Below are 72,089 nucleotides of genomic sequence, written 5' to 3'. Positions count from 1 at the left end.
TTGAGGACAAAGAGGTAAGGAAAGAAGAAGTTAAACATGCATGAACTTTTGCTTGACAACACCACTTCCGGGAATTTTTCTCAAATTCTCTGCACCAAAAAATGTGGAACTTGTTCTCTGGCAGAACTGTCTGTAAGAGCAAGAATTGCCAAACAATCAAGAGCCTCACATTAGCAAATTGGCTTTTTTAAACCAATTTATTAATCAGTGCAGATAAGCTACACAATGTATACATTGAATCAAAAGCTATTTACTCTACATTTGGAAGATGTACAAATATTTGTGTATTTTTAGCTGCAGCGATCTCTTTTTATCGATGTATTTTAAATTGGTAATCTTTACCAAGTTGTACTATGGATTGCCAATTCTTTTTGTTGAGTATATCTTTTGATTTTCCTATAATAGGAAGAAGGGGAAATTTGAAGTGAAAACAGCATCAAAGCCTGCTCACTGTTTCTGAGTTGTGGGGCAGTTTTAGGTCTTCCAGTGCTGTGTCAGCCTCCTCTGAGCCTCCTTAAGCAAACCCTGGTGATGCCGGGCAAGGTAGCTAAATTCCTACCTAGATTCTCTATCTACCACGCTATTACCACTAAAACCACCCCAACTAAAAATTGTGATATTCTTATCTATGTGATCATGTTTTAAAAATACTTGGATAGGCAGTTTGCATGCACTCCAATCAGCAATGCAAAGAGTGGGGGCCTCCCTGGTGGCGCAAGGGGTTAAGTCGCAGCACTATGAAGCTATCTGCAGCCACTGCAGTATGAATTCGATTCCTGGCCATGGAGCTAAACCACATGACCACATGGCTCAGCAGACCTCTCCTGTCTTACCCGCTGCTCCCCTCAGCAGTGTATTTCAGTAAATCTGCATCTGGCCTGTACCCCAGTTCTTGTATGCATAAATAAATAAATCTTTAAAAAAGAAACAATGCAAGGAGTGGTGAATTAGCATATGAAAGGTCATCTAAATCTAAATCATCATTTTGCACAGTTGGTTACCTAGCATATGGATTATGCTTATATGAATCAACACTTGAGGATAGCTAACAAGCACAAAAATGTTAGAAACAATGTTGGTGGTGAAATTGTGAGTTAACAGTAGTGAGAATGGACCTAATGACCTTGCATAGGCAAGCCCAAAGGCCTGCACCCACTTAGGACTGGGGTCTCTTACCTTGGGATCCTGTACTCTGTGGAGGATCCATTTGCCTGATCTGACATATATCTGACCATATATGTGGCCTATACAATCCTGCTGTGAGTACATTAGTAAGTCCATTTTGGACTCTGTGTATCCAGTGTGATGCTAGCTGACATGTGTAGCAGCTGAGAGGGAGGTGCCCAAGCCACTAGTGTTAAGCGTGTCTGCTGGCTAAAGTGTGTGCCTATGTTTGGCCTATTTGTTCTGAGACTCGCTTGGATCATGAGACACTAACAGGCTTGGATCAAATAATGCCCATGGACTTTTAGAAGAAACTACTGAAATGTATCTGGAAGAGCCTCATCTATTGACCAGATTGGTTTAAACTATCGCTACAAATAAAAATCATACTTTTTGCTATGTATGATGGCCATTTTCTCAGTAGTATATTAAATAGCTGTAAAAGTATATTTAGAAAATTTTAGTACTTTTATCTATCTGTTGTATATAAATTTACAAAGTATGTTACCTAACACATAACTTTAAGACAATCAAACTCTCAGGCAGCCCTCTTTTAACCAGAGTGCTGTCCCATACCCCTGCTATATAGGGATTCTGGAACTTTCCCCATCCCTGAGGATTCTGAGTATCCTTTAGAAGCACATCTGCTTATTTCCACAATGTGCCACTTACCTTTGAAATGGCTTTTTCAGAATTCTAATTTCTAGCTCCAAGTTGTCATTTTTCTGATCCATTTGCAAATTATGTACTATTAATGTTTGTATTATACTGGATAACTTTGGAAGTTAAAATTGATTCATGCACATGAATGACTAAGGAATATAAACATGACCTAGAATAATCTCCTAGTTTGATATCGCATAAACATATTTTATAATCTGTTTAACCATAACCTTGATACTTCCTGAATGTGTCAACCAAAACACGCCCTTTTCAGTTAGAAAGGAGAAAAAGAAAAACCATGTTTTTCTTTTCATTCATAATCAAGGACATTATAAGCTGAGAAAAATCTGGTTGCTTTCAGTAATAAAATGTTCTTGCACTTTTCATCCTGTATTTTTTTTTCATCTTCAGGTGGAGCAAAGACAGCTTTGATCCTTGGAATGGGGGCATGCTAGCCTCATGTTGACTATTTTATTTATTTTTTAAGAGCCAGCCTTATTTATTTATTTATTTATTTATTTTTAAGATTTATTTATTTATTTTATGCAAGAACCGGGGTATAGGCCAGATGTGCGGGAGGGTGAGAGGATTCACCAGAGACAGAGCGGGGAACAGAACAGGCAGACTGACGAAATACACTGCTGAGGGGAGCAGCAGGTGAGACAGGAGAGGTCTGCCACGCCATGTGGGATTCTAGCTGGATGGCCGGGATCGAAACCGCACTGAAGAGGCTATGGACAGCTTCACAGTGGGGTGCTCAACTGCCTGCGCCACCAGGGAGGTCCATGTTGACTATTTTAAACTCACCTGTCTGATTCTGACCAGAGAGAAAAGTGAGTGTTGTCAATAATGGGATAGATTGACATATGTGTCTTTGATTGATACGATACACTGGAAAGAACACAGCACCTTTCTGTGATATGCCTGGCAAAGTGCATATACTAATCATTAGGAAACACTGTACAAACCCTACTTGAGGGAGATTCTCCAAAATAACCAGTGTGAAATCAACCAAAAATATTGAAGTTGGGAAAGATAAGATTGAAAAATCACTCCATAATGAAGAAGATTAAAAACGACATCAAAAGTAAAAGTGACACATTATCCTGAATTGGGTCCAGAAACAGAAGGGAATTTTTTTTTTTTAATATATTAGAACAATATGTGAAATTTAAATAGGGAGGGGAGTTTCTCCTGGTGAATGTCAATGTCCTGCTTTCAGTGGCTGACCTGTGGCTCTGTAGCCGAATGTCTTTATCTTCTAGTAAATTCACATTGACATCCTAGTGGGGTTGGGCATCATGTCTGCATCTTTCAATTGTTTCATGAGAATAGATAGTTGAGAGATAGAAAGACACAGAAGGGTGAAGTATTAGCAATTGAACCTAGGTAGATGTTATGTGGCAATTCTGCATATTATTTTTTCAATTTGCATAAGTTTGATAATAATAATAATAAGTTTATTATTCCAAAATAAAAAGAAAAAAATTAAAGAGGAACTTAAAGCAGGAGTCACTAGATTATTTATCACTACTATTAAAGTAGAATGTTCACTGTACCATAAAATAAATTACAGATGCCTACTTTTATAGCTCAATATTATATATAAGCTGGAGAGAGGAGAAAATTTATTTATTTTATATATGCATGTGTATATCATTTGCCTGGGATCCTAAAGACATGCTGAATTAGAATTCTGGTGGGGTTTGGGCCTTCCTGGTGGTGCAAGGGGTTAAGCGTCAGCACTATGAAGCTATCGGCAGCCACTGCAGCAAGAGTTCGATCTCAGGCCAGGGAGCTACCCACATGGCACAGCAGACCTCTCCTGACTTGCCCGCTGCTCCCCTCAGCAGTGTATTTCAGTCAGTCTGCCTGTTCTGCTCCTCACTCTGTCTCTGTTGAATCCTCTCATCTTCCCACCTCTGGACTGTACCCCAGTTCTTGTATGCATAAATAAATAAATCCTAAAAATAAAATTACTGGTGGGTACTCCGACTTCCCAGAGGTGACCCCTCTGGGTCACAGCCAGAAAGGCACATCACCTCTGAGCAAGTCCTCTGAGTTCTAAGAATTCCTGAGTGGGTCTGCATAGGAAGAAATTCTGCTTCCTGCCTGTTTCCCTTTCACATTGCAGGTGAAAAGCCTGTGGTCCTCTCTGCTACTTCACTCACTGAAGTGTAAATACCTTCATAATAATGACTCACTAAGGTGTAAATATCTTAGTGATAAATGACTCAGCAGCAGCTTCCCAAACTGTTTCTCAAAAACACTAATGAGTTCTCAGAAAACAAATGAAAACAGAAATGACTAGAAAAACCCTACCTGGCTCTGGGGTGAGTAAGTCTATGTAAAGCTTCATAGAGAAACTCCTTCCTGGATGCTTATAATATGCATTAGTTTATAAAATGACTGCATTTTTGTAATTTGAAATTTTGCAAACTCCTCTGATCGTGGAAGTCTTGCTTCCCAACCCCCACACACACCTGTTGATGAACACCAATGACACTGTTTCTCCAGGTTTACTTACTGTGTGAACCATTTAGGAGACTGGAAGGAAACACCTAAAGGTAGTGGCCTCAGGTAAAGCTCAGCCAGGGCCTGACTCATTTGTTCCTTCACAGCTCTGCCTTCTTGAGTGTGTGTGAGCTTATCCACAGGTGACTTCCCCGGGGATATATGAAGATGCTGGAGTAGCAAAGGGACAGATGTGTCTCCCTTCACAGGCTGGAATGCACGGCCCCTCCGGGCTCAGGGTGCCTGCACCTGTCACCATTTCTGAGGAGAGGGGTTGCCTGTTGGCAGGGCTCGCCCTGTGGCCCTGTGGCTCACCATTCATAGTTGGTGGCTGCACTGTCAGGAGGGATGACTCGGAACTGGGGCTATTACAATAGTATGTCCTCCACCATGCGGAAGTTAAGCCAGCCAGAAGACTGCAGCCGGTTCAGGTCAGCCTCACCCCATACAGGGCCTCCCAGACAATCACCAGCTCCTGAGGCAATCCAATATCTTGCTTAGCCAGTCCTGGGACAGGGAGGGTCCCCTAAGTGGAGGCCCTGACTCTTCCCTGGAAGGAAGGACAGAGCCCAGGGGCACTGAGCAAAGGATAAGAAAACCAGAATATTGGTTTGCTTTTTACATTTTTTCTTTTCTTTTTTTATTCCTATGCTTTTCCATAATTGAATGTGTGTTTTTTTTTTCCTTCAGCCCCACCCAGAAGCAAACCCACAGTCAGGACACCCCTGAAAGGAATATAAACACAGATTGCATGCCAGTTCCTCTACTGGAGGTCAAATTCCAAAGGTTATTTTCTTTAAGCCTTAAGCTCACCTTTTGCCTCATAATTTTGAAATCAAATCCTTTTCAAGACAGGCCCTCACAAAGTGTTAAGAATTAAACAATGTGTCATTATTTCACAGGCAGTAATTTCCAAACAGCACTGAGGAATTCAAGTCTTTGTAAGCAGCTTGTGTGGGTCAGCCCTGCTGGGGCTGGAAGGCTGTAGGGCTCAACACTGAGCTTCTTCAGTCTGATTTAATGCAAACAATGAACAGGAATCACCATGGGTGAGATTTTCCTTCCTTTCCTGTGAAACAACCCACATTAATGCCACAGATACAGTGCTGTCACCTGACGACAGCAGCTTTGGAGGTAGCAGTCACCACTCATCACCCAGAGCAGGTGGGAGTCAGGTCCCAGGGGTCAGGCCTGCCTACTGGGGGAAGCCTCAGAAAGAGGCCAGACCATCCCAGAGCAGTTACAATTAGGTGCTGGTTTTCTCCTTCCTTCTCTTCTTACTTCCTCCTTTCTCCTGCTTCTCTTAACACTGCGCCACAGAGAAAGGTCCAAGAAACTACTGAAAATTAATATAACAAGTCATTCTTTTTTAATTATCCGCTCCTGGGTATTAGGTTATAGCCTAATGCATTTGAAGTATGTCTATGTGATAAGCTCTCTCTCTCCCTCTCCCTCTCTCTCTCCCTCTCTCTCTCTCTCTCTCTCTCACACACACACACACACACACTTTTAATGTGAGGTCTTCAATGTCTCAGTTCAATATAGTGACAAGCAGAGAATTTCAAGCCTTTTCATCAACAAGTGCTTGCAACTCTCTTAAATCAATTCTAGAGGTGAATTGGGTTTTTTAAGGTCACTTTGGGGCACAAGTAATTGTAAAAATCTACCATTTGCCAAATAGCTGTCTCAGAGGAGGGTCAAAGTCTGACAATTTTGAGTTTCTTGAGGCTCAAAACTCAACGCCACCTCAGATTTGTGAGTCACCACTGGTGGGGAGATTACATTTTCCAATTCAGTTGATGTAAACCCCTAAGGGTCATAGAGTCTTAGGATAAAAGATGATCTTAAATGTTCTACCCTCTATTCCAAGCTACCATTTCCCTATCAAAAGGTAGTCCAGTCTCCCCTAAGATGCCTTTATCTCTGAAGAAGGTCCATTTTGCTTTCAGATAGTACTCACTGTTTGAAAGCTGTCATTACGTCTGGTTAAACCCTACTTTTCTTTGATTCCTGGAGTAATATAAAGTGCCCATAGTTTCCATGGAGAGCTTTTCAAACACTCAAGGGCAACTATTTCCTATAAAGGAGTCTTCTGGTGTGCAGGTAGGCTCACCATGTTCCTTGTATCTACGTGGCCATGTTCTCTGTGACTCCACCATCCTGGTTAACCTGCGGGTGATTTGTGGCTTGTGTGGGGACCCAGTACAAGTGTTTGTCTCACTAGGGATGACAAAATGAAAAGAAGTCAGAATCTTTAGGAAAGCAGAGGCAAAATGAAAATAATGAAGCCATATTAAGATGGACACCAGTTGGACCTCCCTGGTGGCGCAAGGGGTTAAGCATCAGTACTATGAAGCAATCTGCAGCTACCATAGCACAAGTTCAATTCCCTGCCAGGGAGGTGATCCACATGGCGCACCAGACTTCTCCTGTCTCACCCACCGCTCCTCTCAGCAGTGCATTTCATTCAGTCTGCCTGTTTTGCTCTCCACTGTGTCTCTGGTGAATTTTCTCACACATACCCCCCACACCCCTGCACCTCTGGCCTGCACCCCAGCTCTTGTATGCATAAATAAATACATCTTTAAAAAAAAAAAGATGGAGCACCAGGATGTGAGTCCTGCAGCAGAGTGTATGATAGAATTGCCAGCTTATTCGTAAATTTCATGGACTCTTGATAATTTTGAATGATAACCTGAACTAGATGAATATTCTAGGCTTGGTTATATCCAGCTAGACCACAATCCCTCTTTTTTCCAACAAGCTTGACTGTGAGTTCTTCCTTCATTGCTATAACATTAGCCTGGCATTGTAATGGAGTCTTGTCTTCTTTACTTTCACTTATATCCTTCTCAAAAAAGTCCAGTATTCTTGAAAATAAGCCAAATGAATCTCTGATCCCTGAACCTATAAGAACCGAACTTAGAATGCTCACATTTCTCAAGTCGTCTCTAGGCTACAGATCTCTAAACATTTAAGCCATCATTATGAAGTTACTTTGTCTTCTCAGCATCCCCCCGCCTTTAAATTTCTTAGCGCTACCACCTCAAGCCCAACAACCAGCATCACTAACGTAGCAGATCAAATGGTAACCTGTCCTAAGCTTGTGCTTCTTGCCTCCACCACAAACAGAATGACTTTATGAAATCAAACCTGCAACCTTCTTTCCACTGTTCGAATGATCAGAGTCAAGATTTCCCTACCTGATCATCCCCATGGAAGCAAGGATTGTTAAAAACCACACTTGTGGGCCTCTCTGGTGGTGCAAGGGGTTAAGTCGCAGTCCTATGAAGCCATCCGCAGCCACTGCCACCTGAGATCTATCCCAGCCAGTGAGCTACCCACATGGCGCAGCAGACCTCTCCTGACTCACCAACTGCTCCCTCAGCAGTGTATTACAGTAGATCTGCCTGTTCTGTTCCCAACTCAGTCTCTGGTGAATCCTCTGCCCACCCACCCATGCCTCTGGCCTGTACCCCAGTTCTTGTATGCATAAATAAATCAATATTTAAAAATATTTATTAAAAAACACACACACTTGTGACTGTAAACTAAAGTGGAGAACTACCTGCATGATCTTGAGGAGAATATGGTGTGGAGTCTTCTATAGCTCTCTCGACTACCTCCTTTCATTGGATGACATCATCAAGAGTCTTGCTCTCATTTCAATTTACTTAAGTAGTATTGGGAAAAGTAGTTAAAAAAAAATCTAAACTGCAAATAATGTGTTTAAACTGATCTGAAAGAGAATGTAGATGTTCTTACAGGTATCCATCTTTTGGTTGCAAGTAGTAGAAAACTTAATAGTGTGTAAACCATGAGGTATTGTTGAATGATGTATCTAAATATGGATGCAAAGTCTATGGTTGTGTGCTTTTTTTTTTTCCCATTCAATGTTAGAATCTGTATTTCTGCCTCCAGAATTTGGCATGGCATTTTCACATAACTATGTTGAAGACTAAAAGTCCTAAAAATCTTGAGCTACCAGAAGATTCCCCTTCCGTCTTATTAGTCAGGATGCAGGCACATAGCCAATCTGAATATAAGGTAAGCAAGGAAGTAAGTTTCTGGCAAAGGAAAGTGGGATGATCATGAGCAGGCAAAGCGTCTGTTTCAATGTGTATAGAACGCTTAAAAATAGTTTTATTATAAAAGTTTATCATAATTATTAAAGACAATTTGGAAAGGAAAAGAGGAAATCGCCTGCTGCCACTACCCAAAGTCTATTCCCATGCACTATTTTAACTCTGCTCTAATCATATTGTAAGTTGAGTGTGCTCTTCCTTTTTGTAAAACTTAACTTGTGATTATTTTAAGGCTCTGTGGTTTTTGATATACTCTTCCCATTTTGAAATAAAATACAAACTGAAGGAAGCATCACGGATCAGTGGGAAGAGGGCTCAGGGGTGAATACACTATTTGTGGCATCTATCCAACCTTGTAGTCCCATCGCCTCAAAATCATGAGGTGCTTCCTATCATTTCTGAGTCCACGAGATCATGAGGGTCTTTGAGACACATGAGCCAGAGTGTTTAGATCCTGATTTAACATAGCAGGTCAGGGCCACAAAGATGAGCAGATCAGAGCCTCCCTGGTGGCACAAGGGGTTAAGCACCAAACACTATGAAACAATCCGAAGCCTCTGCAATATGAGTTCGATCCCCGGCAGGCCAGGGAGCAACCCACATGCGCAGCAGACCTCTCCTGTCTCGCCCGCTGCTCCCCTCAGCTGTGTATTTCAGTCAGTCTGCCTGTTCTGTTCCCCACTCTGTCTCTGGTGGATCCTCTCACACCCCGCATCTCTGGCCTGTACCCCAGCTCTTGTATGCATAAATAAATAAATCTTAAAAAAAAAAAGACAAGCAGATCAGGTAGAATGGAAGCTGTTGCCATGTGGAACTGGATGTCCAATATATAATAATGTTATATCTATTGAATAACATACAGTACAATACAGTAATATAATACCAGGTCTTCCAATTTTTTCAACAGAAGACAGAAACCTGAATTTTCATGTGTAATTATTTGATTTTTAAATATTGGCACCTACTTTGAAAAACCAAATACCGTAGAGGTAAAACACGTCTGTGGAGTGCCAGTTTGCAACTCCAACCAAAACAATAGCCAACCTGATCAACACTCATTGGGAAAAGGATGTGCTGAGGTGGTTACCAAGACGTCTTAAGACATTTTTTCTCTACAACAACTGGATTACTGCAGTGAGTTGGAAACCAGAAGCTTATGTTAAAGATAAATCTCATTCACGGTTTTATCATCTCTACTTTTTCACTTTGACAGTAGAACTACTTCTGATTGTTAATTTCGAAATGCTCTTGGGTACGAGCTGAGCTTTGCTGTGCTCCCTTGAATAAGGATGTATGGTATTAGAAACATCTAAGATGGACACTTCTCAACCACAATTGCTTTTATATATATTTTTCATGAACACATCTGGTACAAAATCAAACCCGTGTTCTTTTGCCTTAATCACTTGATTTAAGGTGAAAATGAAAACAAAGATGATGAAAGTCTTAGGTATTCCCTTGAGAAAGAGCTGTCACCTCCACCCGTTTATTCTCTTTGTGCCCTGAATGCTGTGTCTTTAATCTCTCCTCTTCAGAGAAAGAATGATCAACCTCAGTCGTCTTGGTGGGCCTCTCTTGTGCTTGGCAATTCTGACACTGGCTGAAAGCGATGCAGAAAGAGGATGTAACAACTTTGAACTTTTTATGGGGTTTTTGCCTTTGACACAGTTGTTATTAGAGTTCTAAAAAACCAACAGCCCCCTGCAAGAACATCAGGTTTCTAAATGATTCATCTTCTCAGAGTCCTTGATATTCAATCCAGGTGTGGGGATAAACAGCACAGCCCTTGGGGTCCAGACTGGGCTTGGAAGGGCTTCAGTGAAATTCTATAGCAAAAGGCCCAGGCGCTTCCCCTGACTTTCTCTTTGTTCTATTAACTTTTTATCTCTGAAAAGCAAAGGGATTTCCTTTGGGGATTAAGTAGAGGAAACAACCTAAGATGGCGATAGTGTTTCATTAGAATTACCAGCCACAAAAGTACCCTGAAGTCAACTCAACAAGAAGCCCTTTTCCTAACCCTGGACTGCTCCCCTGCATATCCAGGGGAGAGCTTGACAAATTCTTACCCCAATGAGACTTCTCAAGGTCCTCTCTCCTGGCCACAGGAATAGCTTCAACAAACAATAATGGTTTTTTGAGTAAGGCAGAGCTCTCTCATCTGGAAGTGATAAATTATGACTTTTTTTCTTGATATTTCTTCAAGATTTTACATGCATTCTTTTGTTAACACTAAATCATTTTGAAATCAATACTTAAAAATCAAGAGGTGCCGTTCTCATCTTCCCAAGTCATGGTTTTGAGTTAATGAAAGGGTCAGGAAGAACGAGACAAGTGATTGATTTTCTTAATGATAGATCTTGGAAGCTACTGTAAAAAGAAGGAGATAAAAGTGATGTGTTCCCTGTTCACAGAAGGTTGTTGAGTTTTCAAAATGCCTAATGTGCTACTTTACAAATTCATTCTAGACACACATTTTATTCCAAATCAAGTCTGCAGAAGGATTAAAGTATGACAGTAAAAGAAAAGGATTTATGTCAAAGCAGCTTCACACATCTCCTGCCAACATAAGTCTAGACCAAAAGTATAGACTGTTCCAATTCTACAGTCACTAAAAATCTTGAAATGATTGATAATATAAATCATAGTTCTATTATATTTATTTCTCAAATTTTTACACTCTGCTTTGTGGCTCACGTTTATTTTAAAAAATGTTCTATGGTAACTTGAATGATCAAATTTTAGTCAACTGTGTTTTTTATTAGTTATTTTTGAAATAAATGCTAAAAAAAACTTTGGTTAATGCTTAATTTAAAATGTTCAAATAGTCAACTGTTTTTCATATTTTTTATTTATGGAATATAGTCTCACTTATACCTTGTTCAGAACATGGTCAATTTTTGTTTGACATAACCTTGGGCAAAAGGCACGTTTGTTTATAATTCCCATATTGTTCTTTGAACATATATTAAGTGTGCCTTATTAATTTTATCATATGGATTAACTAGAGTCTATTTCTGAATTTTTGATATTCTGAATTATATTACACTTCTGCCAATATTTCCAATTCACATTCTTTTTGCTTTATAAATTGAGAAGGTTGAGATGATCAAGTTATTCTGTTTTGTTATGAAATCTACTTTATTGCAAGAATCTCAAATTGGGTCTTTATTTTTAATAGGAACACATTTGAGGTTTGACCCAAAAGAAAATGCAATTGATGTACTTTACAAAGAAAAAAGTAATTTTGCACCCCCAGTAGTCTCTACCCTTTGGCAAGCCAGTGACCTATTTCCTACTAAGTCCAGGCTGCCATCATGGTTGGGGCACAGTTGGCGTCTTATGGAGGACAACTTGGCATTTATACTGACCCTGGATTCAATGTACATTCATCAGTTCTGTGGTGCATGAAAGTCCAAAACCTTATGGCTTGCTCAGGCAAAAATGTTGTATAAGTTATTAAGGAAAATGATGCATATAGTGAGTTGATGGTGTATTTCTACTTATGGAACTTCTATAGATCCATCTATCTTTATTAAATTTAATAAAGTTGAGCATGATTATTTCTCAATAACCTCCATATAGTTGGATCATTTTTTTCCCCAGTAGCCAAATATCTTTACCCAGGCACAGATGGTTTATCTTCCAATCCTCTTAGGTGCACAGAATTCATCTTGGGAATAACATACTGGAAGTCTGCTCTACACATGAATGAAATGTTAATTGAGGATCTGGGCTGGCTTGTCCTTAGAGAATAGGCTGTAAACAAATATTGCCAGTTTCCTAAGCGGTCAAAGTATGAGTTCCAGGTAAGTCAATGGTACTTAACTTGGTTGATGTTCCACGCCCTTCTCTCAATTCCCATTTAGAAAATTATGGCATTTACACTCTCAGGCTGAATCCCTCTGGGAATGCTCAATGGCCAGAGTTTGGCAAAGACTTTGAGATTTTTTGTGTATGGAAAGTTAATTTCTTTTACATATTTATTTTTCTTGAACTTAAAAAAAAATCATTAATTTTATACCTGTGATTATATATCACATTTTTATCCATTACCACTTAATATTAGTGCCTGTTTCTTTCCCATAGTAGCAACTGAAATCATGTTACTTGAAAATACCGTCCAGGGAAACAAAATGGTTAATAGTAATAATGGCTACCACTTATTTAAGACTGACGTCTGTGACAGGCTACTGTGCTCACCATTTCACAAATATAATTCCCATTATTGCTTTTACTTTTTATAGTTACAGAAGAACACTGCTTAAAGTAAGGCTAGGATTTGCACCCAAGTCTTTCTGAATTCAAAACTTGTGCCTGTAACTATATAATTATATAGTTTTATATAATTTTATATAGAATTATCAAGGAGCAGGCCAGAGCAATACCCACTCAGTCCCAAATAACAAGGATCTAAACTTTTACCTATGCTATTTCTCCTAGCAGCTCAGCCACAGGTTTAATTGCTTTGGGCGCTAAGTGAAGAGCAATATATTCAAAAACACATGAATAAATGAAAATTTTCATTTATCCATAACTATGCACAGAACTCCTACTTTGACAACATGCTAGGTGGCGAATCTAAAGATGACAGTTCTGGTTTTATGACAGTCTTCAAGTCAGAGTGGAAGTGACAGAATTGCAACTATATTGCAGTCTACACTAGCAGAGATATACAGAGAATGCTATAGAAACAGACAGTAAAAAGGATGCGAGTTATCATTGAAGCATGATTAGGGCTTTTCCAGCAGAAAGAGCTAGGCAGGGTACAGGGGAAAACGTACGTCCAGTGTAAATGGAATTGTAAAGGGAATGGCATGCTTCACTGTGGACTTCTAGTGAGTCCAAACCTGGGACACGACGGGGAGGGAAATTAGACATGGGGGACTGTCATGTCCAGCATGCAGTAAATCTTTATTGTCTTAGTGCTCATTATATACTATTTTAATTGCAGCAGGTGTAACATCAAAGCATACCATATAATGATAACATGTATGAATGATTAGTCTATTTTCTTACTATTATCTATTTACATCAGACAGTAGGGTACCAGGTGGTTAGTTCTCACGCACATAATCTTATCGCCCCCTAGCCAGAGCCTGGGAAGTTTGCTCATTATTTTTGTTATTCTCAAACTGTGGAGATGTACGCAGGTCACTTCCAGGCTCTCAACACCAAGTCCTGTCACCCAGAGGTTTTCCTCCGAGATGCATGTGTTTTCACATGTCTTAAAGACTTGGGTCAAGGCCCTTCTGCTCACTGCACAGGGTCTCTCTATTTTGTTATTTTCAGACTGTGGAGATGTAGAAGCCTGACTCCACACAAGTCACTTTCCAGGCTCTCAACACCAAGTCCTGTCACTCAGAGGTTTTCCTCCGAGACACATGTGTTTTCACATGCCTTAGGGACTCGGGTCAAGGCCCTTCTGCTTACTACGCGGGGTGGCCGCCTCCAACACTTCACCCCAATAGTGGTGGAAAGTTCATCAGGGCTGAGGGTGAGATGCATACTTGTAGTGTGAACTGAAAAATAATCTCAGAAACACAGAGATTAGGGAGAGATTGTGACAGCCTTATAATACCATGCAGAAGACTTGGATATCTATGGCTTATCTCAGGCAGGACTATAAGCTCAAATGCCCCCAGGGGTCAGGTAGGTAATGTCAAGCAGAGAAGGGGAGGGCAACAAGAGGACCTGGGGGATGCCTACCCCACAAAGGGAGCCCCCCACTACCCAGCTCTACTTCATTGCATGGAGGAATGCAGGCCCTATATTTCTACAACTTCTTCTCCTTCCCAAGCAAGAGATCTAATTTTTAATAGTTTCATCATTGGTTTCTGTCCATCGGGTGGACCTCAGGCCAACACCCTCATTATCACCTGTGAGGTTTTAGGGTGTTCTCCAGGGGAATTGTTATGTATATTCAGGTGGAGTGAGCTAGACAATAAATGGTTTCCTATTCTCAGGTTTTAATCATTTAAAATAAAATGAACAACTTCCTTTTAAAAGAAAATGTTTTATTGTTTGAAGCATATAAAAGAGTAAACAAAAATTAGTATGACATTTCATTTCTTACTTAGTTTCTCAATGAGCTTATAAAAATACATGCCGCTTAGTCTCTATAAACTCTTGACACTGTCCAAAAATTTACTTAGTATAATATAAAAAGGCACTTAAAACACTCAATGAGATAATAAAAAACCCATGTGGGTAGATGCAATTGAAATTACTTTGAGAAAAATTTTAAATGTGGGCTTCTACATAAATAGGACTTCACTTTTTCTTTTCTAAAACATCAACAGCATTTCCCCCATTTACCTATCATATAATGGGCTGCCTTCTCCCATGTTCTTTGTTATTGATCTAGGTATACCTACAATTAATGGTTTTCTTCAATTTAATCTTATTTAAGAAAGAGCAGAATTATTAATTTGTAACCAAGATCTTTCAGAATCCCTAGCTAATTTTCATTTTGTTTTGAATCATAATTCATGAAAAAAAAAATAGGAAGTCTGTGATAGGGATTTTTTTTTTAGGGTACTTATTATTCAGCTGCCAAAATCACCCTCAGCAACAATATTTCTGAAGCAAGTAAAGATACATGTGCGTGTATTTTTAAATACCACTGTTGTATCATTCCGGCTTTTGAACATACTGAAATCACATTAACGTAATCTTTGTGAAGTAGGATCACAGGGTGAGATACAACCTACATCACATTCAGTTCATTCATCTACAAAAGAAAAGACATGTGTGCTTCACATAGTTCTAATTCATCATTTTCTTTCAGGTCAGTAAAAGGCGAAAAGCAACAGACAGCACAAATTAAATAAAAACCCTCTGCCCTAAGTTATATATGTGCTGTTGCTGGTTGAAATAAGTGTATTCTTGCTGTGCAAATTCTGTGCTTATGAATTTTATAAGATCATTTTTGATGACACTGGCAAGAAAGAATAATTTTTTTTTTTTGACTGAATGAAACACAAGTCAAATCATGAACTCATCTCACCACAGGATGCTGTCTTAGAGGTAAATGAATTATTTCACTGCACGGGTGTTATATATTAAAGAAATACATTGTTTTAAGGAACTACCTGAACAAGGTTAATTTGAAATGATTTAACAATGAAATGCTGAGATTTGGTTACTTTCCTAGCAGAATATGGACTATACCTGAAAACTGACATTTAAAATAATTTGGGGGAAAATAGAGTCCACTGAATGTTTATCATTTTATTTCTGCAATGGAAGTGGTAATTATCTGAATTTACCCTTGACATTGATCTGTGTGCTTAAATTCATCCTTAATTATGCCTTGTTTCCCTTTTGTTCTGCTGCTCACCCTTTTAAGAAAGGCTGTGGAAATTAGCACATGGTTGTGTTGCATGAGTCATCTTGCTCTGCCCTCCTGCACATATATGTACACGTGTTCGTTTATTGTGAGTCTGTTCAGTTTTCTATTCAACTTTTCTGTTGGATAGTATTGAAAAGTTTTTGCTGATTTTCAAGGCAGTCTTTCAACTTATCCTCTGTCAAAGTCAGTCGCTGCTCCAAGATTGAAACAGTCTGCAGAGAGGAGGACAAAATAATCAATACCTAGTGACCCAGTGGTGAGGACAATGATGATAATCTTGTCTAGGAGATCATTTTTAGAACTGGAACATTCACCCATTTGCCATGTATTTGACACAAGAAAGAGTCCCAGAACTTGCTGTTTCTGGATCTGCACCCTCCCCACCCCTCAAACGCATACACATACATGATTTGCGAGATCTGATTGTTTATGACATTGACTACCTCCATCTTTAGTCTTTTATATCTTTAAAAAAGCTTTATATTCTAAAATATAACAAATTCAGGAAGCTGCATACAACACAAGTCACTTAATACGTTATCATGATAAAATCACCATAATTAATAGTCAACTCTGACAGCCAGCCCAGAGTGCCTTCCATGTGCCTATCAGAATCACCAGCCCTGCCCAGCCGCCATAATAGTCACTATGCTGACCATTCTAGTAATGATGTGCTTGAGTTTCTGCATGGTTTTGTATTTAGGTGTACATCCCTACACAATAAAATTTGTCTACCCATTTTTAAGATTTGATATATAATTGAAGTCTCTTTTAATGGACAAATTATCACCCTCTCCCTGTCTTTCTAATTTGTTGACCATTTGACCTGTAGCATTTCCACAAGTCTAGATTTTCGGGACAGCACATTCAGGGTGCAATTCAGTTTATTCTGTCCTTTATATTTACAGAAAATGGTCAGCGGGATTTAAAGGATGACTAAGAACAGGTTAGACTCCTCTGACTATAGCTGCATCTATTCCTTCCGTAGAGAGCACATTAGAAAGGTCTGGTTCTCTTCCTGATGTTAATAGTTATTCCATGCCTAACTCTATTAATTCTTGTGGATTACAAATGATTATATTTCAATACCATCATTAAAAAAATTTATTAGTTGGTATAATTTAGAAATAAAAGAAATTTTCCTCAGCTACTATTTAGTAACCCTAGTATTTTGTAAACTACTATTTAGTTCACAGAGGAAAGACAGAATAGATAGATGTTTTACTGTTTCAGCCAAGTTTCAAGAGAATGAACTGGTTCTCTATCATCCTCTGAAGGTAACCAATTCTTTAAAATATTATTTGAGAGATTTTCCTATGCCATACCATAAATCATGACTAACTAAAGGTAATAGTGATGCTATCATTATGGGTGCCTACTATGGGTCCAGCGTTTTGATAGATACTTTGCAGACATTATTACAATTCCACTGGCTAAAGCTATTGATATGCATACTATCAACACATTTCACACTGGTTAACTCCATTTGTCATCTAAGAGGTAATTTCATTTTAATTTATTTCTAATTATAGCTCAGTACAGATGGTTATAAACACTGCAACTGAATTAGATGTTCAGTTATCTATAATTATAATTAAAGATTTGAACATACTTATTTCACTTGCTACTTGTCCAGTTTTACTGTTCCCATTTTGCAGTGTACTCTGTGTCTGCTTTTAACTTCTTTCATAACGTAATTCAAAATAAATTCAAAATTCAAAATAAATTTTGAAATTCCAAAGTTCAAAATAAAAAATAAAAATTCAAAATAAAATTCAAAATAAAAATCATAGACATGCAATAACATTTAAAGTGATTCACTTAACTGTGAATCTGGTAAAAAGGTGGAGAAATGGGCCATAAAGCTGAAAGAGCAGAATGTAAAGGTTCATTTGGAAGAGGCTCTACCGAGGACCCAGCATCAAATGTAACAACACTGCAGGTAGGGAAGCAATGGCAATATAGGAAACACAACAATCAAAGCCAAATTTGTCATGAAGTTGAAAGGGGAACTGCCTTTAAAGGAAGGAAATGTCTCATAAATAAAGAGAAGGTCACTTCCAGAACAATACTGCAAAGTGAAAATTAGTGATTTTAATACAATTTTCAATGAACAAAACTTATGATGACTCCAAGTTCTCACAGTCTTTTCCCACAATATGAAGGAGGCCTACAACCACACATAAGGCCCTGAAATGTTGTCTACAGGGTAAAAAATATTCATTGAACTAAAGCCTGGGTGTAAATCAGAATCCTATAAACTGCTTTCAGACTGATATTCTCACCTTGGGTTCTCCAGAGAACCCAAGGTGATTAAAATGCAGAGTCAGGGTTGAAAACAAAATTAGATGATTTCTATGCAAGAGTTACTTCAACTTGAAATATTTATTTTGGAGAAGTAATGGACAGCTCTCTAGTTCACATCATAGCCTCTCTTTCTGTAGACTTTGTGACAGTCTGTTCTGACAAATGCTGGTGCCCTCTTCTCTATATATCAAGGAGGAACAACAAGACTTCTCTAAGGAAACACTGAATCAGCAGAGCTGGGAGAGTAATCTTTGGTGTATCCATTTCAACACACCACTTCCCTTAAATGATATCTGTATCTCCTGACCAAGATCCACATATTCCTTCATTGCAAAGATAAATGGTAAACTGGCATCAAAACACCAGGTAAAACTAAAATTGGAATGCAAAAACCATTACCTTAAGAAGAGCACAGCATCAATATAAGAAGTTCTGAAGTGAGAATATTTATATAGTGGACAGTCAGAATTCTTTTCAGAGTAAAAGAACTACAAACATTGCTAATATCTCATTCTAACCAGAAAATGGTTAACCATTACATTTTTCTTATGGCCCCAAATATTTCTTTGATAATGTCTCAATCTGAACACAAATGGATCAAAGAGTAGTAGGGGAAAGCATTACTGCTCAGAATCAAATATGTTTATAGCTTGGAGTACCATCGCTTTCTTCAGTCTCCACTGCTTCCTTCTGCCCCTGGGTGCCAGACGTAGCCGAGCAGGGGTGTGTGGTGTGTGCTCATGGGCTCTGTCCTTACCTCTGCAAGATCTTGCTAGAGCAGCCCAGTAGAGCACTGCCAGATTGATGGCTATCTTGAGTTTGCCTTGCTGGGAAGGAAAGTTTTCCCTTTGCTCTGCTAGTTCGCAACCTGTTATAACCAGGATTGTTTTGTATATCTTACTCCAAAGTGCAAAGCACACCAACCCACCTGTGTCAAAACATTGAGCTGTTCCATGATATGCTCTAAAGCCTCAGTCACAGCAAGAGGTATGCTTCTCTGACTCTCAAAAGGGAGGTCACTTATGTCTTCTGTTTTCTTTTTGAAGGTTGATGATGAATATTCCGATGACATTAAAGGATTCAAGAAAGATCTGCAGATATCTTCAGTCTTGTCTGGTAGATTTCTAACTGTGTTTTCCATTGTCTTTGATATCATAGAGAAGATAGGAAGAGGTTTATTTTCCATACTTTAAAATTATACAAACATATACTTTAAGTATTCCTCTTCTAAAGTCCCAGTCTCCATTTAATTATTTGTTCTCAACTATAGCAAATTATGAGATTACAATTATAGTATGGAAATAAAGTTAACAGAGAAAATTCAGAATTTTTTAATGAAATAAACTTTGTATATATCTTGAGTGATCAAGTAGTTTACCATTAAGAAGATTGTTAAATGCAGTCTAATTCTTAATTTTAAAACAATGTCATATCTACTAAACTATTATTAAAACATGGAAAACATAAAGTGGTGAGGATGTAGAAAATTGTAACTCCCATGCATTGTTCATAGAAATATAAAATGGTGCAGCTGCTTTGGAAACAGTTTGTTTCTAAGAGGTTAAAGACAGAATTAGCATATGAACTAGCAAGTCTACCTTTAAGTATCCAATAGAATTGAAAGCAGGGACTTGAGCAGATACTTGTATATCACACTTGATCTTAGCCAAAAGGCTGAGAAGTGATACTTGTATATCAATGTTCACAGAGCCATTATTTGTAGAGCCAAAAGGTGGAAATAATCCAAGTATTTACCAACAAATAAACGTATAAACAAAATGTTGTGTGTATATACACACACACACAAATGCACACACTGGAAAATTAGAATTCCTTTATAATGCAAGTCTATACCTCTTGCCTTTTGTCCCCCTTTCACCCATTTTGCCTACTCTCCCTACCCAACTCCACCAATCCCAACAGATTGGCAACCACCAATCTGTTCTCTGTATCTATGCCTTTAAGCAAACAAACAAAAATTCCTAGACTCCACATATATGTGAAGGTATATAGTATCTGTCTTTCTCCAGCTGACTTATTTCACTAAGCAAAATATCTCACGATCCATTCTTTTCTGTGGCTGAATATATATACCACATTTTAAAAAATTCATTCATCCAACGATGAACAATAAGGTTGTTTTCAGATAGGTATTTTCATTTTCTTCAGATAAACACCCAGAAGTAGAATTGCTGGATCACATAGAAGATCTATTTAAATTTTTTTTGAAGAATCTCCATACTGTTTTCAATAGAGGTTGCACCAATTTACATTCCTGCCAATAGCATACAGGGGTTCCCTTTTTCACACATCTTTGCCAATATTTTCTTCCTGTCTTTGATAATAGCCATTCTGAAAATTGTGAGGTGACACATTATTGTGGTTTTGACTTGTATTTCTCTGATGATTACTGATGATAAGCATCTTCTCAATAGCCTGTTGGCAATCTGTGAGACTTCTTTGGAAAAATGTTGATTCAATTCCTCTGCCCACTTTTCAATGAAATTTTTAAATTTGGTTGTACAAGTTCTTTGTGTATTTTGTATATTAACACATTATTGAATATATGATTTGTAAATAGTTTCTCCCATTCAGGAGGTTGCCTTTTCATTTTGTTGATATTTTCCTTTCCTGTGCAGAAGCTTTTTAGTTGGACAAAGTCCCATTTGTTAATTTTTGTTTTTGTTGTCTTTTCTTCTATGCCTCCTTATAGGGAGGGGTTTTATGGCTCCTGGTTCACATGGAAGTCCACTTTAAGTTATTTTTTGTATAGGGTATAAGACAGTAAATCAGATTTTACCCCCCAAAAGCATATTTGATGTATGTATTTGGTATAAGGACGTTCTGACAAACGTGAAGGCAAAAGTAGGCATTTCACATTTAGTAAATGCCTGAGCTTTAGATATATGTTTAATAAATGGGTTAAAATAAATCAGTTGGATTTATATCTTTCTATTCTTGCTTTAATTATGTAGGCAGAAAACAAGATATGTAAAAGTGAGAAAAGTCTATCCGAAAGTGGTCTTGACCCTCTAGCTAAAGTGAATTTCCCATATGAAAGTTCTAAAATAGATTTGGGTGGTCACTTCTCAGGGATACTGTGAGAAATATACAAACAAACATCAGATCAGGAAATTCAACTGAGTGCCCTTTAGAATCCTTTCCATTCCTAACATTCTGAGATTTAAAAATCATTATACACACAAACACACACACACACACACAGCCTGCCTGAAATAGACTAGGATAACAAAAACTTATCTTTTGCCTGGACAAAAATAAAAGCAAATATTACTTTTCAAGAAAAACTTGATCATTTATTTTCAATGATAACATTTAGAGTAGGGATTCAATAACCTGTATTTAGGATCTAAAGAAAGGAAGACATACTATTCATTTAAAAAATCATTTAATACCTATGTGCCAGGAAAATTCCTGATGATGGAGATGTAAGAGTATATTAGATTTCTACAGTGCTATAACAAACTACTTTAACCTTAGTGCCTTAAAACAGCACAAGTATATTATCTTAAAGTTCTGGAGGTCAGAAGTCCAAAGCAAGTTTTATAGGTCTAAAATCAAGGTGTCGGCAGAGTGGCTTTCCCTCTGGGAAAAGGATCTATTACAGGGGAGGAGTTATTTCTTGTGTTTTCCAGCTTCTGGAGGCTGCCTGCATTCCCTGGCTCTCGCTGCATCCTTTCTCTGCTTCCGTGGTCCTATCTCCTTTAGTTCCCGCTTTCCTTTAGAAGTAGCAGTGTGGTGGCACTGGGCCATATTCCACTATAATCTCACTATCTCAACATTTTAAATCATATTTACAAAGTCACTTATGACACATAGGGAAACATACTCACAGATTCTGGGGATGAGGACAGGGACATCTTTATAGGACAATTATTCTGCTTACTATAAGGAATAAATAACAAAAGAGACCCTGTTGACATGGGGTTATATACCAGTGAGTGAAGTAGGGAAAAATAAAGAAATGTGATGTGATTATCAGGGTGACATAGGCTATGAAGAAAATAAAGCTTGGTGAGATGCTACATTATAATGTAGTATATTAATGCATTTTTAATAGGAGAGTGGTAGAGAATAAATTTTGGGCATGGTAAATTTAAAATACTTATTAGACTTCCAAGCGGGGGGAAGTCATGGGTGCAATTAGAAATATATAATTCTATATTTCTGTGGAGAGGTAAGAGTCATAAAGTTATTAGAGTTATTTGAATATATGTGTGTTCATCAGTTTTATAAAGGATACAAGTGAACAGTCAGATGAAGAGGTACACAGGGCAAGGTCTGGAAGGATCCTAAGAACAATGACTTCTATTCCCTTGGAGTTTGAGTGTTGAACATGTAAATATTTACACCTGTGGGTCTATATGCCGAACACCCTAACTCCAAAGAAACACAAGTTTTTATACTTAGAAGAACCAAACAAGAGGAGAGTTGCAAAGATTCTAGAAGGCAGGAAGGTAGGAAAAGTGACTTGTGACAAAGGAGGGGTAGTGGCTCAGAAGCCAGGTAAGGAACAAGTTCACAGAAAAAGAAGCTGGTCAATAGGACACATACTGTAGGTGAACTCCTAGGACCTTGACTACTGAGGACAAAGGCTTGATTTTGAGGATTCGGAAGAAATGAAGGAATGAATACAGAAAACAGACTACTCTTTTGAGAAGTTTTGCTATAAAGGGAGCAGAGCAATGAGACAAGAGCTGGAAAGGGATGAAAGGTCAAATGAAGTCTTACTTTTTAATTTAAATTTTTTTAAACACTATTTGTTTCCCCCCGACCCCCTCAGATTGAGTCCCCATAGAGTTTCCTTCCCCAAGGCACCCGTGCACCATCACCACAGTCCTCTGTACTCCTCCCTCTCACCCTCTGATCCCTCTCCCTCCTCATCCCCAGAAGTCTTATTTTTAAAGATGGGAAATAGAGTATAAATGTGTGCTGGTGAAAAAGATGAAGTAGAAAAAGTACTGATGTCAGAGGACAGTGAAAGGGAACGACTTGGCAAGTGGACTAGTCAGGCAGAACCAAGGCTTCTGGAGGGCTGTAGAAATACATTTAAAGCTCAATTAGTCAGCAATGGTGTCTGGTCAAATTCAGTTGCTTGGGTGCAGGAGTAAAGTAGGCAGAAAAGTGAATTAAACCAAGCTGAAGTGTTTGGGGGTGAGTACAACAGGTCAGTGGGCAAGAGCTTGGCTGTAATGTTGGACTACATAGAATACTAGCCAGGTAAAGACGAGAGATACAAGCACAGGGGGCAGGCAGTGAAAAGACAAGAGGCTCAACAGATTAGAGGCCCTTCTGAGGCTGATGAGTTACCAAAGTGGAGGACTGGAGGAAGTGGGAGGCAAACAGTGGGAGGCTTTACATGGAGTTTACCATCAGCGCAAAGAATTCAGACAGTCATTGAGTTCATCTGGGAATTCTGAAACAGAGATGGCTGTCTTTCAGAAGTGACTCAGCTCCCCTCTCTTTGGTTCTTTATTTGAGATCAAAAGCCAGTGTTAAGCAAGGAATGGATGGGGTAATCAGGAAACAGAAAAAGGGGCTGTGGAGACCCACACTGTGGGGGTCCTGTGGGGCTGTCACTGGACCACAATGCAGGATTCACTCTCAGTTTCTAAGTCTTAGGAACGAAAGGCTGATCCTGAAAGAGAGATCCACTTTTGTTCTCTCTTATATATCTGCAAGGTATATTTTGTATCCTTGGAAAACAGACCTACCTGATCAAGTGTGAATAAAGGTATTTCTAGGATAAAATCAAAGAATGTCATGTGAAATTTGTATCCCAAACTAAATCCACCAAGCAGAGAGAAGCTTCTGTTTGTCCCTTGGGAGAAATGATACATTTTTTTTCTCATAGAGAGTCTTCAGGTTTTGGAGACAAGGTTTTACAGAGGGCTTTGATATTTTTTTTCCTACAAACCACATTGGAAATTTCATTTTTTGTCAGAAGACTTGAAAATCACAACCTCTAAGTAGATAGCTACCAGTATAAGCTCAATGATTAATTCAGTCACCTTGAAAAAGACAGATGAAACCACAAATCTACTGTCTTTGCCTTTAACCTTTATTCTCAGTTGTAGGAAAACTTTTTAATTTTGAAGCCATAAATGGGTAGGATACAATGAAGACAAATACGATCTATATAAAAATACCCTTTTATCTTTCGCTTCTTACATGATTAGCAATAGAACCTAAAGATTGCTTAAAGGAAGACTTGTCTCCTTATCTCCCGTGCTGTGTCTAGAATACTGTATGCACCAGACCTGTTTAATTAATGATAAGTACAGACCAGAATTATCTGAAGGAGGAGGGTGAGCTTGTACCAGTGAAATAGAATCAGTGTTTTCTCTTCTGAGAAAATCTTAAACTAAAAAGCCCATAGGTATATGTTATTCTAAGAACGTTAGACAAATATAACATCAATAGAATTTTCTGTAAATTCAAAGAAAAATAAATGGCTATTACTTCACTGAATCCTGCTGTGTCATTTCAAAAAAGGTACAAAAAAGGACTCATTATCATTTTCATATCAAGCAGAAATAAACCACTATTTATAGTTATAATTCACTTTCTGTTTTACAAAGACTTGTGTGCATGCATGCATGCGTGCGTGTGTGTGTGAGAAAGATGGGGTCAGAGCAGAAGGAGGAGAGAAATGGAGAGAGAAACTAAATTTGGAGACAGATACTAGTCTGTATTATACAATGATGGATATTTTTAAAAGGTATTTTATATTCAAGTAAGTATTACATCTTTGAAAAAACAGAAGCTTCACTTGTAAAGTCATATTTGATTTTGTTTCACCCACATCACAGGTCTGAAAAAAGTCATTTGTTTGCCTTTTGGAAAGGTGCCCCTTTGCATGCACAAAGGCAGTCAAGTAACATTAACACATGAGTGAGGAAGAAATTTGACCTCACTGCAACACTACCATGTTTGAATGAATCAGTGATCATCTTTTTATCTAACAGCAGCTGATTTTTTAAAAGTTCCCACTATGCTTAAAAAAATTCAATGAAAAGCTATAAAGAATAATAAAGTAACTCTGCCTCCTCACCTTAAATGAACTGTTTATCATTTTCAGATCTCCATTCCTTTCCCTCTTAAAGGATAACAACATCATAAATATGGTATCTATTCTGCCAATCTATGTCCCTTTACTTTTAGCACATATGTAGATATTCCTAAACAAAAATATTGGTTTTGCATATATTAGATCACTTAAAATAGTATTACAGAGATCCTTTTGGTATTTTCTGTTAATCAACAATTAGATTTATCCATGGTATTGCACTTAAGTCCAGTTCACTCATTTTCATTGCCAAAATGTATTCCTTGATTGACCATTCAATAATTTATGTATCCATTCTAATGTTAACTAGTATTGAATGCCACAGTGAACACTTCTATAAATGCCTCCTGTATACAGGTTTGAGCATTTCTCTAGAGTGGAATAGTGAAGTTAGAGTTTTATAGCAATTATCCAAAATGATGGAATCAACTTACTTTTCTATGAGCAGAAGAAAGTCTCCCTCTTTTCTACAAAGTCAAAAATATTGGATTGTTAGACATTTTAAATTTTGCCAAAATTATAGGCAGGAATCATGTCTAGAGTCCATAATGTCAGTGTGCAATTCCTTGGTTACTGACACTTGAGCATATTTTATGTATATGTTCTGCACATAACCTATTTACACCCTTTGTCAATTTTTAAATTGGGCCACTTTTCTTTGTTCTAACTTATAATTGAGTTCTTTACATATTCTAGTACGAAACTTTCTTGACTTTGTTTTAGGTCTACTGTATCTCCTACTCATGATCATGGTAGCTCCCCTGCCAGGTAAGTATGTCTCCTACTCTATAAGTTTGTCTTCATTTTCATTTTATGAACATATTTTTTTACTTATACAAAATATTAAGATAGTCTCAGATATAATTTTAAAAAGAAAATAAGGTTTCTCTTTTCAGCAAGCTGCCTAAAAAAAATTTATCTAATACTTTTTAAAAATAGCAAAATCCAACATCAATTAAAAATCCTGTTCCTATTACTTTCATGGATAAAAAAAGGGTTTCCAAATAATAATAATGTAAGCCAATCTAACATTAAGCATTTAAATATATGAATCTCATCTAAAATATTTAACTCCTCAATAAAGATTATATAACTGGACCACGTTGAAAAATTATGGCATAAAATCTGGATGAAGAACAGCTTAAGAGTAGAATATTAGTAACAGGTATTGAATTATAAATAATTGAAAATAAGATGCTATGATAATAGTATACTGTTTGACAGAGATACTGTATTTTTCTTGCCTAGATTTTTTGTGTGTAAAAGGTGTTTCTTTCCTCCTTTCTTATTTTGCTGGTGGAAGAAACTCAGAAACCAAAGACAATAAGACTATCTTTTTCTTTTTCTTCTTCTTCTTTTTTTTTTTTGCCAATTACCATGGGAGAAAATTGGCTCATTTTTGAGCCATTATGTTCATTAATAACATTCAATACGACCCAAAACACAAAAATTCTTTTCACAGATGGCAGAAGTCAAAGAGAATATGAAATAGATTCTATAACTCTGTCAAAGAGAGGTTAAGAATCATAATTTATCTGCACACACACACACACACACACACACATGAGTAAGCATGAAACTCTTAAAGAGGAAGCTCTTGACACCTATAAGGCAGGTCTTCTGTTTACAAAACCAGTTTTATCTGCTTCATATTTAAGTCAGTAATTACCAAATAACCAACATTATTCAAATAAGCAGACCTGTAATGACCTATCCTGATGAGATGAATGTCAATCGTCTGTTTATTGTGATCATTACTGTAATTACTAAGAAGCTATAGTTTAGTGATCATTCTGTGGGAGGTCATGGTTTGAACAATCAATTAAGGATTCTCACATCTATATTTCTCAACTAGATGCTTCATACTCAAGCCCTATCTCTCTCCTATATTTGTCAAGAGTGCCATTATTTACCCAGTAGTGACAAATTTGAGAGAGATTCTAGACTCATTCTTCTACTCCATATACAATTAGTAACAAATCTTTTTGACTCTTTCTCTTCAGTTTCTCATGGGTCAGTCTCCTCATCATTACACCCTATTCTATTGCTCTAGATCAGGCTCAAGTAGGTTCAATAGGTCTGGAGAAATGAACAATGTCTGCTGAGCCAGTCCATGACTAAGACCCTGTTCTAAGCTACCAGGTGATGCTCAAGCAAACCATTTAGAGACCATATTTTGAATAACAAGATTTTAGATCTCAGTTCAAACATCTTTTTTTCAGGGAAAACATCTCTCATCCCATCTCACCCATATTTCTGATTTTGTCAAATCCCCCTAATTCATACTCTCACTGTACCATGTAACTCTTTATGTTGAATTTTGCTTACCATTACAACCCACACACATCCTTCCCATTTAACCCCAAGCTCCTATCCTAGTGCTTGGCACATTCATTTTTGAGAAATGAACAAACAATGTCTGCTGAGCCAGTCCATGACTTAGGTCGAGTCACTTCCCTTCATGATGGGGCTAACATCACAGGGTTCACTGCCCTGAGCTCATCTCTTACAGAAATTTAGCTCATCTGTGATTAGGACTCCAGGAGATTTTCTGTTCCCACCAAGATGTGCTCATTTGGGGTCTGCAGAGCTATGGCCACAGAGTAATTGATTCCACATGTACTGGCCTTTCTACTTCAACAAGTTGGTTGGCCGTAGTCTCCATGTAGGGGCTACCAGTATTACCAATACCAGATTCCCTTGTGGTAGGTCTAAAGAAGTGGCGGTAAGGCAGATGTGTGTGTGTGTGGGGGGGGGGACAAAAATCCTAGTTGTTATGATCAAGTCCAAATCTCCCAGCCTGGTGTAAGGAGCAGTTTTGGGAGGGATAGAGCAGGAAAAAAATGAAAAAAGTTTTAGTATATTCTTATTTTTTTTCCATTTAAAGTTCACTGCCTAGATTCTCATAAAATCCATTTTTTCTTGTTTAAAAAAAGAATTATAACTAAAAATACTGTCCGAAAAATTATATAAGTTAATGGCTGAATATAGCAGCTATAACATTTACATGAAATAAGTTATGATGGAGAATATAATAGAAGAGTTTAATTGCATGAAACACACGATAGGCAGAAGTAACGCCACTGTTGCCAAGAGAACTGCTTGGAAAGAGCCAAAGAAAAACCTAAAAATAAACAAATAAAACATAATTTGTGATATAAACCTTGTGAATGTCATTTCCCTTGACTAATAAATACTTAAAAATAGTCATAGCACTTAGTAGCAAAAATAAAAGGATTTTAATGCATCATTAAATTATTAATAACATTTTAGAGAAAATTATTGTTCTCTAAAAGTTATCATATACTAACAGGGAAAGATCACTTATTTAAAAATTCAAGGTTTTTTTTTCCTTCTCAATTCTGTTTGGTAAAACAATCAGCACACTCAGTTTAAAAGTTTTCATTTGCATGAAATTATGTGATTTAAATATATGTTTTTTTTTTTCCTCAGGGGTAGGAGGAAAAGGGTATGACTATTTGACATACATTAGTTCCCAAAATGTAAAGTAGCCATAATTTTATGGCATTTATAATTATAGAACACACACACACAAAATTATTTCTAGAAAAAAGGAAAAACATGACGTTTAAATAGCATTAACATCTTGGATTATTTTAGTATTTTACTGTGCACTGAATTGTACAAAAAGTACACAGAATTTTATTCTAAAAGTAGAAATTTGGGAGAATATATTTCTTAGCCAAATTTTTCAAAATGTCAGCTGATTTTACAAAACACATAACTCTCTTCACTCTATCTTAATAATGCATTTCCAGTTCTGTTTAAAATAATTAATTATCATCCTTAAAGTTCATTAAAGTATTATCTGCAAAATGCATATTTCTGAATTTATAACAACATTTACTTATCATGAGTCTCTGCCTGATAAACATGTAATTTAAAATGAATTTATGTTATATAATATTACCCTTAGAGAATGGTCAAAGTAGGGCACAGATTCATTTTACTGAACATGCAGCTTCATATAGAATTGCCTAAGAGAACTACTGAATGTCTTTGAAAGTTGTACCCAGGTATGAAATGCTACACTGTCAGCACTATTATATAATCCTCCCAAATAGGAAAGGTAAACTGAGTCTGAGGAGTTGTGAACATGGAAAGAACTATGGATATTCACGATCTGAGGCATATGTCAAAAGAAAGAAAAGTTGGAGCTGGCCTAGATTCTGCAAACAGGCACATAGTTGTAAAAGTACTTCAAATTACTAGAAAAAATATTTGGGGTTTGGATATGCTTTTGAGACTTTGCCACAAGGTTTCCAAACCCAAAAAACCGAGGCTATTTACAAAGAAAACATATCTCAGTTTAAACAATAAAAGTCAGTGGAAAATAGGATTCACTTTGTAAATATCACACTGTAACCAAATCTAATGGAAACCGATGTTATCTGTTCCACAGAGGAAGTAATACCTGCACGCACCAGAACGAATAGCAATAACACCACCAAAGAAGCCTTATGAATAGCCAATTCTTGCCACAAATATCCTTTCTAAAAAAAACAAAAACCCAAAACACAGAAAATGAAATTGAAACCAAAATTATCTCAATAAAGAAAATTGCACAAATAAATTGTTCACTAAACTCTAGAGTGATTTTCCCTTATGAAGTCTTTTGTTGTTGTTTTTTTTTAAGCTCCTATCCTTTAATTCAGTAGTTCTGGAATTCCTCTCAGAGAATTTGTCACTTGGCTCCAAACTGACCCTTTAAAACTGTTTTGTGATGCTGAGACAAGGACTCTGTAAACTCTAATTTTCTCTTGCTAATTGGTTTCCTATTAGGCTCTGGCAACAGGAGGCAGAAGAGGGAGACCTGAGGCCTTGAGGACATAGAGGAGACTTGTTGGTCTCTATTCACTTGCAGTTCTTGGCTACCTCTTCCCAGGAACAGCTGTTAAACCTCTGCAGATATAGCAGCACCAGGTGCTAATGCCCCTCAAAGGTCTGGGTCTACAGACATAGGGTCTCTTCTCTGAGTGTCAAGCTTCAAGTAATTGAAAACCGTTCCTGGGATACAATGCTTCAAAACGTTAACAACAGTTGTCTTCTAATAATCTTTTGTTTCTTGTACTTTGTATAGTGTCAATATGTTTTCTAAATTTTCTGGCTTTTTGGTATAATTTTTATATAATTAGGAAACTTACTGCTTTAAAATTCAGCTTTTTAGGGGTTTCCCTGGTAGCCTAGGGGTCAAGTCTCAGCACTATCACCACTGTAGAATGAGTTTGATCCCCAGCCAGGGAGCTAACCCACACGGCACAGCATGTGTCTCCTGTCTCACCTGCTGCTCCCCTAAGCAGTGTATTTCAGTAGATCCACCTGTTCTGCTCCCCACTCTGTCTCTGGTGAATCCTCTCACACCACCTCCTACCCCCATACTTCTGGCGTACATGCAGTTCATCAACAAAATAAATAAATAAATATTTTAAAGAAAAAATTGGGCTTTTTAGTCACTGGCTGTATGACCTTGGGCAAATTATAATACCTAGGTTAGTACATGACATATACAAGACACTCAGAAGGAATTCTGTAGAATGGATAAATACATTTCTCCCTCTTCACAACATTAGAATCATATTGGTTGTCATACTTTTTTCACTTGATGTATATATAATATTAATACAAATTTTAAAAATAAAATCATGTTTATCTTTTAAAAAGTGAAAATCACTTCTTCCATACAATCTTTAACTTTTATTTAAAAAAATGTCAAACCTATAAGTTGCAAGAATAGTTAAAAGGACTCCATATAACTTTCACCCAAATTCCCCAATTGTTTATATTTTGCCACATATGCTATTTATCTAGATAGATCTTTTTCCTGAATCTTTTGAGAAGTTGTAGATGACCTGCCACATTACCTTAATAACTACAATGTGTATCTTCATCACCAGGGAAATGGTGGCAAAAAGTGAAAGGGGGGAATTGTTAGGGGGAAAAGGATGTCCTAAAGCTAATTTCATACAGGCTTTGTGGACTCCACCCCCACCCCAGGCCAAAGCCAAAGACACTTGGAACTCCAAATCCCATCACCACCAAAGGGAAGGTGGCTGGGACCTGAGGGTGGGGTTAAGCAGCCAGGTTGGTATAAAGCCAGACATGTGGGCTTTGGAGGGGTTCCCCCATTTTGGCTCTCCGCCAGCTCGCAGCATCCAGCCAGCTCAGAGAGTGCTTTTTGGGTTTCCAGGTCGGCGGATTGGGTAGGACTCTTTAAGACTTTATTTCCCTATTTTCTCCCTGAGTTGTACATTTTCCTTATTTCCTTTTCCCTTGTAAATAAACCTTTTATTAACCTTTTGTGTGTGCCTGTAGTGGAGTATTAAATAAGTCCCTTTTAAGCGCGCGGGTGAGGACCCACAGCCAGGCAACCCGTTCAATATCGGGGCTGTCCTATAACAAGAACATGATCATTCTCTTATATAATCACAGTATGATTATCAACATCAAGAAATTTAGCATTGATACTATTACCTAATATTCAGATTATATTCAATTTTTGCCAATTGTCATAATAATGTTCTATAAAGCAATTTTTTCACCAACCCAGGATCAAATCCAGAATCACATACATTGCACTTAGTTGTCATTAAACTGGTATGGATGGAATATCTATCATATTCCATCTATTGCTATGTTATACTTTTATTTAACTAGTACTCTTTTATTATTTTTGCACAGAAGTACCGGGCTGTAGGCCACAGGTGTAGGGGGTGAGAGGATTCACCAGAGACCGAGTGGGGAGCAGTGCAGGCAGATTTACTGAAATACACTACTAAGGGGAGCAGCAGGCGAGACAGAAGAGATCTGCTGCCCATATGTGCATTAGCTCCCTGGCTGGGGATCAAACTCAGTCCCTAGCAGTGATAGCACTGAGACTTAAGCCCTAGACCACCAGGGAGGCCCATTGATTATTTCTTTAGGTTCTTTGGGATGATCACTCAGGAAGGAGTAGGAAAAGAGAAACAGAAAGTTATTTTAACAGAGAGAATTTAATATAGGGAACTGGTAAGACAGGTTTGGAAGTCTACAAATGGGATCTCTGAGGTGAGAAGAAATAATAAATGTATGAAGCAATTACCTTTCCAGGAAGAAGGAAAAGGAAAGCAGTTGGATTATTAGAAGCTAGACAGAGGCCCCTCACTGAGATGGTTTGCTCAGAGGAGGGAAAAGGAATGTTCATTAAAAAGACATTCTGAAAAGGAAGAGGAAATGCCTGAAATTCTTTCTCCATCTCCCCTTCAACTTAAAACAAACAAGTAATTCTTATGTGCTTTAGTAAAAGAATCCAAACAAATACATGAAAAGTAAAGGAATTTTGCCAACCATAAACATTTAAAACTACCAAAATTGTGCAGTGGTTTGGAAAACAATTTAAAAATTACATATGATATAAAAACTGGGCTATGTAGTGGTCATCATCATCTCAAGTAAAGGAAAAGAAAATACTGTAGGAATTATGGGGGGCAGGGAGGTCAAATCATACCAGAACATTCTGCAATTATAAAAGTCAATTCAAGTCAATGTGAATTTTTAAATGACAGGACAGGTTTAAAGCAACAGAGTTTTATGCATTCTAGAGGATGTGTGATTCTGCAACTGTATGATGTCTTCAACAGATGCCTAACTATCTGAAAAAGTAAAAACAAACAAATTAAAAGACACAGAGAGATCTAGGTGAGGACCATCACTCGACTATAAAAGCCAATTCACTCAGATTATGAGTTTTAAATCTCTCTGAAACCCTAACATTTTTTGTCTCCTGACTTCCTAAAGCACAAAGAACTGGCTGAAATACTGACATTAGCAGACTTATGATTACTCCATCAAAATAATTAGCAATCACGTGGCTAAATAAAGGAGCAAAACCAACTAGGTTTATTGTGTAAGCTGCACCAAATAAAAACAGATGGGTACAGATGTCCAGACAGCTGAAAGCTAAGTTCACTGTTTTCCACGAAACTCCTACAGATCCATAAGTGGCATTTAGCCCTGTAGTAAGTCATCCTCCAGGTCAGCAGGAAGCTCATTATGGACTGACTGTCCAGGAGACAAGCACTTTCAGAGTGCTACCATAGTAATTTCCTGTGTGAAAAGCGCACTGCTGTTCTTGCATTCCTTAGGGTGCATTTCTTCTCATCTCAGAGGATGTTGCTCTTCCACAGGAAGAGGAAGGAACCAGTTGTTACTGGATGTGTGGGCTGAGAGCTGTCAGGCATTTTCAGCATACCTCAGCCTCAGCTGTGGGAACTGAGGATGGGACTTAGATTCCCAGGCCCAGACAGTGGCCATCGTGGCGGCAGACAGTTCAGACAGTGTTGCAAGTAAGGTGGAAGAGAGAAATAATACCTGGAACTCTCAGATCTTCAGTTTCCTGAAATGTGCTAATTTTCTAAAGGAAACTCTAAAAAGTATTTATTGACCTCCCAAACAGCATGTTTTATAAAAACCCTTTAAAGAGTCACTTTTAAAAATATTTCTTAAAGTCTAAGTTCTAAATCACATTTGCCAACATGTGTAAGGACCAATTTCACTGCATAAAGTATTGAACTAGGACTTTTAAAGTTTAATTAGTATGTATTATTTGGGAAAAGAAAATCTTTCCCTGTATCCTTGAAATGTAAAAGGGAATAAAGCTCAAATTAGTAAATTTTTCAATATCAAACTATATCAAACACTTGCTATTTAATATTATTGTGAATTTTATTTTAAAAGTACATTTTATATGGCAGGAAAAAAAAAGTCCCTGACTCACAACATTAATCTCTTTTTACAGTGATATTATCTTAGTAATTTTATAGATTCCCAGATCTCCATAATCTTTTTTTTTTTTAGAACCTGTGAAGTTTCCAGTTTTGATTTCTATCTCAAGATTGTTTTGGCTATAAGTTACATATATTTTAAGACTTTTGTTCTATTTCTGAAGAAAATACCATTGATATTTTGATAAGGATTTCATTAAACCAGACCTCCATAATCTTAAAAAAAAGTGGATATTTTTTAACAAACAAAAATGTTTTAGTTGAATTATTTTAATAATCCCCCACTTCTTTTTTTAAAAGGTCAGCTATCACATTCACAACTGTCAGTAGTATTACAACATATGGGTCATGGTGTACTTCAAAGGCAAGGATAAAACTAATTTGGAAATAGTCTTTTTCTACTCTTAATACTTTTCCTCCATCTCTAAAATATCTTGTATCTGAAAAAATATAATTGTGGTATGTTTATATTTCTAAATGGTAAGAGCTCTTGAAAATGTTTCATTTTTCCTCATTTACTTCTATTATATGTATATCATTTGTAAAATGCTTTTGACAATTTATTACTAATACTTTCAAAGGGCAGAGTTTCCAAATTACTTCTCAACCCTGGTAAGAATTCTGCTTTTGCTTCTACTAAGATTCTCAGAATTATTTAACTTTTGAATTACTGGATACAAAAATTACTGTATCCCCTTGACACATTCACTGTCATTGAAATGAAGATTAAAGATTCTTTTAATAAGAGGATAACTTGGATTCTATACATGCTTATGCTCATTTCATTTACGCTTGGACAAGAGGCAGAATAATGGTACTGCAAGGCCAATGAACCCAAGCCTTAAGAGACCACAGAAGTGTTTGTTTCCTAAAGCTTATGTTACAAACATATCTGATTTCAAAAGTCATAGGCGCTACCCTTACAAATCAAATGTCACCTTATAAATTGTTGTAAAATTTAAAAATTTGAAAAAGAACCTCACCTTCCTCCAGATTTAGAGACTCTCTCTATTTAAATCCAGGCATCTGTTAGCACACAGAAAAGTAGTGAAAGCAGGAGATTTGTGCAACATGATTTTTATGAAAAAGTAAATGGGGACTCTGGGAATAATAAATTGCATATTACCGTTTTACACTTTCAAAGTTATAAATTTTAGTTTAGCGACATTTGGGTTCGCATACACTGTGTTCTTTCAAGTAAGTCTTTCCAAATCTTTGCTTACATAAGCAGTTGGGAACTGGAATAACTCTCAGCTAGTTACGCAATGTTGTCTAGTAACCAGGACGAACTGTTGCCACAACATCCATGGAAATATTCTCTCAGTATCTGTAAGTTTATTCTTTGTATGTCCATATATTTTGCAAATATGTTATCCTTCTGACAGCATACATCATCTCACCTGTCCATGAAAGTGTATAACCTTTTCTTCTGAACAAATAAGTTAATGCAAAATCTTTCCAAAAATGAAACCAATGCAGGTTGCTGAAAAAATGCAAATCTAAATGACATATAGGAAGAAGCCTTTCCAATGTCTTCCCCAAAGTCACAGGAACAGTGGAGTATCTCTTGCACGAGTTCAACTAATCACTTTCCTGATCTTAGAAAAGAAGATAGGAAAGCCACAGTTCTTCCTCTTTCAGAAACCCCTCTAGTGAAACAATTCAGAGCCTAGAGATATTCTGGGCTACCCTGAGATTACCTTACTGTCTGTGGGGAAAGGACATAGGGAATCCCACAGCTGACATCCAATCTGTCAGGAAATCCTCTTGGCTCTTCCTTCAAACTACACCCAGAATCAGATCACTTATCACCACCTCCTCTCCTCCGCCTTGGGTCAAGGAACTGTTGCCTCCTGTCTATTTCATTAGCTTCCTAATGAAGCTCCTTGCTTCCCTTTACCATCCCCAACTGATTCTCAGCACAGCAGCCAGAGAGACCCTCCTGAAACCAAACTCAGACCATGCTTCCCCTGAAGGAAGCCTGTGATGGCTCCTGGCTCACTCCCACACTGGCCTTCTGGCAGTGCTCCTGCTCCTGCTTGCCTGGAGTGTGCTCCAGACATGTACCTCACTGTCTCCCTTTTTCTTTCAGTTCTTTACTCATATGCCATTTTCTTTTTTTTTTAGAAGCATAGTTCTTTTTTTTTTTTTTTTTTTAAGATGTATTTATTTATACAAGCACTGGGTACAGTCAGAAGCACGGGAGGGTGAGAGAATTCACCAGAGCCAGAGCGGGGAGCAGAACAGGCAGAACGACCAAGTACACTGCTGAGGGGAGCAGCGGGCGGCAGGAGAGCTCTGCGTTCCATGTGGGACCCTCGTCCGGTGGCCGGGGATTGAACCGGTGCTGCAGAGGCTGTGGGCAGCTTTGCAACCCAGCGCTCAACCGCTGTGCCACCGGGGAGGCCCTCAAATGCCATTTTCCACATGACTTGCCCTGGCCATATTATCTAAGATGTACCGCTTTTTCCATAGCCCCCAGTGATTTTTTTCAACTGTGCATTGTTTTGGTCCACTATACCACACAGGCCATGTTTGATCTGTGAATGCCCTGCTCCCCGACTGCAACACAGAGTATAGGCTTTGCTGGGGCAGATATTTTTCTTTTTTTGTTGTTCATGTTTCAAAAGTCAAGAAAAGTAAGTGCATAACCTTAGATTGAGAAACGTGTGAGAGTAGTATGCATTTTCAATACTTATGCCTTCCTTTCCCAGCCTGCATTGCCCCTATTAAAGTCTTATTCAGCTCTGGTCAGGTCAGACACTGCTCAAAGGTTTTCTTCTAGCTTTCTGGTTTCTTTTAACCTGTTAGTAATTTTTTTCTAAATTCTTCCATTAACAACCTTCCATATAACAATCACATGTATTTGGCTTCTAGTACATGGAAATAGCCAGTCTGTTATTCTACTGTTATTCCCATGTGACTAGCCGCAAATTTCTTGAGGTTGGGCATCCAGCTCTACACCCCCCACAACACCTCAAGTAATGCCCTCGTACAGTGCAACTTGAGATATTTTGACTAATGGAGCAACAAAAGACTGTAGACCCTTGATATTTTTCTATAATATAGCTGCAAATTCTCAGTTTATTGTAAAGAATAAATCTGAGCGTAGGGATTAAAAAAAAAGAATTAATTTGACCTCAAATATAGTCCTAATTCTAAAGAAAGCCATATATACATTAAGTTCATATTCTACTCTGGTGCCAAGAGGAGATGAGAACAGTTTTAGTTCTCTGAAAAGAGTCCACTACTTTGTCAGTCGGAAGAACACCAGATATGATTATTGATTTCATTTTGTTCATTTGCAGGACAAATAATAACTAAATTATTACATGAAAACCTAGGAATAGAGTTTATGTAAAGGTAACAAAATATCTTAATAACCTAGGGTATTTAAAATAAATTTTGTTTACAGTCAGCTTTTAAAAAATTAAAAAACTGAAAAAAATCAAAATCAACAAACAACTATGAACCAGAGACACACTATTGGGAGGTGGGGAATGGGAAAAGGAGAGATTGGGGTCAAAATAAAGAGGTTGCAATTATATGGGGAATATAAAAATAAAATTAAAAAATAAAATTAAATAAAAAAACTTTATTGTAGGAGCCAGAAGAACAGTTCCAGTCTTGCATGCCTTTGGGAAGGGAAAAGGCAGAGATGTGGGAAGGGTCTGAAACATGCAAGTCACCACATGGATGCTGATACCAAGGATCCTGATCTCCGGTTAATGCTCATAGTGAACTCCTTAGTACATATGTTGAGACAAAAGCCTGATCGAGTTTTAAAAGACATAATGGAATCTTAAACTAAATAACCTTTAGAAAATTAGTATGCGACATTTGAGATCAACATTTTTTAACTATGTCTATATGGCAGACAGTATATCCTGTATAGAAACCCGTTATATTTTGTTTTTCAAAAAAAGCTTTAAAAAAGCTTTAAAAAGCTTTAAAAATACAGATTGGCAATGACTTATTTTGATCCTGAAATATTACATCAAATTTCCTGCCTGGCATTAGAGGCACATTGCAAGTCACAAAATTATCAACTGTTATATATATACCAGGGTTTCTGTAGTTAGAAGGCATCAGAGCATAGATAAGCTATCAGTACATTTACATCTACAAACCAACTTAATATTAAGTCAAGTCAAAGAAGAAGAAAAGCCAAGTATTTCTTTCACCTAGTATTTCACCAAGTATTTCTCTCATGCTACTCAGAAAATTGACATTCTAAGGTTTAAAGAGTGATCTTTTTAAATCCCATCTTGATTAAATGAATTTCTAAAGAAACTTTCCCTGAGATTATAAAAGCAAAACAAACAACCCTTCCTTCAATAAACAGTCACAATAAAAAAACCCAAAACACCTTTAAACACTGTTTCTTTTTGGCTTCCAATACTTCTTTGGGTTTTCACACTATAAACACACCCAGCGTTCATACCACAAATATTTAATGTAGTTGTAGTTCATGCCAGACTAGAAACACGTCTCCTTTACAAGTATATCTGATCTCATATGCAGAAGCAAAAAAAGAACAGTCAATATATAGAGGACGCTACAGATTAATAATTACTAGTAGATAAAAAAAAAAAAGAATTACTAGTAGATTAACGGGAAGGCAAACTACTCAAAGTGATTTTTTATTGATAAACTATTGATAACCAATTATCAACCCATGAGTCTAAAGATGTTGAAAATTTATAAGTTCCTTAGAGATATTCTTTATAAAAATTTAAATGCTTTATGGGTGTTGATGTCCTTAGTACTAGTGAGCTGAAATTACTAGTACTTCAGTGAACTAGTAAAATAAAAGCAGGAGTCTTTAAATGTTGCCTGGAGGCAAGCAGCAATTTCTAGATTATAAAAGAATCTACATACAAGGTACTTCATGAGCCTAATCCCAAGTCAATTTATAGCAAAGAAATTTTTGTTTTCTTGTTTGTTTTATTTTTAAGTAGCATCAAGCATGTAACTCAAAGTAACAGTAAAGCTTCCTTTTAATGCATATATATTGGGTTGAACCATCGGAAATCAGTGATATTAGATTGTTTTGCCTACAAAATGGCAATTTCATATAATTCATCCTAACATTTTCCCTTTATGTAGATACCAACCGTACTTTTCAGTCTTATTATTCTGTTTTGACGGACAACTACAAACTTTTTAAGTATTTACTATATAGAACTGAACTCTCGAAGTCACACATATGCTTTATTTTTAAATTAGGGTCCTATATCACAAAGGAGCAGTTGACTTTAGCATCCTTGGGTTACCACTGAAGGCCAGACTCCATGCTATCACTTGCTGGCTGGCAATTAAGCCCACCTACATTGCACATTATCTGTCAAGAACATGTAGATCCCTCCCGCTGTCAGTCTTTGCAAAGCTTAAAGGACACAGAAAGTGAGTCTCAAAGTGTGGACGACAGATCTTTGATAATCTATGTATCTTCCAAGCCACAAACACCCAACTTTAGTCTATAAGAAGGCAAAACATCTCAAAAAACCACCTATATTTTTTTTCCTCTCGCTACAGGAGCGAAAATCCAAAATGCTCAAATTTATAGGTTTCAACAGCATGTCTTATGAACAATTTATTGAAGATAAATATATTAAGCACCTATTATAAGTCAAGGACTGTGGCAATAAATAGATGTACAGGGGCCTCCCTGGTGGTGCAAGGGGTTAAGACACAACCTATGAAGCCGTCCGCAGCCAATGCAGCACAAGTTCGATCCCCAGCCAGGGAGCAACCCACAAGGCGCAGCAGACCTTTCCTGACTCGCCCGCTGCTCCCCTCTGTAGAGTATTTCAGTAGATCTACCTGTTTTGCTCCCCCCTCTGTCTCTGGTGAATCCTCTCACCCCTCACACTTCTGGCCTATACCCCAGTTCTTGTATGCATAAATAATCTTTAAAAAAAAAAAAAAAGAAAAAGAAGTAGATGTATAGGTTTTTTTTTTCCATTTCATAAGTACTTTATGAATGCAGAAATGTGAGTAGGGTTATTTTATAGACATGAACACTGTAGGAGAAAAGGACACAGATTACCTAGAAGTCCTTGTCACCCATGAATCCTGGACATCCCTTTGACAACCAGCCCCTTGGTTGACAGCTGAATTCTCATAATTGGAATGTCTAATGAGTAATGTAGGTGTCTCCTGTTTGGGATTAACTCTAAAAAAATCCTTTAATAATTAGAGTTCTTTCTGGTACAGGATAGACTCAAGGTGACCTAGCACTGTACAAAATTCCTCTATAATAAATATAGTTCTTAAGATCTACTGGGAAGTTTGTAAAGTCATTGGGTCAAGGTTTTTGCTTGTTTTTTTTCTTGCCATGCAGTAGTAATTTACCCAAAATATTAGCAATACTAATACCATCACAAATGTTACCACCAAAAGCCACATTATTCCCCACATTCGCTCTTACAACTCATATCACTGACAGCAGCAATGATCTGCCTTGAAAAGACAAACACTCAATGTGAAAGGCTGAAACCCTCAATCTTTGAAGATTTTGGATACAGTGAGTAAATAAATACATGCACGTAATGTAAACAAAATTAGTACCTAAACCAAATTCCAAGTATTAAAAATATTTCTTTAATTTCTATATAATGCATCTGGATTAACAAAGGGAAATTTTTCTAACAGCTTCTAAAGAGAAAACTGGAAGTGTGTTTAATATTCTGAAAGGTAATTTACAAAGAAGGAAATGTGTTCCAGGACAGCAAGTGAAATGCCACCTGGGTGGCACCTTCATAGGAGATGAGACAGTGACTATGGATTAGAGGGAGCTCAGGGTTGCTCGGGTAGAAGGCTTTTCTGGAAGTGATGCTGCTCCCCCATGTGGCTATTTAGAAGTGCTGTAAAAATGACTTCTTTGTACTACGCTTACTCCACGCTAAAATGTTAGGCTATTTAGCTCACTTTTTATTTCCACTTTCATGTACTTTTTAAGGAAAATGGTTTGTGCCAACTAGTTAAACGCCACTTAAATGTCAAGGAAAACTTACCAATCCAGAATCAAAAGAAAAGATGTCCACGACTGGGGGAGAGGCGGTCTGCAAATCAATCACTTCAAGTTTGGGATTAATCTGTGCATATATATTTAAAAAGTAAATATTAGATTTTTTTATTAGAAAAAAAACCCTGAATGCTATTTGTATAACCTAGAGGGCGCTTCCTATATATTCTAAAATTAAAATATATTGGTGGCAGGAGATATATTGGTACATATATTAACAAGGATGCAAAAAATTGGAACAATTATTAGTCTATCAATGCATAAAAAATCATCATGACCAAGCTAAATTTATCCCAGAAAAAAAATCTGTTTTTATATTATAAAATCAAAGTGATTCATCTAGAAAGAGACTTTCTAAAAATAAAATGACCCTCCTCAGAAGATACAGAAAAAATACTAGCCAGTTCATTAAGAAAAGGGAATAAAAGGTATTAAGCTGTAACAATTATAACAGAAGTAAAATTTCTATTCATATATAATTACCTATGAAAAAACCCAAAGAATCTACTGCCAAATCATTAGAACTAGTAAGAGAATTTACCATATCCAAAATCAATATACAAAATCAATTGCATTTCTGCACTTCAGTACACAGCAAATGGTAATTTTAGAAAGACATCACTTACAATGCCATAAAAAATAAAATACATTAGAATAAACATACAAAGATACATTATGGGGGAAAAAAGAATAAAATTCATGTAAAGACACTAAAGAAGACATAAGTAGAAACGTGCACAATAAAGAAGTCATTAGTAGAGTCCTATTACGTATGGAACATAAATATGAAAGACAAGGTACATAAATCAATAGAGAAAGATGATTTATCTAAGAGAGAACTGGTTCATTATATGGATCTCATGCACGAAAATGAAAGCAGATAAATTAGAAACCTAAATGCTCATGTTAAAACTATAAAGTTAATATCTTTGTGATATAAGGTTGAAAGAGCATCTTAAACAAAAACTATGAGAAAAATCATTAGGCAAAAAAAAATTGATGCATCTGATTATACCAAAATTAAAGATTTCTGTTTAACCAATGGTTACCAATAAATTAGCAATTAAATCATGGAACAGGAGGTGTCATGATTTTTAAAACTAAGAAAGGACAAATATGCAAAATACATTAGAAAAATCTACAAATCAAAGTGAAGGGACAGCAATTCCAAGAACAGTATTATAAAAGAGAAAACCTAGCACATAACATGTGAAGAGATTAGAAAAGACACAATTAAAGCAAAATATCACTTAATATGTTAGATTGCAAAACTAGGAAGCTCCATAATGCTGACATTTATAGCAGCATTGTTGTAACACCCACCCACACACATATACACCCAGAAATCCCCCAAATGTTTACCAATAGTAGAATAGATACATGGTTATTACAACTATGGTAAAAGCTGCTGTGATAAAGTCAATGGAATTGAAAATGAATGAAATACAACTCTGAGCAATTGCATATGAATGCTGAAGTCAGAGTCCATACATATGAATCACAGGATTTAAATATTAAATGAAAAAGTAAGTTATAGGAAAATATATTCTTTAATTCCCCTATATCAAGTTCAAAGACATCCATGACTAAATGTCTAATTACAGATTTAAGTGTATATAGAAAAATTAGAAAGAAAAACAAAGGGAATAATTAATCAGAATGGAGATTAACTAGAACCTCTCCAGAAGGTTATTTCAGAATTTGAAAATACCAAAAAAAAATAAATAAATAAAAACCACATTGCCCAATATTTATTAAACATTATGAATAAAAAGACATAAATAAAGTGCAACAAAGATAAGAGAACCTTGTATCAGATGAACAATACCAACAATAGATGTAGAGAAAAACTCCAGACTGTAGACTAAGCAACACAGTGGAGAGAGGCTTCTTATGGAGAAAGAAGAACTTAAGATGGATCTTTAAAAAAAAAAAAAAAAGTGGGGAGGGCTTAGAAAACATAAACAGAGAGAGATGTGCTAGAGAGCATTCCTGAGCTCTATCTCTCACTCGGAAAGGCAGAAAGCTGACATGATACTTTCACAAACAGTAGCAATAAGAGAGGTTGGCAAGGGTCAAATTCTGAAGGATGAAGGAACATGCGAAGGCATAGAAAAACTGGAGGCCAAAACGTGCTTCAGAAAAACTAATCTGACAGACACATCTAGGGGATCAAGAATAATGCAGGTTTAGCAGTGAGGACATGGCTACAATAGTTTGGGGCTGTGGTGATAAGCCCTAAACCCATGGTAAAAGCATTGGGATGATTTTCAAAGCTCTTATCATGTTTGATGGATATAACTTAGAAATATTAACATAAATATTAAGAATATAATTAACACAAAATGTATACGAGGAGGAGGTATATACATGCCAAATACATGCCAAGTAATTCTTGTGCTACAGCGAAGAAGGGATTAGAATTGTACCAGGTGAGGACAAAGCACTATCTGCTCAGTTTGCCAGCACCTTTGTTTCCGGTCATTCCAAGGAGCAGAACGAAGACTCTTCCAATCAGCTCTGAGTACAGAGCAAAAGCAAAGATAAGAAACCAGAGGGTATCTCACTTTCCTTTCAATCTTAGGCTAGCTGTCCAAAGAGTTTTCTTGCAGACATTTTATTCTTGCTTGTCTACTGCCACCTAGTGTAGATGTGAGATTGTTTACGTAGGAAAAACACAATCCACATTTATCATCTGAAATTGGAATTACTGAAAAATCTAAATCACATGTCATAGAAAAACCCTTGAATTCTACAATTCTACAAATTGGCCAACTCTTGGTGTAACTAACAGTATTTTACTGCAACATGGCATATGTATCTGCCACAGACATTCAAAGGGGTGGAAAAGTCTTACAAAGTAAAAGTTTTACAGTCTTTTCCATAATGCAGATATACTGAGGGAGTTAACATGCTGAGTTAAGTGCTTTCCTAGCTAACTTCTAGGAATACAAACAGTACCTTCCAGTTCCCCATCTTATTAAAGGGAAGAGCCCTTTAGTAACCATGGTTGCCTTGAAATGAAGTAGACTGCTCTATGAGAGGCTAAGTTGTCCATCACAGAACCAGGACGCATAATTGAGGGATTTGTGCCTCGGAGAGAAGTTAGTCCATACCAGCTCCCAGCTACCATCCCCCTCTGAGGTTCTGCATATCCATTATACTGAGGATGGAGCGAGAAGGAATTATGCTCAGTGAAATAAGGCAGAAGGAAAAAGAAAAATATCACATGGTTTCACTTCTAGCAGGAATATAGGGGAACCAAATAAGACATCAGTGTAAAAAGAATAATAACAGTACAAAGCACAACAAAGCAAAAACAGACAATTATAAATCAGAGACACCCTGCTGGGGAGGAGGAGGGAGAGGGATCAGAGGGAGGGAGGGAGGAGCACAGGGGACTGAGGTGATGGTGCACAGGTGCATTGGTGAAGGAAACTCTATGAGGACTACACCTGAGGGGGTGGGGGAAGCAAATATTGTTTAAAAATGAACAGTGATGTAAAAAATAAAATAAAAACTGTTACTAGCAAATACTGAGGGCTAAAGAGTATGCTCATCTTGTTCACTGTTGTATATTGTAAAGCAGGTACAATGTCTAGCACCTAGATAATTATTATCTGTTAATAGGATGAAATTTAGTTTTGATTATATTGAAGCATTATAGCAAAATAGTTAAAAGTATAGACTGGAACCAGAGTGCCTGGCTTGAAATTCTAGTGCTGTCACTTACTCGCTTAAAGATTCAGCTCACATGTGCTTCAGTTTCTCATGGGATTAAAAAATGGTATCACCCTAGAGTTTTAAGGAGGATTTAATAATTTAAAGTATATAAAGTATATAAGGTATATGTATTAGATATTACTACTATTACCATATAATCTTTAAATAATATGTATTGAGGACCAAAACAATATAGACATATACCACTGCTAGAACTAGATTACAAAATTTGTGGAAAAGTAGACTTTTTTATTGTAAATAATAACGCTTATTGAGATTGAGATAAAAACCCAACTGAAGACTTAAGGACTTAAATTGATCACTTGTGGTTTTCAACAAAGAATTGTGGCCAGACTACCACAAAATATTATATGTAATTATTTGGTTAAACTAGAGGAGTTTTCCTTTTTGCTAAATATCATACAAAATTTCTTATGCAATTGATAAACTGCAATCTCAAATGACCATATAAAATTAAACAACAGAACAATTATTTTATTACTAAATTTGCTGTACCTAACTAGCCATAATCCCATCCCACAATATTCTGTAATTCTCCTGGGATAACTTGTTACCAAGATCTTGTCACCAAGATCTATCACCATCCTTAGAACAGCTCTATTGTCTCCCATCAAAATATGAAAGAGAGTGAAGAACTGTTCAGGAGAAGTGTCGTGCACACACATTCTCTTCAAGGGAAAGTCTGGTTTAGTTTGGGGACAGGACAGTACTATTTAACTGATGACAATCTGAAGAAGATACAGTTAATATAACTAGCTCCACCAAGGGTCTGCAGTTAGGTCAGTAGAACGGACATAGGAAGGGTCTGTTTCACACATCTAGTGTAAGGAGTTTGTGCTTCACCCCTTCTTTCATTTATTCTAAAAGCAATCTTGCTATCATTCTATCCATGTAGGAACTAGTAATTTATATATAGTCAGCAGGTACCCAACATCTAAGACTCTGCAAGGTATCCCACCTTCAAACAAATGGAGCTATTAAGGCAGGCAAAAAGGTGGTTTTAGCAAAAAGTCAATTTCAAGATTGAGATTATGCAATTCAAATCAGTCTCACAGAAACACAATATAATACAAATCATAGAAATACTATATTACTTCAAACTCAGAAATGAAATGCTCATAGCTACTGCAAAAAAAAGAGAACATTAGGGGGCCTCCCTGGTGGTGCAAGGGGTTAAGACACAGCCTATGAAGCGATATGCAGCCACTGCAGCACGAGTTCAATCCCCAGACAGGGAGCTACCCACATGGCATAGAAGACCCCTCCTGTCTCGCCTGCTGCTCCCCTCAGCAGTATATTTCAGTCAATCCAACTGTTCTGTTCCCTGCTGTGTCTCTGGTGAATCCTCTCGCCCCCTATACCTCTGGCTTGTACCCCAGTTCTTGTATGCATAAATAAATAAATCTTTAAAAAAAAGAGAGAGAGAGAACATTAAGGAAATTAGATCATTTAGATGCCATTTATTCTACATCTCTTAGTAATACCTCTTTTTTTAATCATTTTATCATGAATTCTGACCTCAAAGTTTTTTTAGTTTTCAAGTAATTCCAAAGTAACATATATAAAGCTGACCTTGCACAAAGCTTTGAAAAAAAAAAAGCCCACCTAATTTAATATTTCAAAGTAAAATTTAATAATCAGAAATGAACAGAGAACAAATTCTAAATGATATTTTTATTTATTTATTTATTTTAAAGATTTATTTTATTTATGCATACAAGAACTGGGGTACAGGCCAGAGGTGTGGGGGTGAGAGGATTTACTAGAGACAATGGGGAACAGAACAGGCAGATCTACTGAAATACACTGCTAAGGGGAGCAGAGGGCGAGTCAGGAGAGGTCTGCTGCACTATGTGGGTTGTTCCCTGGCCAGGGATCGAACTCGTGCTGCAGTGGCCATGGATAGCTTCTTAGGTTGCGTCTTAACCCCTGGCAACACCAGGGAAGTGATATTCTTAAATGAGTAATCTTTTGGTTCTAAGATAAATGCATTGATATTAATGTGAAATTTTAAAAAAATCAATTTAGCATTTAACCATTATTTATTTGTAATATTAAAGCTGTTCTATGTGCAGAAAATTTTACAACCTTGCTTCATTATAAAAGATTTTTAAGAAAAATGTTCATATGCAGAATCCTATCATTTCTCTGGTACTCTATGATAGGATCTGAAGGTGTTTTACAAATACGTCATGTCTTGTATTTAATTGAGGCAACTATGAATGCTTACAGACTAATTTAAACTGGGTAAGCAGAAGCTGAGTTTCTTAAGGTCACAAACATAATTTAGCCACATGCTCAACATCCTGAACAATGTAACTGAAATCTAATTTCATGTAAAAAGTCAGCTTTCAATATATTTTTTTTTTAAGTGTTGAGTGTGGCTTTGAATGCTCTGGGTCATCTTGACCTGCTCTTACAGAGCAACCCAGCTGGTTTTACTGTTTTCTGACTGCACTGTCAGAACAGAACTACTCAGACAACTTGTTGACATTTTCAAGAAAGTTCAGCCTCCTTTAATGGCCTGTGGTTGACAGTAAATCACAGCAAATAGCTTAAGTCTCTAACACTGAGGCAGGGGGGTATCCAGGAGACTGGACTCAGACTCCACCTCTACCACCCACCTCTCTGGGCTAAGTGGACCCCAGGATAGCAGCAGTGCTGCTGATGAAAGCCAGCCTGGAATGCTCGATATGGTAGAATAGGTGTGAGAATAAAAATACCCAAGAGTTAATAAAACCAACTTGGGTAAAACAAGCAAAGGAAACTCAAATTAAATTAAAATATACTTCATATATATATTTTATGTGAATATTTGTGATCACATGGCATCAACAAATATACCTGTAATTATAAAAATGGACACAAAAAATATGAACCACAAACAAATTACACCGCATCCTTTCAAAGAAGTAAAAAAATAAAAAGACAATAGAGTAAGTAACCTAAGAAGGAATAAAGGACAACAGTAAATAGTTTATTTAGAACCAGAAAGAGAGATGGAAGCTGGAAAGGACAAACATTACAGCAAAGAACTGAAAAGAAACACAACCACAAAAAACTAGGACAAAAAGCCTTAACTATGGCTTGATTAAACAAAATTATGAAACTTGTAAAACTTAAGTTTTAAAAACTTAAAAACTCTCTCTCTCTCTCTTTCTCTCTCTCTCTCTCTCTCTCTCTCTCTCACACACACACACACACACACACACACACACACATCCATGAAACTAACAGAAATGCCAGAGGTAACAGAAAAAACCAAGAGTAAGAAAACCAAAACGAAAAAAAACAGCTGGTTGGGTGGTGGACATGGAGATCTTGGGAAAGGGTGTGGAACCACAGGGTGAACAGTATATAAAATTCTAAAATGCTACACAGTAGTGAGTCTTAAGACCTCAAAACACATATATACTTATGTACAAGGCACTCACTTCAACAGTATCCATCTTTCCATCATGGAAATGTGGTGTTCTTGGGTAGATATCATGAAGATGTGGTGGTGCATCAAAATGTAATCTTTTGAGATTTCTTTTAGCAATATCCTTATAATTCAACTCATCAAAGTTAGTCTTCCATAGTAAGACCTATAAAAATTAACCATGTTAACAGTCATTGACATGCATGTACAAACCACAGAATTGATATTTTAAAAAACAAATATACAGAATTGTCCCTCACAAAGGCAAGAAGGCTAGACATGTATGTCCACAACATTACCACTTCTCAGTACTTTCAAGGTTGCAGGGAGAAACTAAATATTTCAAATTGTGTTCATGTCTAATTTAAAATACATGTCAAGAAAATAACTTATTACATTAAAATTCATTTTTTTTTTTTTATAGAGGCATGCTTTATTTATTTGTTTGCTGGTTTGTTTGTTTGTTTTGTTTATACAAGCACTGGGTACAGTCAGAAGCGCGGGAGGGTGAGAGAATTCACCAGAGCCAGAGCGGGGAGCAGAGCAGGCAGAAGGACCGAAGTACACTGCTGAGGGGAGCAGCGGGCGGCAGGAGAGGTCTGCACGCCAGGTGGGACCCTCCTCTGGTGGCCGGGGAGCAGCCGGGGATCGAACCGGCGCCGCAGAGGCCGCGCGCAGTCTCGCAACCCAGCGCTCAACCGCTGCGCCACCGGGGAGGCCCTAAAATTCATTTTTTTATAAAGCCCCCAAACATATTTTTGTCTTGATCATTCACCTTATTCAACATATCTGGTTATGAATAACATTTGTTATTTTAAATCAATGCAGATTAGCTACACAAGCAATTTCTATTTATCATACTGAAGAAGCTTACCATTAAAAGAAAACCAGGATATACAGATAAAAGATTGGGCAATAATTTAAGTGAAAGTGCCATAGGAATATTGGGTACTGAGTGCCAGTCACATGTATAATTAAGTGCAAATATGAGCAAAGTAAAATAACTGCTATTTGTGTTCCAAAAATGATCTGAAGTGGCACTACTTCAGCTCTGAGATAACAGACTTACTGGCACTGGATTAAAGCGAACACACATAAACATCTTGCATATATACATAGTTGCCTGTAGAAATCTTAGCTGAGGTATTGGATTCCTTTACCTTAACCAAATCAACAGGAAGCTGAATGATTTACAAACCTGTGCGTCAGCACCTCCTGATGAAAATAGCTCTCCCCCTTTTGAAAATGAAACAGTGAAAACAGGGCCCTAGAAATAAAAGGAGATAAAAGAGGTATTTGGTGACACTTTCTCATGGCCAAGAGGACTATGAGTATTTGCTGAATTCATTTAATTAATATTCCTAATTGATGTAGACTATGTAAGCAATAAATCTGATAGCATGGAGCCAGTTGCTATCAATTAGCATTCAAGGTAATCAAAGAATTAATCTAGTTATATTAAACATATATACATGATATTAAATGATGAATAAATATGAATAAAAATAATAAAATACACTATTTTTCTTAAAGAAAAGTTTGCACATGTATGGTAAGAATGTCTGCTAAGATTTTTTGATTTTTTGGCGGTAGTTTCTTTATTTAGCAACTCACTGATGGCATCAGAAAATGACTGATGCCTCTGTAGGTTATGGGAATATACAGTATGAACAAGGCCATTTCTTGACTATACCAGTTTCATTGAGTTCTCATTGTAGGCAGCAGAGTCACTAAAAGTTTGAAGAGCAGAACAAAGAAGAAGAGCTGTGATGGATGAGAACTGATATTACCATTGTGAGAATGATGAATTAGAGTAAGAATGAGTGGAAGCTAGTGAGGAAGTTGCTGCAATGATCTGGGTGAAAGGTAAAGACAACTTCAAATTGAGCAATGGCTGTGGCATTGGCCCAGACTACCCCAGCACAGTCTCAAGAGGCATAGCCTCAAGGTCAACTTTACAGTCCAGACAAGAGTAATTATTTGTTATCCCAAAATATTTGTACTTGGGCCTCCCTGGTGGCCTAGAGGTTAAGTCTCAGAGCTACCACCTGTGACAGCCCTCCCACTGCAAAGACACCTGAGTTCATCCCCTGCCAGGGAGCTGACCCACAAGGCGCAGCAGACCTCTCCTGTCTCACCTGATGCTCCCCTCAGCAGTGTATCTCAGTAGGTCTGCCTGCCCTGCTCACCACTCTGTCCTCTGGTGAATCCTTTTACCCCCATACCTCTGGCCTACACCCCAGTTCTTCTACATAAAAATAAAATAAAAATCTTACAATAAAGGAGTAATCTTTAAAAAGATAGATAGATATAGGGACTCCCCGGTGGCATAGTGGATTGAACACCGTGCTGTGAAGCTGTCTGCAGCCTCTGCAGTGCGGGTTTGATCCTGGCTGGCCCGACAGCCAGAATCCCACATGGTGCTGCAGACCTCTTCTGTCGTGCCCGCTGCTCCCCTCAGCAGTTTATTTCTTCAGTCTGCCTGTTCTGCTCCCTGCTCTGTCTCTGGTGAATCCTCTCACCCTCCCGTGCCTCTGGCCTATACCCCAGCTGTTCTATAAAAATAAATAAATCTAAAAAAAAAATATATATATATATATATATACACACATACTTTGTTTTTTTATTTTTTTTTAACTTTCATCTTTTTTTTTTTTTTTTTTTTTTATAGAGGCATGCTTTATTTATTTGTTTGCTGGTTTGTTTGTTTGTTTTGTTTATACATGCACTGGGTACAGTCAGAAGCGCGGGAGGGTGAGAGAATTCACCAGAGCCAGAGCAGGGAGCAGAGCAGGCAGAAGGACCGAAGTACACTGCTGAGGGGAGCAGCGGGCGGCAGGAGAGGTCTGCACGCCATGTGGGACCCTCCTCTGGTGGCCGGGGAGCAGCCGGGGATCGAACCGGCGCCGCAGAGGCCGCGCGCAGTTTCGCAACCCAGCGCTCAACTGCTGCGCCACCGGGGAGGCCCTACTTTATGTTTTTTTAATATATGTCCATCTATACAAGAAAACTTGGGGGGGAAACATCTTGCATTTTTAAAAAAGATTTATTTATTTATGTGTATAAGAGCTGGGGTACAGGCCAGAGATGTGGGGGATGAGAGGATTCACCAGAGACAGAGTGGGGAGCAGAACAGGCAGAGTGAAATACACTGCTGAGGGGAGCAGCGGGCGAGATAGGAGAGGTCTGCTGTGCCATGTGGGTTGCTCCCTGGCCGCCCGGGGATTGAACTCATGCTAAGAGGCTTTGGATTGCTTCATGGTGCAGTGCTTAACCCCTTGCGCCACCAGGGAGGCCCAACAACTTGCATTTTTTAAGTAGAACATCCCACTGACTGAGGTTTATTATAACTTCATAAACGCCATCACATCCAGACTATGAAACACTCTAATCTTGGTGCACAGAAAAGAGAAATTATTATAAAATATATTATAAAAGTTAGTATCTTCTCTTTTCTATTATTCTGTACTTCTTCCATGGATCTTTTAAATCCTCAGTCACTGTTATTGGCTGTTTATTCAGTATAACTCCATGGGTACCCATATATATGAGTGGGTTAGTGTCTATTTCTGCTTAATTTTAATTCAGCTGCAAAACAAATAATAAAGCAAAGCAGGAAGCCAGGCAGGATCTATGAAGGTAGAGAGAACTCCTTCTCCTCTAGACCACAAAACCTATTCTATTTCTGGACATAACTTGATTATACTTTATTAAAAGTAAATAACATCTTTTTTTAAGAGGGTACATTTAAAATATTAGGAAAAGTTTCGATATTTACCCAGAAAGAAGGAATAGCTTATACACTTACAAAGCATTTCATGTTTAAATAGGTAACCTGTCTAAAATTACTTGGTTAGGCTTCAATAAATATTTATTGAATTGAATCTATCATCTCTTAAGTACCCATGATTTGTGATCACTAAACTTGTAAATAAATACCTAAGAATAAAAGTAGTAAGAATTATTTTTAAAAAGTTTTTTCTTGATCACATTATATGTATATATGCATGTTGTGTTGTAAGTGTCTATGAACAAGCTCAATAAATCATGTCTCTCTTCCACAAAGGGTTATAAGCCAAACTGAGTAATAAGACAAAAGAATATAGCACTGAGGCTTTCATTCTTACTGGTAAAGCCCATAAATAGAACATGTGGCTTTATATGTGAGCAAATGGACTGTCTAGAATTGAATTCCAGAACGAGTTAGATTTGTCTACCCAGTCACAGGCAAGATTGGACAAGGGCAGTGACAGGCAAGACTGGACAAGGCCTCCCACAAGAAATATTAGAGAGAAACATTGAGGACAGACTCACTTCCAAAACAAAACACAGAAGGATCGGGTTCTACTTGTCAAATAGCTCTGTTAAATTCACCGAATTAGTACATGAAGCAAGAGAGTCGAGAGGGTGTGAGAGCTAGTGAGTGAGAGAGTGTCCACATGAGGAGAAAGCAACAGGGGTAAAAGTGACTCATCCTCATTTAACTGGTCAAACCTATACTACGTACTGATTGGGACAGCAGTGGAGGACTGATTTAATGGCCACTGAAAGATATGCACTGATTTTGACAAGAGTAACAATAAATGAGTTGTTTCAGGGGGATAAAAACATAGCCTTAGGAGCAAAAATATTTTTTGAAAGCAATGTGTGCTCTACTTGAGAAAACAATGAAAATGTGTAAGAAAATGAATTAAAACTTTACAATATATACTACTTAAAAAGTAAAAACATTAGTGTTAATACCGTGTGTCCTTGAAGTGTATATATGAGCCTTCCTTCTAAGAGATCCAGAATCTTAAGAGTACCATCTGAAGAAGCAGTGATGAGATAGTTACCCGAAGGATGGAATGATACACAATTAACTCCACCGCTGTGAACTGATTTGTAGGAAATAAAAGCAAAAAATTCAGAAGGCAATTCTTAATTCTAAACATGCCCAGTTTTCCCTGTTAGCTATATTAGGTTGAAAACAAGAATGAACTTGAGATAATGTCTCTACAACACACCAAAATTCCATATAGCTCTCTAACATCGGTAGTTACTATCATACAGCTTAAGCTCCCAGCTAATAAAACAGAATAGCTTTAAAAATGAGAGTATGTCAGGGAAAGGTGACCTTGTTAACCACAAAACTATAAAATCTTCAGATACATCACCAATATAACCAACAGTTACCACTACCAGCTCACATGAGATAACACAACCTACCCTTAAATTAAATTTAATAACCAGGTAGTGGCTTGGTACTAAGAGGTAAAGTGTGGAGATTTATCTGGAGACATATAGTCTTGCTAGATTGTTTTGAGAATTAAAATTTCTGGACGGGGCCTCCCTGGTGGCACAAGGGTTAAAGACAACACTATCAAGCTATCGCCAGCCACTGCAGCATGAGTTCAATTCCCTGCCGGCCAGGGAGCAACCCACATGGCACAGCAGACCTCTCCTGCCTTGCCTGCTGGTCCCCTCAGCAGTGTATTTCAGTCAGTCTGCCTGTTCTGCTCCCCACTCTCTCTGGTGAATCCTCTCATCACCCCCACCTCTGGCTTACACTCCATTTCTTATATGCATAAATAAATAAATCTTAAAAAAAAAAAAAATTGTGGACACCATCCTTCCAATAGGAGGCAGTATCACACAACAAAGTTTGTTCTTTGATGTACTTTAAAAACAGAAATGCCAATCAAGTCAGTTCTATCAATTATTTTAGCAATTATTTTACCTTCTTTAATTTCCTAATCTTTAAAACAGGGGTTAAGGCTGTTATGAGAATTTAGTACATTACCTTCTATATGGTAAATGTTATGAAAGGGATTTAATATAAAACCAGTGTGAACCTGTTGGGGAGGTGGGTACCAGCTGCTCTCTCGTCAGTTCAAAGGCAGGGAGGGAGAAGCGATAATAAGTCCAGGCCTCTCATTATAAAGACTAAACACCACTGAGAAGGATAGTCTGTCAGTTTAAGAGATTCCCGGAAGACCGATCCAACAACTCATTTTTTGTTGTTGTTACAGAAAGTGTTACCTTGATAATGCTGGAGTAATTTGTTCAATCTTATATCCCAGATTTTCACAGTATGATCAGAGCCTGCTGAAGCTATGCATGTACCATTGGGGTTAAAATCCACAAAATTTGCAAACCTAAGAAAAAAGAGGAAGGTAGTCTAATATGTAGATTTCTTCACTCCATTTCGTTTATTTGAAATTTAATAATTGTCTCAGTATACCAACCCATATAAATGCACAAATAGAAAGGCTTACCCTACAGAATCTGAGAAGTTATTAACACACTGTTTATTGGTGGTATCCCAAATTTTAATAGTTTTATCCTCACTACAAGATACAATTAGTCTTCCATCAGGTGAAAATCTGAAAAGAACAAGAAAGAAGATTGGTTTTGTGAGCAGCTGCCATCAGCACCACCAGCATGCAAGTCAGGCTGAACATACTAAATACCAGACGCCACCATTACCATCAAATGAAGCAAAACCACATTCTCCTTCCATCCTCCTTCCAATGAAAACAAGCATTACAAACGACACTGACAGACCGTAGAAAAATCCAACAAAATACATCATATGGACTAACCAAGTTTCTTTTTTCCTTTTTTTAAAATAATTTAGTTTTATGGCATGTGTTCTAGGTCTTTGATTCAACTCTGCATTCATTCCAAGTCAAGTACCTTGTGTTTTCTTTAAAGTACTCTTTTTTTCCTTTATATATGTCTTTTTTTTGCCAATGTTAATCTGTATGACCCTTACTACTCATCCTGGAACCAACCCTTTAATGAAGGTGGCTTTTTTTAATAATTTTTTAAAAAGATTTATTTATTTTTATATAAGAGCTGGGGTACATGCCAGAGGCATGGGAGGGTGAGAGGATTCACGAGAGACAGAGTGGGGAGCAGAACAGGCAGACTGACTAAATACACTGCTGAGGGAAGCAGTGGGCGAGACAGGAGAGGTCTGCCACACCATGTGGGTATCTTGCTGGCTGGCCGGGCTCTAATCCACACTGCAGAAGCTGTGGACAGCTTCATAGCACTGCAGTCAACCCGCTACACCACCGGGGAGGTCCTGTAATGAAGGTGTTTTAAGAAAAGGTATGGTGTGTTTTTAGGATTAAAATTAAATATCATTTAAAAAAAAAATAGAACCAATGCCCCAGGCCTATAGCTTCCTGGACTTGAAAAGATCTGAGAGGATCTGAGAGTGCCAATGGACTGAACAAGGACAAGTCATTTAAAGAGAACTTAAGTTCCTTCATGGACACACCTATCATCCATATCTCCCATTAAAAACAAGTGAGAAAATTCTCAGACATCTTGTCTATTGCTTTTATGTTATTTCTTCCTTTATGATCCTTTCTAAGGTTGTTCCCCCACCCCCAAGTGTCTTCTTAAAATAGATAAAGGGGCAGGAGACCAAGAAGAAAACAAAGATTTTCATGCTACTGGGACCTATGAATGGTATTTTTGTTATTAACATTTTATCAATAATAAAAACCCAAAAGAGCAGATTTAGGCCACAGATTGATATTGTCTCAATTTCATTTGTAGTTTACCTCTACAATCAGGTTACTATAGAAATCATCCATTAAGGGTGTAGATTATAAATTGAAGGGTTTTGTTTTTTTTCTTCAGTTCTCACACTTCCCTCTCTGTTTTTAAGGCTGACTTAAAAATAATTCTTTCTGACAGAAACTTTGAATCTGGCATTTATGGACTCACCACATTAACAAGGGGGGAAAAAAGACATAGATGCATAATTAAGTTCTATGTGAAACAATCTTTAAAGATTCAAGAAAATAACATTGCAAGGAAGTCTCTTCCATGCTGGGTAGTTCAGCTTGATTTTAGAATAACATAATATTTTATTAATCTTTTCCTCCAGAAAATCTGTGAGGAACATTCAATTATGAAGGATGGTATTACAGAAATGCTTCAAACAGATGAAACTTATTTTACATTGTCCATGGGGCTGGGGAAGAAAAACTTACTCATTACCTGCATGAAAATAAACTTTGCACAATAATTGTAAACAACTAATCCAAGGAATAAAATTGTGTTGTTTTAATTAGCTGTCTTTCTAAACAATTACTTAATGTGAATATTTCAGATAACACTATCTCTAAGAGATAACTTGATTTTTAATTTTAGGAAGACAATGGTGAAAAAAGTAATAAAATGGAATGATCATACTAAAAACAAAGTACAAAAATACCCTATAACATAATTGGTCATTATCTTTATTTTGCCTACAATTGTTGCGTATTTATGACCTAGAACACTACCTATTGCAACTCATTTAATGCTTCCAAAATAATCCTACAAAAAAGGTGCTACTGCTAGCCTCAATTTCCAGATGAATAAACAGGCTTAAAGTTCAGCAATTGCACGATCACACAGCCTGAAAGATGTAAACCAGGCAGTGTGGCTCTTCAGTCAAACCTCCCATCCACTCTCCTCAAGTCTCTGACAAAAAAGTAAACTTTCTTCTACTGGTCAAATTATTTAGTATACAAACAGTGCTGTGTGGCTTTTTGTAACCACCGACAGTTCTAAAGTGGAGGGAACCATGAGGCAATGCTCTGAGGCTATGTGATTAGGTCTGACTGGCTAGCCACTAGAGTACCCTTTAATAAAAATCTGTGTGTGCTGTCAGTGTCCCTGAGGATTTTATGAGGGAGATAGTCATTAGGGATTCATTCAAGAGTGTACAATTTTAGGTAGTAAGAAAAGACTTTATAACAAAAAAGGTACCAATGTGTCCCCAGAAATTCCATGGAAGAAGCAGGGCTTTTTTTTTTTTTTAAGCTGTGAATGAGAACAAAGGAGGTAGCTCATCCAGCTAGAAATTCATCCTAAACAGGAAGGGCTATAGCCTGGAAGAAATTTCCCTTCATTAAAGAAATGGAAAGTGGAGGAGGTGATGGGAAAGAAGTTTGTGCCAGAAGGAGGCACAATAAGGCCAAAGAGAAACTTAGGGTTCAGATTGTCTCCCTTTCATGGACAGGACACACATCACAACCCCTGCATATGTTATCTGTATAATAATTTTTTCCTTTGGAAGGATAGAAAGTGAAGAAGAGTGTGTCTTCTCCACACTTTCCAAATTAGATTACATCAAAAGTTGATTAGCACCAATTAAAATGGCTTTTCTTTACCCTGATTTTCATCAGAAAAGATAGACCTTTCTTTGTCAGTGTTCAAGTGACATCTGAGTTACTCATTATAAGAATGTTGAGAAGTTATACAATCTCTACTGAGACATTAACAGGTTCTTAACTCTCTAACACTACCCAACCACCTTTTAAAAATTTCAGAGAGTGTGTTACCAAGATGGATATTACATCAGTCAAGAGTGACTAATGGATCAGCAGACACAGACTGTCTGCTAAGGCATTTGGGAAGTTAATTGAACTACTATTCAATCCCTTAAAACATATTGGTGCTCATTTGAGAGAATGAGGAAACTCTCAAACTTTTTTCTAGAAAACAGCTTCATAGATCCTTGAGAGTAGCCCAAGTTATAATATGGAAGTCCTTTAACTTAGAATCTATAGAGTTCCTGAAATTGTAAGTAAAATTGTATGTGTATATGCACAGTTACTGAGTTATTCTATTCATTAGGAGTCAAAGGAGTGAATGAACGATGAGAAGTTTTAAATTGCTTTCATAAAAATTAAAATTTTTCTTTGGGTACTTTTTATCACTAGAACAAATATTTATAAAAACAAATATTCTATAAAAAAATTTCCATCCCTCAGAACTTCAAGACCAAACACAGTAGGTATTATTCCATGCCCCTTAAGGAACAAATCATTAGTAAGAAGTGCTCTGAAGCCAAGAGTTCTTCAGAGGAGAAGGAAGCATAAAAAGAGTGAAATTAGTTTGCCCAGTCAGTACAGAGTCCTGAATTCTACAGCCAATTCTGCATCTGCTCAGCCATGTAACCTTGTGAAACTTACAACCACCCTAGCCACTGTTTTCTATTTGTATAATAAGAGGATTTGGATCACTTTCAGACCTAAACCTTTCATAGAAACATTACAGTCATGGCAGTCTCAGAATTCGCTTAGAATTTTGTTTACATGCTGAAGGCGAAGTTCAAGGCAACAAGCAAAATGATTTTTTATGTTTTTTTAAAGTGCTGGTCATCATTAGAAGAGAAACCATCCATTGACTGCAGTTAATTGGCTTTATTCCTGCAACTAGTGAGAGACCAAAAGCAGAGGAAAGGGAGCTAGAAAAAATTTAAGTATGCCATCATACGCTCATTTTGTTGGGTCAGTCACCATTTATATGGCCAGACATTTCTGCTGGGATCTCCACCCACAAGTACAACAGGCGTTTCCTCTTGGATACCCAGGAGACAACTCCAGCTGAGTACTGGTCCAAATCTGAACTCATCTCCCTTTCCAACTCATTCCTTTCCCTATGCTCCTTTTTCTTAGTAAGTGGATTCTCAAGCCTGAAACCTAGGAGTCATAATTTACTTTTCTTTCTCCTCTGCTTTTCCATATTCCAATCCATTCTCAGGTCGTGTCTCTTCAAAACATAATGTGTCCGGCCATCTCCCATTCTACACAAACAACACATGTGATCCTGAATCTGAAATCAAAGCTTTCTGATTAAAACCCTCTAGGAGTTTTACATTTCCTCTGGGAGTACTGATCCCACTTTACATTTTCCCAAATAGAAATCAAATTATCTTAAATAGTCCATCTATGTTCCCATTGAATGAAAATACCATCCTTACCATAAAATATATATGGATCTGCTTCTGCACTTTTCATGACTTAGTTTCTTAATCCTGCACCATTATCATCATATTTTAATTTCTACAGCTTTATATTATATTCTTAGAGCTGCCTAAACAAGCTTCTTATAGTTTTTTCTTTCTTTTTTTTTTTTAAAGATTTATTTATTTATGCATACAAGAGCTGGGGTACAGGCTAGAGATGCGGGGGGTGAAAGGATTCACCAGAGTGAGTGTGGGGAACAGAACAAGCAGATTGACTGAAATACACTGCTGAGGGGAGCAGTGGCAAGACAGGAGAGGTCTGCTGTGCCATGTGGGTAGCTCCTGGCCCTTGGATCAAATTTGTGCTGCAGTGGCTGCAGATAGCTTCATAGTGCTGTGCTTTACCTCTTGCGCCACCAGGCAGGCCTTCTTGTAGTTTTTTCCTTTTCACTTTTTTCTTGGTTGTAACTACCATGTGACTCATTCATACAAATTTTGAAGCTGACTTATCGGAGTAGTTTAAATTCCTTTGGCAGAAATTCCAGGAGTGGAGAAAGGGAATAATGGTTATCAGATTTACTCCCCTATCATAATTCATTACACAACTGGACAAATATATCAAACTGTTCTTTTAGGCATGAGAAGCAGCACAGGGTTGGGAATCTTGAGATGGAGAACAAATGGAATACACATCAAATCCAAGCCAGATTTCTAACTGGGAGCACTTTCCAAACCATGGCACCAAGATGATGGGAGTCAAGGGGATGCCAGTGGTGTCTCTGAAAAGAGGAAACAGAATCAGAGTTCATAACTGCTAAGGGATAGAAATCTGAGAACAGGGTCTGAGAAAGGATCTATAAAGAGAAAAATCCCTAAAAATCTGCCTACGAGATCTCTTGACTCTTTGGCCAACTATAAAGTCACTTGTGTGCAGGGCAATAATGCCTGGCACAGAACAAAGACTGGGAGACGGGGAGCTCAACAGAAATTATGGAGGTCAAATAGTACTGAGAGATGTTCATGTTATGAGCAAACTTTGCTGCACATTCGAGGCATTCAGCTGAAGCCCTGGAAAGATTACCAATAATATAATCCAGGAGTAGATCTTTTTAGATTCACCCTAAAAGTCTAAATCCAAGACTCAACAGAATCTAATTAGGCATACAGAAAGTTAATTACAGGGCCTCCCCTGGTGGCGCAGGCGGTTGAGTGCAGCGTTGGGAAGCTGTCCGCAGCCTCTGCAGCTCCAGTTCGATCCCGGCTGGCGAGGGTCCCACATGGCACGGCAGACCTCTCCTGTCTTGCCCGCTGCTCCCTTCAGCAGTGTACTTCAGTCAGTCTGCCTGTTCTGTTCCCCTCTCTGTCTCTGGTGAATCCTCTCACCCTCCTGTGCATCTGGCCTGTACCCCAGTTCTTGTATAAATAAATCTTTATAAAAAAATTTCTTTAAAAAAAAAGAAAGTTAATTACAGTTCACCATTGAACATGGGCTTGAGGTACATAGGGGATTTTTTTTTTTCCTATCCATGGGTTTTGCATTCACTATTCAACATTTGGGGGATATCAGTTGGTTAAAATTTAGCCTAGATTTGGACCCCACCAACATGAAGGGTTAACTATGCACCATATTTGGTGCCCTGACCCCCAAGGGTCAACTGTACTTATTATTTTTTTTTTTTTAATTTTCTAGAGGCATGTCTTATTTATTTATTTATTATTTGTTTGTTTGTTTGGTTTATACATGCACTGGGTACAGTCAGAAGCGCGGGAGGGTGAGAGAATTCACCAGAGCCAGAGGGGGGAGCAGAGCAGGCAGAAGGACCGAAGGACACTGCTGAGGGGAGCAGCTGGCCGCAGGAGAGGTCTGCGCACCATGTGGGACCCTCCTCCGGTGGCCGGGGAGCAGCCGGGGATCGAACCGGCTGCAGAGGCTGCAGGCAGCTTCGCAACCCAGAGCTCAACCGCTGCGCCACCGGGGAGGCCCCAACTGTACTTATTATAAGAAAACTCAACGCTTTTCGGAAGATGATAGAGTAATTCACACCCTCAAACACATAGCAATATTTGAGCACACAATAAAAAAATGAAAAGATATATTAAGAAGCAGAAAAATTTTATCAAGATATGGCATAGATACTGGAATTAGCAGACAAGGACTTTAAACAGTTATAAATATGTCAAGGATTTAGATGAGAAAAATAGGCAGAATGAGCAAATAAATGGAAAATCTAATCAGAGAAACAGGTAAACTTACTGTAGACTGCACTTTGAGGGGGAAAAAAACATCAGGGGACTTGAAGACAGACCAACAGAAACTATGCAAACTGAAGCACAATGAGAAAAAAAGGTTGAAAACAGAGACAAAGCATCATAAACTACAGGTTGATATCAAGTGGTAAAATATTATAAATCTGGAATCCCAGAAAAAGACAAGAAATTAGGGTAGAAAAAATAAGCTTTTTTCAAATATGATGAAAATATTAATCCATAGATCCATACAGTTCAGTGAACTGTAAAAAAATATATAAAATCATAAGTAGGTTCATCATAGTCAAACTGCTAAAAACAAAAGTTTATGACAATCTTAGAGCAGCAGAAGTACACAGAAGTAACAATAAAGATGACAGCTGCCTTCACAGAAAAAAAAAATGCAAAAGTAGCAGATAAGACAATGGATGTCCTCTTTAAAGTGCTAAGAGAAAAATCATCCACTGAACTGGAATTCTATATCTAAGTAAAAACACCCCTTGAAAAGGATAAACAAAAAACAGAAAATTCATTACAAGGATACCTGTACCATAAGAAATAGTAAGTGAAGCTTTTTATTTTTAAAGATTTATTTTATTTATTTATGCATATAAGAACTGGAGTGCAGGCCAGAGGTACAGCGGTGAGGGGGGGGCGGGAAGAGGATTCACTAGAGACAGAGTGGGGAGGAGAACAGGTGAATTTACTGAAATACACTGCTGAGGGGAGCAGCAGGTGAGACAGGAGAGGTCTGCTGTGCCATTTGGGTCAGCTCCCTGGCCTGGGATTGAACTCTTGCTGCAGTGGCTGGCGACAGCTTGATAGTACTAAGACTTTAACCCCTGTGCCACTAGGGAAGTTCCAGTAAATGAAGCTTTTTAAGTTGAAGGGAAATGGTATCAGATGAAAACCTGAATTTGAACAAAGGAATAAGAATACTGGAAAAGGTGAAAATGGGATAAACAGATAAGACTTTCATGTGTGTGCTGGAAACCAATGTTACCTCAATCAGAAAAAAATAAAGTCATGTAACATACTAAAAAAAAAGACTTTTTTTTTTTTAAAGAAACTGGCTATTTAATATATTGTGGGCTTATACTACACGCAGAAGTAAAACTATCAAGAGATAGGTAAATATTTTTTAAGTTCCTACATTAAAACTTTTAAAATTGGGGCCTCCCCGGTGGCGCAGCGGTTGAGCGCTGGGTTGCGAAGCTGCCCGCGGCCTCTGCGGCGCCGGTTCGATGGTTCGATCCCCGGCTGCTCCCCGGCCACTGGAGGAGGGTCCCACATGGCGCGCAGACCTCTCCTGCCCGCCCGCTGCTCCCCTCAGCAGTGTACTTCGGTCCTTCTGCCTGCTCTGCTCCCTGCTCTGGCTCTGGTGAATTCTCTCACCCTCCCGCGCTTCTGACTGTACCCAGTGCATGTATAAACAAACAAAAACAAACAAATAAATAAATAAATAAATAAAAAACATGCCTCTAAAAAAAAAAAATTTAAAAAAAACAACAACAAAAAAAAACTTTTAAAATTTCTAACATTTTATATACACATATAAAATAGCATAAAATTAACTCAAAAGAGGACTGTGATATGGTAAGGATGCATATTATTACCTCTAGAGAGGTCCCTTAAACAAAAAAAAGTCAAAAACCCCCAAAAAAATAAATAAAATGGAATAATTACACATACTGAAGCCTAAAGAAAAGAAAAATAAATAAGCAAATAAAATAAAAACAATGAGCACAGCCTGCCACTCTCCTTTCTTTAGCTGTAAGCCTAATCACAGGACAAGTTACATAAATTTAAACAGACTAAACACTCCAATTAAAAGGCAGAGATTTTTTAAGACTCAAGTACTTAGATATAAAGTTAGCTTCTGATAGTTAAAGACATAAAATGCTGCCAATGAATGCTAATACCCAAATGTGTGAGATGACTTTTGAACACACCTAAAGGTGACTCTAATGTAATCCCTAGGAGAAAAGACTGGAATGTGAATGTAGTTAATAGCAAGCATTAACTGACACAACATTCATTAACTTACTTAATTTTCACAACGTGTTTCACTTCCTCTCTGAGGAAGGTACTCCTCCACACCCATTTTATAAGGTTGCCAACTAAAGCCCAGACAGGTGCTCCCAGGTCACATGTTCTTAACTCTTTAAGCTGAAAGTAATCAACTATACTCCTCCCACTCACCCACCCACTTCCTGTATCTGGTCACAGCTGAAAAATTATTGTTCTCAGAGTATGTCTTGTCCTCTTAGGTCACAGTGTTTACTTCTGGCGATCCCCTAGGGGGAACGATTCTATTCTATTCTGTCTGACAATAGGTTGCTACCTCCTCTTGCCCTTCCTTTCCCTCAGTTCTCTGCCTGAAATGTCTTACTTGAGTATTCCTCACACAACTCTTGTTCAATGCCACACTCACATACTTCCTTATCATCTTGGGTATTGTGTTCCCAAAAGTTTGACACATCATCTTATAATTATTTGGTGTCTATTTTTTCCATTGAACTATAAAAGCTCCCTGAGATATCACAGCGTCTTTCATCTCTATGTACTTAACACCCAGCAGAGAGCTGTGGCAGGTAGTGGGGGCTATGCTTATTAAAGTAATATTTGGAAGACCCAAAATGTTACAATATTCACCCCCTTTCAACCTTTCACAAGTTCTGTCTTACATTAGTCTTGTCTTTAAGCAAAACAAAACAAAAATCCAGGTATATTCCATTTAGATGATTCGATAAAGGACAACCAATAAAATAAATACTCCCTGGAATGTACTCCAGGCAAAATTTTCTGTTATCTGAACAATTTAATGGGATTCCTTTTTTTTTTAGAAAATGAAAACATGTCAGGCACCATCTTTCTAGTAATACCTTCACTGCAGGAAACGGAAACTGAATGTCAGGCCAAATTTGTACAAACTGGAGTTACATGGTTCTGGATCAAATTGTCTCCACGTTCCCTCCAACGACAAATGTATACATAGGCATGCCAGTTACTATAAACCACTATAAATTCTTTTTGGAACAAAATAGAGGCATAGAGAACACAATGTATAAATAAATATTACCAATTAATCAATCTATAATTTTGTCTTGATTAGTTAAACCAATATTCAATGCTTTAGATTATACTGAGCTCCCTGAAAAAAGGTTAACAAAAATCAACCTTTTTGCTAAATAGCTCCACACTGGCACCTCATGAAGTACTTCCCAGTACCTAGTCCATCAATTATCTGTTCTGTGGGCCCAGTCTACTAGATGATAGATCTCTGCCTCCTCTTCTTATTTACAACATCATTTTATAAATAAATACAATAAATTTGGACCTGTCTCTTGGGACCATCACACATGTCACTTCCTTAGGTGGGAGAAATTATCAATTCAAGTTACGTAGTATCTTTAAAAATTTAATAAGAATAAGATGTCCAATGAAGGTGACAAGGATAATGGCTAAGATTTACCTGTGGTTTCTATGTAGGAGGCACTTTTCTATGTGTTCTACGTATATTTACTCATTTAAATACCTAGACCACATATGTGCTGGACAAAGGGATGGGCACAGGGCCCCCGGGTCAGTCACCCCCAGTACTTTCCAAACCGAGCTGGGAGAAACTTTTCCTCTCTAGTAACAAAACTGTGAGGACTTCAGCTTAAAGCTAGCAGTGACCTTTGTACCGGGATGTTTGAAAGAAGGAAGCCTATAAAGAGCCTCCAGAGAAATCTGAGAGCACTGGAATCCCAGCTTCCACTCTGCCTCTCCTTCCAAAGTTAGCAATAAATCTGCCAGTCAACCACCTTGAGGGGATTAAAAAGAATTCCTTTGGGTTTCTGTCTGTCAGCTAGAGGAATCTAACTCTGAAACTCAGTCTTCTCACCTGAAAATGAGGAAAATCAAGAAGAGCCTTTCATTCCCAGGAAAGTTGTGAGAGGGAAGCAAGATGCACACTTGAAGCACTTTAGCAATGTGACTGAGGGACAGGAAGGCTTCCAAGGCCGTTAGCTAAGAGTCGGTAACACCTACAATAGCAGTCCCAACAGACTGATGCCAAAGATTATGAAGTCATCCTTGGTTTCTCTATATCTCTGGCACCGCCAATGTGCCAGCAGAAACTGCTGGTTGTCTTCAAACTCCATGTAGAATCCAACTATTTATTGTAGTTTGCACCACAGGCAGGACACGAACTACTGCAACAGCCTTCTAACCATGCCTCCAACTTCTCTGATTTTGACAGGCTATTCTCTACGCCACAGAGTAATCCCATTAAAATGGCCCTGGTGGTGCAAGGGGTTAAGATGCAGCACTATGAAGCTATCTTCAGCCACTGCAGCACAAGTTCAATGAGGTGACCCACATGGTGCAGCAGACTTCTCCAGTCTTGCCCGGTGCTCCCCTCAGCAGTGGATTTCAGTCAATCCACCTATTCTGCTCCCCACTCTGACTCTGGTGAATCATCTCACCCCCCCACACCTCTGGCCTATACCCCAGTTCTTGTATGCATAAATAAAAATAAACCTTTAAAAAAAAAAGGCAGAGAGATGAACATGCTCCAAAGGCATCTGTCAGAGCTGATCCTGCCCTGGCTTCAGCATCCCTCTAGGCCTGGCTCACTCCTTCCCTACACTGTGCTCCCCACAAGCTTCCTACCCCCAACCCCCTTCAGATACCCACCAGGCTTCCTTGGTGGGGGATGGGTTCCTGCACTTGTTTCCTCTAGTCAGGCCAGTCCTTCAGTTCTTTCCCAAATATCTCCAAGCCTCTCTCCCTGCCCTCTGGTAAGTCTTGATTCAAAGGTCACCCTTTTGTCAGGCAGTCACTAAACTAACCTATAACCCCAAAGCAGATACAATGATGTAAAACATATTATCTTAATCAACACATTTGAAAAAAAGAAAAAACAGCACTTTAAATCTTAGTACCTAGCACCTCAGGGTCTAGCAAATATAATGCTGGTCCTGAATTACTTGTTGATGAAAAAAACAAAAACAACCAAAAACCCTCAGTGCATGGGGAAAACAAATAAATAAAAGGTAATTAATCTATAGGGGAAAATGCAGCACCCCCTTCTAATCCACCTCTACTTTTCTCCATAACACTTAACCTCTGTCTGACCTAACATATGGTTTCCCTATTTGTTATCTGTTTCCCATTTCTAAAACATAAGCCTTGGTGGTGGGGTTGGGGGGAGCAATTGTGGACTGTTTTATTTATAGTGTTCCCAACACTACTGTGTTCCCTGGCACACAATGAACATTTGCTGAATGAATGGATGAATTTGCCCTCAATCTCCTTTTGTGGGAATTGGGAGACAAACATGGAGTAGAGCAGGAAAAAAATGGAAATCTTATTATGAACCTTTTTGCACCTACCTGGCACAGCGCACCCAGTGCGTATGTCGGTACAAGGAGTATAAGAAGCGTTGGCGATACATGTTCCATACTTTGATGGATTTGTCTTCAGAGGCTGTAGCTAGAAACTGGCCGTCAGCTGAAAAGTCCACACTACGAACTGGAGCTGTATGAGCCTTAAATTCAGAGAACTTTCCTTTCCTGGAAATACAGTTACATATTTCTTGTTCATTTAATTGTAATCAATATATAGCCAGTATACAGACTTTGAAAACACGAAATGGTTTGACTTTTGGAAAAACTAACAAAAGTATGAAAAGGCTGAACTGTACTGTTATTCTTCATTGGTACAACTTCAAACTGGTTTTGTTACTTAAAGTCACAACTGATGTTTAGCAAGAAAGACCCTGGGGTCACCATCCTGAATTGTATTTGCTGTTTTTGCTTTAATTAGAAGCTAGGGAAATAGCATTTTGAGCAAGTCTCTATAAGTTCCTGTTTTCCTCTGAAAATAGCAATATACTGTCTAAAGAGCTGCAATCTAGACAGGCGGGGATTGCTTAAATCAATAGCTCCAAGACAAGCTTTCAAAGTGGAGTCACATGGAAGTTATGTGGAGGGTAGTCTGGGTTGGGAAGAAGATATCCCCTATGTCATTCTCCTCTATATAAAATGTGCCTAGATAGTCTTCTGACTGTCCTATTATTCCCACCTATGTCTCCACCCCTGGTGGTGGCACCTGAGCCCACCAGTGTGTATTTAAGGCCACATTCACCCCTAGGCCAAATCCTAATATGAGCAAAATAAAAATGAATGATAACAACAAACTTTTGTTCTCAACACCTTGAAATTTCAGTTGCTTATTTTTCTTGGCTAAGTTGGATAAGAACAGAAAAAAAAAAGATGTAGAAAAAATGTGCAGCATTTAAGGGGAAAAAATGTTAGAATAAGACAGGATCGATAGCAGGGGAGTTATAAGACAACATTTGGGAAACAGTGCTCCCAAGATGCCATGGCACTTTCACTTTATGCTTCATCCAGACTCATGAATGTTTCCATTCAGAAAGACATACAGGCGATACCTTATGGGAAAAAATCACAGTAATTGCTGGACAGAGATCAGACAACAGAATTTGCAAAAGCCTGGAAGTCACAACACCTCCTCCTTTCTCTCCTCCCACACCCAGGGAGTCAACAAACCCTATCATTACAATTTTCTAGATATCTTTTGAATTCCTCTTCTCTCTCTATCCCAGTTATGCTTCACTGAGGGTAAGATATACTCACAATATCCTTCACTTAGATTACTGCGAAAGCCTCTTACCTGGTCTCCCTGTTCTAATCTTTTACCTCTGTCCAGTCATCTATATACTGTATTCATTACCTTGGCAGAAGTGTAATTCCACGCATGCAAATCCCAATGTCAACATATCACTGGCTAACCACCAAGAAAAAGGACAACGCCCAGCCTCGTTTCCAGGCCTCCTGCCACCACAATGAACTTCATACTCAGAACCATTGCGCTGTTCCAAAAGCACCTCAGCCTCTGTACTTACTATTTCTTTTCTTTTTTTTTTTTTTAAAGATTCATTTATTTATTTATACAAGCACTGGGTACAGTCAGAAGTGCAGGAGAGTGAGAGAATTCACCAGAGCCAGAGCAGGGAGCAGAGCAGGCAGACTGACGAAGTACACTGCTGAGGGGAGCGGCGGGTGGCAGGAGAGGTCTGCGCGCTATGTGGGACCCTCGCCGGTGGCCAGGAATTGAACCGGCGCTGCAGGGGCTGCGGGCAGCTTTGCAGGCCAGCGCTCAACCGCTGCGCCACCAGGGGAGGCCCTGTACATACTATTTCTTCAGCCTGCACTATCTCCCTGCCCCCAAGCTCCCTTGACCAACCCAGACAGACGTACTTGTTCCCTACCTACTATGTTTATTTTGTTTATTACATTATATAGCACTTTTTAAAAATAAACCTGTTTCTCTCCTATTAAAAAGTGTTTTTTAAGACAGGAATGATGATTAATTCATCTCTATAAGACGAGTATCTAGCACAATGTCTGGTATACAAAAAGAGCTCAGTACATTGGGTCAGATTTCACTGGGAAAATCAATAATGAAAGGTCCTTAGAGTCACATGGGCCTACCCTTCATTAGCCTATAAGGCGAAGATGACTTTGGTACCAATTTCCATTGCCAGATACATAATATTATACCAGGAGTAACCAACATCAACATTTTTTAAAATATAGGGAAAAAATAAGGGAAAGTTCTACCTGTAGCAGTCAAGAGTGGTTTGGGCCTGAATTCAAGTAAAAGGCCTAGAAAAAAAACAAAGAAAAGACTTGGCATCTTCTATGACCAGGAAGCCAAGAGGCAGTGAGCATGATCAAAATCTGCCCTGGTCTGTAGTTCTACACTCCTCAGATTATCTTATTTGCCTTCTTCTAAAAGACTTCCTCTCATCTGTAGGCTGAATTAACCACTGGATCCGGCCTCAACAGGATGCATATAAGAAACCAAAATAGGAGTGTCTTGTGTTTATTGTGGTCTTGCTTAACTGGTTTCTAGTTTCTTACCTTGTGTTAATGTAGGCTCTCTGAATCTCACATATAGTAAATATGCAAGTAATGCCCTTCCTGCCCACATTCTCTTACCTGCCTGTTAGGATGAACTCTTGGCCACACTTGCTTCCACGTTTGCGCCTACTATTCTTTTGGTGTCTCACTGCAAATACTTGCCCACAATTTCTTTCATCCCTGTATACACATACCCCACTGCTCCCCACAGGAGGCAGAAATTACTGATTCTTACTCTCTTTAAATCTTGGTTGGTGCTATGACTTATTTTGACCAAAACTATGTGACAGAAGTGACGTGCTACAAGATTCATGCCTAGCCCTTGAAAGGTCTAGCAGTTTCTGCTTTTACTCTCCTAGAACCCAACTGCTCTGCAATAAGGAAGTCCTTATCCTGCTGGAGAGAGGGCTCTTGGAGGCCCCAGATGCCCTAGCCATTAGCCAGCACCAAGGCCTCATGTATGAGGGAGGTACTGGATCTGTGAGCTCTACCGCCAGCTTCAAAGAGCTGTAAGCATCACAGCTAGCACCAAATGGGGCAGAAGAATCACACAGCCAACCCACAAAATTGTGAAAAGTTAGTTTTGTACTAAGCTACTGAGCTTTACAGATTTTTATTCAGCAATAGATAATGGATACTCCAGCTTTCTTCCCATTGCCATAAAACATTATTGCTTTGACTCCACTGAGAGAGGATCTAGAGAGAGGAAGTAGATATATCTACATAAGCCTAAATTTTGTGCTTAGATTAACCCATACAAATTAATGTTAGTTTGCTTGTAGCTCACCTACCCTAGTACAGTTTATTCACTGACATTTCCCTGAATTAGTAATGGGAGGCTAACGCCGTGTTGTGCCCAAGACAGTAAAACCACTAGTTCTAAGTTCCCATAGTGAAGGATTTCTGAAAATGCTTTCCCCTTTGGACCCCAATTCAATTTTCCCCTTATAGTCCCCTCTACTGTATCATCCACGATGTCAACATGCTACTTCTCCTCTGTCTTTACCACTATCAGAATTTAGATTTCTCAAAGCAGAGTGTCCTGTGGGTGGTGGCAGAAAACAAGTGGCTTTCTTTCATGTGGGACTGCCTGAGCTTGCCCAGTAAATCACCTCAGCTATTGATTTACCCACCTCAAACTATCCTGTCACAGCAGAGTCAAGGAAAATCCTTAAATTCTTATTCTCTCGTGTACTTGGGGGGAAATGATATAATGTGATAGATTTATTCTAAAAATATTCTAGCAAAAAATAAAAGGATGGGTGTGGTTAACAGATGAAACAAGATTGACAGAACACTGATTAACTTGAATTTGGTGGATGGCTGTGGTGGGGAGAGTTGTGCTATATACCTTCTCTGAAGGTATATATGCTTCTATGTAGTTAGCTTCTATGTGCTATATACCTTCTATGTAGTTAAGAGTTTAAAAACTTTTAAAAATTGTGATTAGACATCAGTATAAAAAAAATAACAGTACAAAACACAACAAAGCAAAAACAGACAATTATAAATCAGAGACATCCTGCAGGGGAGGAGGAGGGAGAGGGATCAGAGGGAGGGAGAGAGGAGCACGGGACTGAGGTGATGGTGCACGGGTGCCTTGGGAAGGAAATTTTATGGGGACTACACCTGAGGGGGTGGGGGAAAGCAAATATTGTTTAAAAAAATAAAAAATAAATAAAATTGTGCTTAAAATAGAGGGTTGATCAGCTAGAATTTAAAAAGCTTCTTAAAGAGGTATTTGTTAGAATAGGAGAGGACCTTACACAAATGCAATGATTTACACTTTGGTCAGAAAATACTGGAGCCCATTAATTAGATATCAAAGGTTAGTTTTGGCACAGAGGTTTTTCATAGAGGCCAAAAGGCTGCTAAGACCCATGAATGGGTGTCAGGAGATTAATAAACTACAAATTTTTGGTCATTTATGCTGATGTGTATCTCTCTGGGGGAGATAGTCTGAAAATTACCTCAGGTTTATAAAGGGATTAATAATAATCACTCTTTCCCCCAACTCCAAAAAAGCCTTAATATATATTGAGCATATTCCCCTGGTGAGAAATAGTATTCAAATAGAAGACATAAGCGGGAGTTAAAGATGAGGAAAAGAACTGACATAAAAAAGTTCGACTTTATGACTAGGGCAGTACCTCCTCATGTGTCTCGACTAAATACAATGCAGGGAACTGGGGGGTTAGCACTCCAGAGAAGGGCATGAGGAACAGCCTCGTGGCCATATTCTTTCACATTCCTAAATCCAGAGCATAACAGGTGTTTGTTTCTCTTACTTATCAGGAATCCAGAGTCTAACAGTTCTGTCTCGTGAAGCAGATGCCAGTAAGTTTCCCAGTGGAGAAAACTGCACGCTGGTGACAACATCTTTGTGACCCACATATCGAAAAGCTCGAGCTGGTGGCTTGAAATTCCATAGCATGAGAAACGTATCCCAGGAAGCAGTTGCTATCAAGAAAGAGAAGAACAAAACCACTTCTTGTTAAAATGCAAACACAGGTCTTTCTCATTACCTTGTGCAGCATATTTTTATTTATTTATTTATTTATACAAGCACTGGGTACAGTCAGAAGCGCGGGAGGGTGAGAGAATTCACCAGAGACAGAGCCGAGAGCAGAGCAGGCATACTGATGAAGTACACTGCTGAGGGGAGCAGCGGGCGGCAGGAGAGGTCTGCGTGTCATGTGGGACCCTCACCCGGCAGCCAGGGATCGAACCAGCACCGTGGAGGCTGCAGGCAGCTTTGCAACCCAGCGTTCAATCACTGCACCACCGGGGAGGCCCTTGGGCAGCATATTTAATAACAAGATGTCCAGGCAATAGAGGCACTGGATGTTGTAAGGCTGACCAGGTAATAACAAGAAGCACTTTTCAAAGAAAACCCAATGTTACATCACTAATATGCAAATTGACTGTGTCTTATGTAAGCACAGAGAAAGAATAGTGGCCCCATATTTGGTTAGAATTCAATAACTGGGTATTTACTAACAAAAGGCTGCACAG

General features: G+C 38.0%; 1 protein-coding gene across 1 annotated transcript; it reads right to left on the bottom strand.

Annotated features, from left to right (window-relative positions):
* Positions 1-15,884: 15,884 nt before the first annotated feature.
* Positions 15,885-71,523, bottom strand: POC1B (POC1 centriolar protein B; the record flags this gene model as incomplete). The annotated part of the gene is made up of 10 exons (XM_084255466.1): positions 71,363-71,523; positions 66,519-66,698; positions 54,407-54,514; positions 54,171-54,286; positions 52,893-53,026; positions 49,348-49,416; positions 48,163-48,315; positions 40,974-41,054; positions 19,013-19,228; positions 15,885-15,989 (listed from the first exon to the last, which is right to left on the bottom strand). The coding sequence occupies exons 1-10, from the start codon at positions 71,506-71,508 to the stop codon at positions 15,885-15,887; spliced, it is 1,308 nt and encodes a 435-aa protein (XP_084111592.1). The 5' UTR covers positions 71,509-71,523.
* Positions 71,524-72,089: the final 566 nt, after the last annotated feature.

The sequence above is a fragment of the Talpa europaea genome, assembly GCF_964194135.1.
Source record: "Talpa europaea genome assembly, chromosome: 15".
Lineage (NCBI taxonomy): Eukaryota > Metazoa > Chordata > Mammalia > Eulipotyphla > Talpidae > Talpa > Talpa europaea.
This window is presented reverse-complemented; position numbering and strand designations above follow the sequence as displayed.